Source organism: Condylostylus longicornis, unplaced genomic scaffold, assembly GCF_029603195.1.
Source record: "Condylostylus longicornis isolate FDR11 unplaced genomic scaffold, ASM2960319v2 ptg000048l, whole genome shotgun sequence".
Lineage (NCBI taxonomy): Eukaryota > Metazoa > Arthropoda > Insecta > Diptera > Dolichopodidae > Condylostylus > Condylostylus longicornis.
This window is the reverse complement of record NW_026578017.1, coordinates 20,710,129-20,782,217: the sequence shown is the minus strand read 5'-3', so window position 1 is coordinate 20,782,217 and position 72,089 is coordinate 20,710,129. Positions and strand designations below refer to the sequence as shown.

Below are 72,089 nucleotides of genomic sequence, written 5' to 3'. Positions count from 1 at the left end.
TAGACATCGTGAATCTGTAGACTTTCCCCATACAGTTTCGGACCATTCTTTTATATTTAAAAACATGCAAAACTTTTCAACTGAAACATTTTAGAATTTTTAATTGTGTTATAATTTTAATAAATTTATTTTTTTAATTTGTGAATTTATATTTATTTATAAATGCTAACATGCTTCAAGTTTATAAGGATTTAATACAGTATACATAATACAAGTTTATTCAAACATAATATACCTAGGTAATACAAGTTTATAAAGATGTAATTTTCTAAATGTAGTAGCTCTTCTAGATATAGCTGCTGTTATAAAACTTAAAAATTTGTGATCAGATCATTAAATTGCTGATTGATTAATTTGATAACCACATAAATAGGTACTAGACATCTTTCTTTTCTTGCATATAATATATTCTAAAATCACTAAGTAATAGATTTTGCTATTAATTATTTTAATTGTCATTTATTTCAGCTGATTTAATTATGGAATCATGTACATCTGACAACATAGACATTGTACTTATTGTAAAGGTATCTACAATCTATATAATGTACATATATTATGTATGTATGCATAACCCATATGTGAGTTGAGTAGGGCCCTATTTATTTATAGATACTTATTTTTATTAAACTAAATATGTTGTAAAATGAGAATGCAACTAAATAACTCTGTAAGACAATATAACGAAAGTATAAGTAGGGACCTTTTTCAACAACTAAGTATAGATATTTTTTACATATGTATGTACCTATATGCCTCATATTATGTGTGTATACTTATACGTAGTTACAAAACATTAAGAAAATTTCTTTTGCAAAATGAAACAATTGCCTAAACCACCATTATGTATACAATTTTATAACATACATATATTTCTCTTTTATAAAAGAGATATAAATAAAATTCTATTTTTTTTTTTGCAGTGGATTCAAAATTCCATAGCAATTTACCCACCACCAATCAAACCAACAACCAACCAGTCAGTCTTACAAATAATTTCTATACCCAATATTTTGTTGTTATTTTATTTGTAAAAAAAAAAAATTTTATTTTTCACATTTTCTTCTTTGCTTTTCTTTTTTTTTTTATTTGTGTAAGTATGCAATGCTCGATTTTGCTTAACAATAAAGATGCCAGCCAAGGTAAGTTACCCGACCAACATTTTTCTTATTGTTGCTTTTATTGTTGTATTCTTCTTTTTTTCTCTCTGTGTTTTTTCCAATTTTTCTTCTTAATACCTACTTTCAAAAAGAACTACTTTTTTTTTAGCCCTTTTAATCTAATTAACATAGATCCAAACATAGTAAAGTAATAATTTGTGGTGGTTTGAATTGCTAACTATATTTTTATAGAAAAAGCGAAAATATTAAAAAAAAGAAAATAATAATAATAACCTTTAATAAGCTATTAAAATATTTTCATTCTTTTTAAATGAAAAGCATCTTAAAAAACTATAAAATATGTTAAAGAAAAAAAAAATAAAAAGAAAAATATTTTTGTGTAAAAAAAAAATGTCTACATGTCAGAAAAAAAAATTTTGTTTTTACATTTTTTTTTTATCTATGGGCCAAGCACTTTTTTTCAAGGCGAAAACCTTGTACACACAACACAACTCACATTAACAAACAAATATAAATATTAGATTTTATTGTGTATTTAAGTTTTTCTTTTTTTTTTCTTGTAACAATTTTTTTTCTAAATTTAACTTTTTAAATTATTAAAAATTTTTCTGTTTTCTTCAATTAATTTTTAATATCGAATTTATTTTTTTAATTTCTTTAATGAAATCTTAAAAAATTTTTATATGTCTTTTACTTTTTTTTTTCAAACATAAATTAAAAAATTAATTTTTCATGTTTTATTTTTTTGGTTTCTTGTAACAAAAAAAAAATAAAAAAGACAAATTCACTGCGAACATTTTTAAGTACAACGAAACGGCAGAAACTGAACTGAAATTAAAAATTTGACATTTCTTTTAAATAATAAAAAAAATTCTATTTGACATTTCTTTCAATAATTTATAATATAAAATTTCCTTTTTTTTTTTTCTTGGGAAATATTTTTATATTCACAATTGATTTATATATTGTTAATGTTCAATAATTGAAATGTCACAATATACTTTTAAGAAGTGGAATTTTTAATTTTATAATTTTAAAATTTAGACATAACTTCGATTTTCCTAATCGAAATTCCGATCCATCTGTTTTTCAATCGATAAATTTTGAATTAGTTATTCACAATTCTCTTATGAAAAGCGGTATAGCTTTAGGAAATATTTAAATATAAAACAAACTCTCATATTGCATTTTAATGTTTACTTAATATAAAAGTTAAAACTTGAAAGTCAACTTTGCAACTTACGATTACCCCTGTGAAAATAAATCATTGTAGCTGCTAAATTGTAATTAGATAACGTCAAAGTGTCTTCGTTTATGGTTTTTTCTGTTTATTTTGCCTGTTTTAATTGAGTCAATTTGTATTAAAATTCACAATGAATTTTAATAAGGTTATTAAGAAAGTGTTATTGTTAATATTTAAAAATTCAATGAATTTCAATAAAATATCTCAAAGTCTCAAACCATTTTATCATGTTACACTATTTATTCACTGATGTCGCTTTTGTATTAAAATGAAATAAAAAAAATTTTAATTTAATTTTAAAAGTTTAAAAATATGCAATTTCCTTTTTATGAAATAATTCTCGGATTCTATGTAAGAAAATAGAATAATTAAAAATTTAAAAATTAAAGTCAATTATATAATATTTATTTTAATTAAATCCGAAATATACAATATACATGTGGAAAGAGTTTTTGCAACAAAAAAATTTGTAATTAGTTAATTAGCAAAGTTTCAGTTTATTTGATATGATTATAAAGGAATGAATGACACCATTTTCAAATTTGATCAATTATCTATAAATTCATCTTTCAAAATTAATTCATATTAAATTCGGTTTGAAATCAAAGTATTTATATTATGCAAACATACATATATTTAAATAATAAAAATTGCGCGCAATTCATCTATGTACCTACATTATTTTTCCGTATGTCATAAACATGCAATAACTTTTTCTAAGTGAACCTCATTTTATGTTATACAATAAAATTAAAATATAAAAATACAAAACTATTTACTCAATACACTCAATAAAACAAATTTCACAATATTATTCCAATTTAGTGTTGTAATAATCATATAGAAAATTCTAGACTTTTAAATTGAGGTTATCGCTCTTTAAATCGGTACCCACATTATAACAAATTTTTCACTTAATTCAAAATTATTTATGAGCCTCAGTATTTTATAATAATAATGTGTTTTATTATTATTTTGCTTATTTATTTTATTAGTAAAATATTTGAAAAAGCTCTCTGCAATACTTTTAATATTCAATTAGATTTCAGTGATTTGTTAAAAATTTTAATATTATAACCTTGAACAATATTTTAAGTTTAAATCTAAATTTCTGTATAAAATATAGATCAGTCGAATATGTTATGCTTATAATATTTATTTCAAGATCAAAAACGCTATATTTTGTACATGTTTTAAATAGTAAGCTCCGTCTACAGAAATCATAAAATTGCATGTAAATCTAGAATTTCTGATTAAGTGAAAATTATTCTTGTTTTAGAAATGAAAATGATTATTTGTTTTTTTATTTCAATTTGTCATTATAATTTCTTTTGTTGTATTTTCTTATTTAGATCTATTAAATTGTAAGTATGTGTCATTAAATGAAAGAGTCGAGGTATTTAATAATGTGACCATTTGCTCGTAAATAAAAACTTTGAATAAATAATTAGTTTTTTTTTTATTTCATAGTGCTTAATCACTTATGTACATATGTGTCTGCCATTTTCATATACAATAAAATTAGGGATTAAATCTACAATAAAACCTGATAGCTATTTACATATCAAACTGAAATTATCTGATAAAGCTCAGATTTTAGGTCAAAATTTAATATTTTGTTGCTAAAATTATGTTCGAAATAAAAATCAGCTGGTTAATGCTTAATACTTTGAAAAAATCAGACAGTAAATCTGATGGCAAAAGAGAAATTTCTTTGATTTCCTGTTAGACAAAGAAGGCAACAAAGTTATTCGAGAGCATTCTGATTCTGAATTTCAAATCGTAAGTGTTTAATGCATTTTACTATTGGTAACGACTTAATTAAAACTTACTATATATTTAGTACTATAATTTTTTTTAAAGTTAATTCATATGAGTTTTAAAAACTGTTTGGAATGGAGAAGGTGGTACAACATTCGTGGTTTACACAAAAATTTTTAACGATGTGATTAATTATGTTATCGGAAGTTTTTACGAATACGGGAGTTTAAGTATTAATGGCAACTTTATAGTTATTCATAAAAAAGCCTTTGGAGAATCTCACATTTTGTTAGAAAATTATTGAGATTTGAATAAAGAAAAAAAGGAAAAAAAAGAAAAAATTTTATCACTAAAGCTTCAAACATTTAATTTTTATACAAACATACTTGCATAGTTGTAACAGCACTTAACACATACACAAACACCTACTTAATAAAACAAATAAAACAAAAATTATATTGAAGTTAAAGCGTGACTAGAACACTACATTACAAAAATAACAAGAAAAAAAATTTAGTAAAAGCTTTATCGGTCAAAAGTGTACGTTTAACTTTGATATTTTTATAATCTCAATTTGTAAACGAGAAATTAAATAATTTGTAATTTAACAACGCTTTTAGAAATGAGATAAGAATAAAAAAATATTTGCGTTGCAATTTTATTTTTTCTTTATGATTGTATTTTGTGTTTAGAAGTACCTACATAATTTGTATTCACTATTTAGTAGTTCGAATTTTATAAATTCAAGTTTGAAACAATTTAAAAATTACGATCGCGTTACATACAGCAAGCGAGGTGATGTGATGACATTAGTGTGGTGCAGGAAGTGTATAAATGAACTATTTTTGACGAGATCTGTCGATATTTTGTTCAGCTGAACTAATATTCTGATGAAAATATTTACCGATTTGAGTTTAATTCGGCTTTGTCGAAGATTGATCGGCATGTTAGCTCTCGGGAAGTGAACCTTTACTACAAGATGAATTTCTTGAAATTTATTTGGTCGATTACATGCTGACCACATCAGATTTCTTTTTCTTTTCATATATTATTTAAGTAAAAAAAAACATCGTTACGTTACGTATTTTACGTATTTATGTGAAAAACTTGCATTGCATCATTTTAAAGTTGTGTGATGTAAGAACCTTTTTAATTATGAAAGTAAAATAAAAATTAAAATTATCAATTCGAATTTTCATTCTTCATAGTTTATTCAATTTATTTGCTATTATTTTTCAGGTTTTAATTGAACATTTTAAACTTTGTATCAGACTTTACAAAATTCTTATCGGAATCTCTACGTATGTATGTAACTTTGATTTTGACCAAAATTGCTGAAATTATTGAAATTCTTGCTTTCAAAAAATCATAAAATTTAAAAATTTTCTTAAAAACTGCTTCATTTACAACTCGTTTAAAAGTAAAAGCTTCAATATTAAATAGCAATTTAAAATTTATTTAAATAAGCGAAAATATGAAATGAACGTTCACTTTTTTCTGATGACATTTTTCAAGATAATGAAAACATTTTTATTAACTTTCAAAAATAAATGTACTTTATACTTATTGTTTCTCGAATTCTGTTGATTTTTCTGTCATTTCATCTGTGCTGTTGCTTTACGTGCTTATTCGTAGCTGTTATACTTTATTATTTACAAAATTTGAAGCAATGACTTCAAATTTAAGAAATGTCATTTTATTTATATCCAAGGCGTCATTGGTGACACACTAATGTCTTTAAACAAATTTCGCCTATATATGTACATACGATATTAAAATTTGACCATTAGTTTTATCGAATTTCTGTATTCCGGTTAAAAAATTGTTTACAAGAATTTTATTGGTTTGGTCCGACTTTATTTGTTGCCATTGTTTTTGTTCAAAATCTAATAAAATTATAACCTTGAATTTAAAAGCTCCAGTCAATACACTATGGCAATTTTTTGCTAAATATTTTATTATTAATATTTTTCTTATTTTAGAAGATCACATTTATTGCATTTAGTTAAAAAATTATTGATTAAATATTGATACAGGTGAAATTAGCAAGTATATATGAAATTTTATTTTCACATTACTCGTATACATGAAGATTGTAAATAAACAGAATCTAAAAGTATATACAAGTATTACTGCGATAATTGCCTACATAATTTGAAAAAATTTAAAAAGCAAATATTTTCATTTTAATCTAATAAATATAACAATAATTGAGGTTAAATTATATTCTATATTCCCTACACTAATATTATGCCCAAATTTACTTAGAAAAAGTTGTTAACAATAACAATTTGAAAGAAGTAAAAACCAAAATTATGGGAATAAAATTATAAAATTTATAAGCTTCCCATTTGCTAATTAATTTTTGTTGTAAGATACATAAATTTTTTTGATTAATAGCTGTTGCTAAAGCTTTTGTCAAAGAAAAGTGTCAAGAAAACGATTATTACAAGACTAAACCCGAGTCGAATAAATATAGCACGTTAGAAGGAACTAGAGCTGCCATTAATTCTTCATGTAAGTAAAAGTAATTTGACATATCAGTCATTTCTTTCCATTATTTCAAACCTACTACTTTCGTAACGTTGACTCGTGATTTCACATTCGGAATTCGGTCCTTCGTGGTTTAAATTAAAATGAAAGTTTAACGGGGTCTCAATTCAATTTAATTTAGATTTAATGGACAATTCAATAGAAATAAGTAAAACAATCTATCATAAATCCCGAAAATAAATCATTCACAATTGGAAAACATGTTTTTGACATCTTTTTTCCATATAAAATTTGTGTAATTCGAGAATAACATGTTATTCATTGTAGTGTCAATAGGGTATAAGAATATAGAAAAACATCCTTATGTGTTGATTTCAAAAAAATATTATTCCATTTCATTTTATTTTCATCATCCTTATGCATTAAAAAATGGCGTAATCAAGCCGTAATCTACCCTCCTATCAATAACCGTAAATATATCTGTTTTTCTTTCCTGTTTATTTTGCAAAATACTTTATTGCGAGAAAAACAAAAGTGCGTTTTATTTGTAAACATTTTATTGATTTTTATACTGACCGCATTGCATACAATAGGGGGAGGTTATATTATAGCACGAAATTTCGCATGTCGAGTTTTCGATGGGAATACAAGTTTCGGTAAGTAATCGTAAGTAAATTACTTCTGAACCGATTTTAATGTATATTTATGCTTGTGTTTATTGTGGCGCTCAGGAACTTTACTATAGGGTAAATTTCTTTTTTTGTTCACATACTGAGAAATAATCAATCAAACATTGAATTACTAAATTTTCGACTTGCACTAGACACAGATTTCACATTTTTTACCATATTTAAGCAACTAATCGATAGGTTAGTTCCTTAAATATCTTGAATATTAGAATTTGGTTTATCACCGGAGCTAACTGACTATTCCTTTTCAGGGAATTCTGATGGTATACAGTGAACCTCTAATAAGAATAAAATTGTCATATTTTTTTTCAAATATACTTGATAAAAGCGTCCTGAATAGTCCATATACTTGCTAAAAATTTAAAAGCTATGCTCAAAGGTCATTTCAATCAGAAAATACAATTTGCGGTCGATAATATGCTGGCCATATCAAATTTTAAATTACAATAAAATAATCATGATTATTAAAATAAAATCATTTTCAATATTTTAAGGAAACGTTTTGTATTAAGCCCCGTAAGTATATTGTATGTGCGCCTTATTTAAAGTCTAGACAAAAAAATATTGTAGAACAAATTTTTGTTTTTATTTTTTGTATACTAGAGAATAAAATTTTGTATTATGAACTTTGAACGTCTCTATGTGATATAGAAAATTTAGAAATAATTTGCTGCGGGAAATACAAAAGTAATAAAAAATAAGAAACAAAATGTCGAATTCTTAATAATTAAAAATGCGTGCTACTGGAATTTTTGTTTGACACATAAAAAAAAAAAATCCATAAATAATAAATAAAAAATTTATAATCGAGAAATTATAACAAAAAGTTCAAGTGTTTCAGGTCTCGGTGTCTGAAATTGATAAGGTTGTACAGAGAAATATTGTATTGTTCTTTTTTTTGTAATTCTAAAGTCTTTTTTCATCCTGTCTTTTGTACAAGAAAATTAAATTGCATAATAAAATTTTAATAAATAATTAGACAGCAAAAACAATGTGATAATGTGGACGTGATTACCATCATATTTAATTTTAATTTAGGGGCACCATATTTTTGGTTTGCAGCACTTTAATTATGTTATTAAATATTATTGATTTCAGTAGAGAAATGGGGAATTTCTGTTAACAACGTTTGCACAAATACAATAAAATTTGTGGTGAATAATTCGAAATTTTTAAAAATTTCGTCCTTGCAATTCGACAATGTCTTACTATTGTCCCATTAATTGTTTGATATTAATTCTTTTTGGGGTAAAAAACGGAATATAAGTGTTAACATTATTCTAAATGAAACTAAAATTTATTATATAAATTTGGTGAAAATTTTCAATATTCTTCAATTAAACAAAAATAAGTCAGCTAGTTCTACATGATAGCATAATAAGACCTGCAAAGAATTAATTTCTTGAGTTCGAGTCACCTCATAGGCTAAGTATTTCTAATTTCCAAGTTCTTATCGTATTATTTTAATGTTGAATTCAAAAATATTCACCATCTTTAAGTGGTGAATTTTTTTTTTTTCAAAATCATGAAATTGGACTTCTTCCCGATTATTGCTACAAATCCCATTCCGTTGTTTTATTATATTTCTTTTTCATAATAAGAGATTTAATTTTAAAATTCTTACATTTTATTTTAAAATAAAATCATATTTATGGAAAAAATTATAAATGGGTGGGGAAAAACAGAATTTCATAAATTTTTGCAATATCCGTGAATTTCTATATCAGATTTAATTATTCATCTTTTCGATGTTAGTATAGGTTGTATAGGTTACTCCTACTACATACATATAAAATTGAATAGAGATAGTAAAAATATAATAGAATTTATTGTATTAGTAATTAATTAGTACAATAAAAATGTACAATGTATAAATATTGTTTAAAAAATCAGGAAAGAAAAATACTAGTTCGAACTTGACTAATAAAAAATTTCATTTTGTTAATTTCTAAATTATCAAAATTTAAAATACTAATGGCATACACATGTTATAATTTCTAAGTCAGGTGAATAAAGTTCAAATTAAAAATTGCTTAATTATGTGATTTTCACATACATATATAGACAGATATTGTTGGAACAGTAAAAAGTGTGCATTTACTTAGATGCTTTTATAAATGGCGATGACTGCAGGAATATATTGATAATAAAATTGTTGAAATTTTGGGTTAGTGAAATAGTACATTTCCTTTGTACAGCACATTTGATAATTTGGTTTTTAGGTCATTTAAAATTTTACGCCACATGGCTTCCGATGCCACTGATGTATCATAGGAGACAAAACTTACCATGTTTCTGTCTTCGATGGAGAAAGTTGTTAATTTAGCAAGGTTAGTTTCATTTGCAGATGACGCCCTAATATATGTGATAGACATGTATAAAATGTTGATTAATGTACAAAGAAGATTAAAGAAGAATAAGCCAACTTAAGTGAATGGTTTGAAATTAGGAAATTAAAACATAGTGTAGACAAGACAAATAGCATGGCAAAAAATGCTGAGTGAGGTATTGATATCCAAATCAACAACAAATTATAACAATAAAAGCAGTGAAAGAAATAAAATATCTGGGTGTAATAATTGATAATAAAATGAAATTTAAAGTTCATATAGATTACGTGTGCAAAAAAATAGTGAAGAGAACATTCTGTTCTATTAAAAATTTTACTCTTTTTCAACTATCTTCTCGATAGTATATGGTTATTAATTTGTTGTTGAATAACTCTGTATAGAACTCAAGAGTAGTTTAATTGTTTTTTTAAATTATATCTAAAACAAACACAAAGAAATATACAGCTAGTAAAAATTTTTATAGACAGACAAAATTAAACCAGTAATCCACTTTTTTCCAATTTTGTTAGAAATATAAGTATTAAAACTGCACCTGCTTTTAAAAATATAAGGGTAAAAATATAAAATTGTTGCATTTAAGTCTTTATAGAAACAATTAAGTTTAACAGAGTTTTAAAAACATTTTAAAAGTGCTTGCAAAAACTGTGACTAAAATAATTCATTTCTTAATTTTTTTTTATATTTCTTATCATTTTGGATGACCTCAAGGTCCCCAAAAGTGGTTGAGTACCTCTATTTCTATACGATTTTCTTATCATCTTTAAAAATTCAAAATTATTACCTTTCTGAATTGATTTTCAAAAATATGCACGTTGTGTACTAACATTTAGGCTTCATGTATTTAATGAGCTACATCTTTCCTCTATAATATTTTCTCTATTTTATTTTAATAATATTATATATTTTGTTTTAATTGTATATTGTATAATTAAAACTTGTAAAAAAATAAAATAAGTGATAAATTTTCTAAATTTTATTACAACAAAGTTCAAAATGTCAGTAAGTCAATAAAGTAAATGAAATGAACACTGAACTCTGTGGAAAATTTTTTTAATAAATATTTTTTAAATTTTTATTTGAAATTTCTTATTTATTATATTCATAATGTAGGTTAAAAAAAATTTATAACAGATTAATAAATAAAAAATTCACTTTAGAATCACGTGTGGTTTTATTTAATTTTTGCATTTCTAAACGTAATATGTACTAAAGTAGTTTAATTAATTAGTTTTACAATTTTTTTTTATTATTACAATTTGGAATAAGAGATACGATCCAATAATAAATTGTTGTAATATCATTGAAGTGTTTAATACGATGTTATTAAAGAGCGTTAGTTTGAAAGTGGGAGTATTGACACAAAAAAACATAAGCACCAAAATTGAGTGTTGTTTGGAGCAATACTACAGGTTTGAAAAGTATTCATTTTTCCTAACAAACTACCAACGTAGCATTTAATCAGAACTAAAATGAGAAAAAGAAGAGTTGATCATGTCAACTCTGTGATATCCGTATAAATTTGTAATCCTACGGGCGAATAAATATACTGTAGCGAAATATAGGAAAGACTGCGACTTAAGCCGGTTATATTTTACAAAAGATTATAAAAGTAGTGACGAACTTGAAATATACTTCGAACATATACGTTGGCACGAAAATAATAGTTGCCGTATATTATATTATGCAAAATTTGAATACTGTAATTTAAATTGTGTCTATAAAATATTATTAAATAACTATTAAAGATGTATGGCAGTTACCACACACATAGTAGCCTCAATAACGTACGCTTTACTCAAAATTTTTATATTATAACTTCAATAATTTTTGAGATATAGCCAAATTAATTTTGAAGTTTTGAACCACTGCCACGAACACATCTAATCTAAATAGGGCTCCGGTATTTATTATTATAAATAATTTGTAAAAATTTGGTGAGCTTAGTATATTGAACTAAAATAATAATTTTTGAGTAATCGTTGGATCGGACAGATAGACGGATGGACGGGCTGGCGGATGGACAGATAGACTTCTTATACCTCTCGAACATACGTTCGTACGGGTATATAAGAAGCCCAAAAACCTCAGTAAAAATCACTATTTCATGTGTTAAATAACTATCTTGTGTTTACCGCCACTAACTGTTTAAGTCAAATTTTCAAAAAAAAAGCTTTATACGAAGTCATTGACTATAACATCATGCAAATAACACGAGTCAAATTTGAAAGAATCCTTTTTTATTTAAAACTGAAGATATTTATATGTACATAATTTTTGCTTTGTGCTATAAAAATTGGCAAAAAGATTTCATTCACAAATAAGAATTTCTTAAAATTTTGTGTATACCTTGCTAATTTAAATAATTAAAATTGTAATTTAGTTCGAACTCAACTTAAGAATTAATTAACAATTTATTTATTACTCTGCTCAGTATTTTAAAATATTTTTTTTTAGAAAATGATGAAATTATTTAAAATTTTATTTTTTATATTTGAATTTTTAATTAAGAATTACATTAATTTTTCCAATTAATATGCAAATGTCGAAAGTGATTGATAAACCTTCATATGAACTTTTATTTATTTATGTAGGTGCTTAGGTACAATAAGAGATTAAAATGTCAGTTAAATTTATAAAAAAAAAAAAAATTACAAATAACCGGGGACAAGCTTGAATATAAAAATATTTTTTTAAAAAATGTGCACGTTATTCAATTGATTTGTTAATTTTTTTTTTCTGTTTGCATAACCTATAACTTTCTTAACGTTTTAAGTGATTAAATTAGTCAATCTATTTTTTAAAAACTGAGTGAAGGTTGCAAAATCTTCAATTAATTGCAAAAATATTATTTGAAGGGTTTATGAAGTGCAGGAAAATTTTATTTTTACTAACTTATGAATGTTTGTAGAATTGAATTTGCTTCAAGAAACTTTGCATTTATAGATGTCAATTTAGGACATATTGAATAATTAAATTTGTTTTGAAAATATCGAGAAAAAAATAAAGGTTATCATCACACTTACAATATACAAGTTATACAAACAGAGGTATTGATAGGTCCACAATTTAACATTTCTTTTACATTTTATTTGTAGTGATACAGTGAGTGTGTACATACATATTTGTTGAAATTAAATTAAATTTATGCGCAGTTTAGTTTACAACAAATTTACATTAAAGATGGAACCAAAGTATTAAAATCGTGTAAGTTTATGTAAAGCAAAAATCGAAGTGAACTTTCAAATGTATTCAAATCCCATTCGAATTCCATGTGTGCTATAACAAAAATTTCGTTTAATATCAATTTGTGCATTAGTTGTCAACCACCTATTGTACAAAATTATAGTGTTTAAACTATTCCTCATTAAACTTAATTGAATCATTTTTTTGGAAAGCATATTCCGTTTTCGGAGAAAAAAAAATGGTTTTCGTTGGAAAAATATTGTTAAAAGATGATGAAAAGTGTTTCATATTGAAAAAGCGACTCATTGCGAGAAAAAAGTGAAATAAAACTTATTATAAAGACTTAGGTTCCGATTCAAACTTGATTTACCCGAAACTATTATAATTCTGAGTTAGACCATTTTGTTTTATTATTGTCTTGAAATTATTAATTTATAATATTCTTATCAATTGAGACGACGCTAGCCAAGGTTATGTTAAAAATAAGACAGAATATTAAATTTTTGGATTTTGTTATTTTGAAAATTTTTATTATATGTAATCATATTTTTAATGTTACAGAAGCAGGACTGAAATTCGCCAGTATAACGGGTTATTTGCTTTAATTTTCTAAAGTGAAATTTTTAATCTGAATAGTAGCTTTCGAGAGAAGGAGATTAAATTTATCTTAATCAGAGTGAGCTTGCATTAATTAACTTGGTGTTTATTTAATCACTGGTACATAGTGCAAGTTACATTGTACCAATATATTTATTGTAGATTTCTGTTCTGAGCATAATAAACGCATCAGGTTGCACAGATATTTCATACGGCTTTATTTTACCTTCAAGAAAGCTATAGGCTAAATGAATTATTTGCACTTATGTTTTAAAATTATTTGCACGAAAATATATTTCAACAATTCGGGATAAACCATAAATTAACATTTCACATATAAGGATGCAATTTTCGAGGGATTAATTTTTTTTCTTATTAGCAAATATTAATTCCCATTTAAAATGAAAAAGTACTTATTTTCTTTAAATTCTTTTCCGGTTCTTAGTCCTCACCAAAATTATAATTTTATCCTTTTCTGCAAATCTTCTTTCCTCATCCTCTTTTCAATTCTCTATTCATCCTCTTTGAATATCACACATTCATTCCTCAATTATCTTAAATGATATTATTAAAAATGTCAATTTATTTATTTAATTAATTCTATTTAAGAAAGGTGATTCATTTTAATTACTCTGAAATATTTGACATTTCAAAAAATATTATAAATTATTATGAAAATAGAACAGGAATTTTCAATAGTTATGTACATACATATGTATGTACATAATATTCACAATCGCATATTCACAATGTTATCATTTCACGTGATGATAACATGAATTGTATGAAAATAGAGGGCGTGATACTAACATATTAAAATTTACATGTGTACATACAAATAAAAATTTAGGTAAAAATTTTATATTTTATATTTAAAATAATTTTTTTTTTGAAATTTTATAAATAAAATTTTGTCACACTTTTTCAAATTTTTATTCCATTTTTATTGATTTTCTTTTTTTTTTTGGGAAACGATCATCAAAAATATTGTCTGAAAAAATAACATATTCCGTAAACATTTCTGAGAATTTCACCAAGATTAAGTATATATTTGCATTTGTACAAACACCAATTATTTACAATATATTTGGCATATCTTTAAATATATACATACATACGTATTTTGTATGTACGTATGTATGTATGTATTTATAACAATATTATTTATAATTTTGTTCAGATTAAAATTCTTTTTGTTGTCTAGCTGAAACCATGCTTTACAATTTTAATAAAATTAACTATTTATAACATGTTCTATATTTGTATGTACATACATACATATGTATAAGCAAACATTTCATTGTATTTATTTAAAATATGATATTATTTGAGGTAAAATTTCGGAAAAATTTCGTCAGATTTTGATTTTTGTTAAATGAAGGATGTAAAGAAAAGTATACAGTATAAGAGCACCTATTATAAAGTAATTTTGTTTTATCCGGATTGATATTGAGATAGGAAATAAGAACAGATGTGTATACATGTTTATAAATGTAGATTTTACTTAATCATAATAATAAGGAACTAGATTCACATTTATTTTTCTTTGGAATTAATCAATTATTAATAAAGCTGTAAAACAAAATTTGAAAAATTTAAAAAAAAAATTGTCAACAAAATTTTATTTTTTCAAAAAGTTACATTTGTCCCTTCCGTATCGCAAATAAAAAAAAAGTAATTTCCTAATAATTCATCGGAACTTCATAGTTTATCAAAATAAGCACAAAATAAAAAATTAATGGACGTAAATCAGAGAAAAGGTGTTAAACAGAAAATTTTAAAGGTAAGCAAAAAAAAAGTCGTAAAACTAAAAGCCGTTAAAACAATGTCGTAAGCCGAGGCCCGATTGTACCTTCATTTTAAATATTAAAATTTTCATTGATAATTAGATATTAATTCAAGTGGAAAAGAAATTGGCTTTTGTAGCGATTAGGTAGTTTTCGATGATGGCTTCATACTTTCTCATATTGAGACAAAAAAAAACTTTTGGCTAAAATGTCTTTGAAGTACGATAAGGACCTATTTAAATTAAAAATTCTTAAAAAGCTTACATCTCTTAAATGAATGATTATGTCATCAAGATAAACCAAAGGCCAAATTAAAGGTTGGAGAGTCATCTTTCATGCTTTTATAGAACATAGAGACAAAACGGTTTTTTTTGTGGATATTAATATTTAATTTGTAAAATAACAGCTCCTTTTCCCTACCGTTATTAATAACATACAGAAAATAATAGAAAATTACCAAGAACGTTTTCGCAAAATAGTGGTAAAACAAAAGTTTTTTATCACTTATGCTATGACACCACAAATTATGAAGCTATTATCTGGCGCCGCTTAGTGACTACGATTCCTGTAAAATGTTTTTGTAAAGGATCGATGTAAAATGTTTTTGTAAAGGATCATTCATTAAAATTTTTTTTTTCTCATTTTCTATCCAGTATTTTAATGGCAAGACGGTAATTCATATATCATCAAGACGGTAATTCATCTTAAGGCCTCAATATTGCAATCTAAAAAGTATTTTTCTTTTTGAATTTGTACACCTATGAGATAGCTAAAACCTTTCAACTTTATGTTTTATACTTGCAGGGAATTTTTATATCCAGCAATTTTTCAATTAGATTTTCGAGACGTAAAAGATCACACTGTCAAAGCGAAAATGTCATAAATAAAATTTTAAGTTCTCCAATTCATAATTAAAACATCCAAATTCCTGAAATTGGCTTGACAATGTAGAAGACATGCTTTTGAAATTTTAAAATATTTAATTTCTATAATTAAAGCAAGAATGCAAATTTCGAATTATTTGAAGCAAACTAAACCTCTTTTGTTGTCAAATTAGGGTGATTTTTAAAAAGTTTAAAAACAATAAATGATCAATCTTAATAATAACAATCAAAATTTCAAACTATTAAAATACGTATCTACAAAGGTATGAATGCATGCATGCATATTCAGATGTATGAACATTTTCGAATTATAAAGGCAATGAAATTTTAAAATTAAATAAATAAATGAGCACAAGAACATTATGTAAATCGCTTAATGGAAGTGTTTGAAAAACAACAATGTTTGTAAACCAATGATAAATGATTTTGAGATTTTTATATGTTTTTGTGCACCAAATTTCTTGTAAATGGAATTTTCCACACAACTGCCATTAAAAGATGAACATTGTTTTTTCTTTGCTTATCACAAACTTTTTTCGAATTCTCAATGTCTTTGTATTTTGTAAATGACACAAATTTTTTTTTTGTATATTTTTTCAAATTTTTACAAGATTATCAACTCAACCATGTTCTCATACGGTGTTGTAAAAAATTGTAAAATTATACAACATTATAATAATATTCTGTTTGTATCTTTTAATTAGAAAATCAAAGGGAAAATTCCATTATTTATAAACTAAAAATAAAAAAATTATGCTAAATGGGTGAATTTTTCGAAAAACAAAAAATAAATGTACCACAAGTTTCAAAACTGTAGATATTAAAATATCGTTGGGAAATACGTTTATTCACTTTTAAATACAGGGATAGAGTTCTTCTCTATCTTATCTCTTAAGAGTAAGAGATAAGATAGAGCAATACATAAAGCTCTTAATAAGTTCTTAAGAGCGGTTCATAAAATTTTTCCAAGTTGGCCAAACCAAGCTCATTTCGTAATTTTAAAATTTTGGTCCATGATTGCCTAATGTTTTTCTAATTTTACTCGTTTTCTTTTCTTTTTTAAACTATGCTTTGATTTTACTTTGATGTTTTTCAAAATCTGACCCTTTTATCACGACTAAGCTCATTGATATTTTCAATTTAGCTCATGAAATTTTTTTGGAAAGCGAGCCCTGCTTAACTGCATTCATTATTTTCGGAGTGAAAGTAAGCGTAATTAGTGAAATATTTCACTATCATACATCGACACATATTCATAGAGTATTATTTCAAGATGAGATGTACATAATATATCTGTAAGTGTATGTATTTAAAATGCTCGTGCTGTTGAGAAGCCTTGGTATATTGCCTACTTCTGGTATGCATATTTCAAAGTTCAAACTAAAATAAAAATCATTTGTTTTTAAATATAAAATTTGCATTTTAAAATTTCAAATGTAAAATTACAGGTTCTAAAGAATATTACTAAGAAAATTGAGTGGAAATTTTACAAAACAAGAAACCTTCTGTTTAATCATAAGAGATAGATAATATTAAAATGAATTTTTTTTTATTGTGGTACATTTCCATCTATAAATCCGAAACCGTAACTATACGTAAAATATATACAGGCACATTATACAAATTTATGATCGTATATTTATTTATACACAATAAAATTTTTCTTATAAATTTATCGGGAATAGTTTTATAGCTCACAGGTAAATTAAGTATGAATTAAGATATAAGAGACGCTATTGTTTTTATATGTAAGTACAGTTTTTATAGTATTTTGGGAAGTTATATACATATATGTACATATGTGCACACATATAGTGATAAAAATACTCAATTATAGTTTAAACACATATGTATATTTAAGTATACTTATCTATTAAAATGTACTTGTATGTATGTACATAATATTTCCATTCCTTCACTTAAAAATTGTATGTAGAGTGCAGTTCAGATGTAGTCAACCTATAATATTTTATTTACCAATTGAAAAATGAACTTGGAATGTTAAGTTGAGAACAAAAGAATGAACAGCTGCAATACATGTATGCGCTTTATAACGGTTGCACAATACAATATAAACTAAGCGAACACAAATAAAAGGTATCAAACTATTCCAAAACTAAAATATAATGCAATATAATTCTGCAGTAGATTTTGTATACAATCTGTAAAATTTGAATACTGACTATGATTAGTAAAATAAGTCACGTAATTATGACAATGATTACTGCCGAAATAATTTTTTTTTTAAATTTCTTTCTATTATCTTTGGAAATTTAAATTTTTTTCGAAACATAAGGGCCTACTAATAATATGAAAATTCAACTAATTGACGATTTCATCCTTATTAAATAGATTCCAAAGCCACTGCATTTTAGAACTTAAACTATAGAGTTTAAGTGTATAGAGTTTAAGTGTAATATTAGTATATTGCGCGTTTTCAACCTTGTATGTTTTTCCGCTCTTACCACATTTATTAGATTTTATGTGCAATTTTGATTTATGTCAACAAGGTTAATATCGGTATCCATATATAATTTTCATATAAACTGTGTGTACGACTTACAGAATCCGACTTTTATGATTGTCAAGTTTACTTACAGATCTAATTTAAAAAAGTGCAGTACGATCAAAGTTGAGATACTCACAGCGCTTTGTCCAGGCATACTTACACACACATTGTCGATACAAGATATTTGATAACAATAATAATAATGCTCGACCGTAAAATTCAATTGTTGCATACATCTGATTAATGTCAAGAATGCATTTTTCGAATATGGCACAGAAAAAGAATACAAAAATAGAAAAAGAATATGAAAACGAGAAAAGAAAAATGAAAATTTTCCATTCCATATTATTAATGAATGAATGAATGTCAACGCATTGACACATGTTATGCATCACATAACATTGGGAAAAATTTTATTATCAAAAAAAAAAACTATGTCGCGTCTCTTTCACTCCTTCTTTACTTCGTCATTACTTTAGATTTAAAATAGAGAGAATGTTATCGTTATACCTACGCAATATCAAACGCATATATGTAAGTAGATTGAAGTGAGCCCTCATCATAATACACAATTAATGTACGCGTGTGTATAAATGTTATCGCATATACAAACTTATACGTTTACATTTATTTTACAATTTTTGTAAATTTTACTCTAGCACAATAGAATAGATGGCCAAAATAATACCATGTCGTATTAAAAATTTACAAGAAATCTTTCTCTAGTTGTTGGTATGTGTTTTTATTTACATATGTTGTAAGTAAAGGGACGACGGAAAGAGAGGGAATGAGAAAGAAAATCCAAAAAAAAATATTTGTTTTTACTTTGTTTTTTTTTTTTTTTTGAGTATCATGTGAAGTACAGCTGATTCGTGCACGCTTATTTCACGTGATTCATGATGTTTGTATACAAGAAGACATTTCTTTCTTTTACTACACTTCAGACACTATGCAAACAAAAATAAGAAATATATAAAAATCAAAAAAAAAAAAATATGGTAACTACAAATAAAAATATTGTTAAAACGCTGCTGCGTACTCAACGTCTACCCTGCACGATTTTATTTTCATTTGTACTATGTACACACGTACAAACATACATACGTACAATATTGATAAAAATTTTGATACAACCAAAACTTATTTTGGAAGTCTATTGTGTTATCCGTCATCCGGTTCAATCGGTTCAAATAGTGCGTTTACGATTTTGTATTTAAATTACTTACGTTTTGTTTAATTATTTGATTAAATTTATAATTTAAAAAAATTTGATTTAATTTTTTTGTATTCGACTAGACGTTATATTATACTTAGACTAGACGAATCTTGATAACTAGGTCAGAGACTTAAACACGTTTCTATGTTTTACACTTTTTGTTTTTAGATATTATTACTAATCAGTTATTATCAATATTATTGTTGAATATTGTTATGTTGATAGTACGAACAGCCTGTATAGAATAAATTTCATGTATTTTAAAATGTAGTAAACACATCCACACAAAAATATTTATAGGACTGCGTGTTTTAAAATTTGCAATATCTGAAAAATAAATTATACATGACGTGATAAACAAAAGATAACTGTTATATGGTGATAACAAAAAATGCTAATTTTTTCTGGTTCAAGCATATTTCTAAAATAATTAAAGAAGGTGCCAATGCAGTCTTTCTGTCCAACTGCCAGTCCCTTGATAAAACTTCAATACTCTACATAATATGGAAAGTTAAAATTTTGTATAGAGAAACAGAACTTAATTTAAACATAATTTCCCAGTAACTTGGGTCATTGCATCAAAAAGATTTTAAAGAATATATATGTAAGTTTGTCAAGAATATAATTTTTCAAAATAACCGTATTTTTTCCACACGGGAATTATTTTACCATACCAAAACATATTTGTACTTCCCTCTCTCTATTGAGTGATTGAGCTCCTAAAATTTTGCTAAAATGTCAATATTTGATTATAAACTTCTACTGTAATAATTAGGGACCAATCTTCTTATACAAATGGAAGGTATTCTTCATCCTTAATTCATGAAGAGTAGTAGCCTAGTTAAACCTTGATGTACAGTTAGTGGCTCGATATAACTTTTCCTCCTTGTATGTATTTAAAATATACGCAGCTTCTTAACTCTTCAAAAATAAATCGGTCTATAAATTGAAAATAAAGCGCAAGTTGACCTTCGCTTACTTCTACCCTTTATAAAAATTTTGTACGCGGCTCGAAATCTACAATTTACCGTTTAAAAATCAATCACATAATATGCCAGCAAATATGCAAAACGTTTGAGTACATTCGTACTTTACTTCCTTAAAAACATAAAATGAAAACAAAAAATTATGCTCAAATATACAAATTTGATCTAAATAAATTAAATGCAAACATAATTTTGTAAATGTGTGGGTGTGTATCTCATGGATAAAATAAATATTTTATGTTTACTTTATATATTACCTATATATCCATACATACTATCAGTATATAATATATAAATCAACTTTTTTGTGTTTTTCTTTTCTATATGTTTGTTTACAAATTTCTATTCTCTACATACCTACGCACTCTTATTTTATCTACATATACGGTAATGTTATGAGTCAAATTGTGAGTGTTAATTAGATATATTTCACTCAAAACAAACCATTAAAATAAATATTTGTTATAATTCATTTTCTTGTATTATTTTTATTATTGTCAAATTTCAGATGTACTCACCTTGAATTCAATTGAAGATTTACTTACCTATATGGTTTATTGAACTACTGTTCTAAAAAAGAAAACAAGACCGGTAAAATGCGTTGTTTAAAAAACAAAATACAAATACAATTTTATTTTTTATGCAATATTATACTTTTCACTTGATATGATGATACAATGATAATATCATTCGTAAGCCATACAAATTAATTAAAAATAATTGTACAGTAAATTTAAAATGTTTTTGTGGTATGTGTGTAATGAGTGCATTATACTTGTGAATTTAAAATACAAGACTTATTTTTAATTTTTTTGATATTACGGACTATGTACTATGTCAAAACAATTTTAATTGATAAAATTTGTTTGATATGGTACATAGCTCTGTGATCCCCATGTATATAAATGAATTATTATTGCAGTTCTTTGAAATCCAAACATGTACAGTCAAACCTCTATAATACGAGCTCCCGTAAGAAATTCCATGACGCGAACTGTTTTGTCGGTATCTCGCTTCATATTTACTTTTCACATCCCATAATGGGAATTCTCTTTAACCCGGAGTAACTTTTTTTTTGTAAAATGGTAATTTGTGTTATAGAATACCCGATTGTATTGTTCTCTTATTAATGTCACCTGTATTAGTTTAAATACTGGTCTTCTTATTGACCTGACTCAGAAAAGTTGTTTCGATCATAATTTCCCTGAAAATTTTATTTTACCTTAACTTTGTTTTGAAGTTAACGCCAACTCGTATTTTTTTGTGTGTACATATTTCAATACCATGGGAAATAACTGTTCTTATGAATGAAATTAAAAAGAAGTAATAATAATTTTTACGGGAATAATGTGTGTAGGTGCTAAAATGAATAAAATTTTTATATTTTTAAAGGTAAATGTTGTAGGATAAGTTATAATTGAATTTTATGCTAAAAGAATTAGTGAACATAGCAAGTTCCTCTAATGTACATGTACAGACCAATCACTGAAGTTCAAATTAAAATTTTTTTTGTAAAATAATTTCTGATTCAAAAATTCATGAACGTGACTGACAAAATGAATTTATTTTAATAATATTTTATTCAAACACAATATTGTTTAAAATAAATTTCATCTGAAACATTTTTTTTTTGTTTTTGTATAAACTTGTGTTCAAGGTCCATTTCAATTTCAAGAATATCTATCCAGAAATGTTAGTACAACATTAAACAAACACAATCATAAACATTAAGTTACAAGTAGTTTATGTATGTATGTATGTGCATATTATGTATGATTATTTTCACATTGTTCCCGTTTTACTGTATGCAATAATAATAAAAATTAAAAAATAAAAATAAAAATTCAATTGCTATTGTGAATTTAATTTTAGAATACGTGACTGTTATCATAAACTTTAAATTTTATTTTTGGGAAATTTTTAATTTTTTTTTTGGGGGACTTTACTTCGGTATACCTTGTTATAAAAAATATTGTAATACCTGCCGTATAATACACAGTAGTTTATTATAGTTTACAAAATGTAATAAAAAAATTTCCCAAATGTTTGTACATATACATACATACATATCTATTAAATTCATGTAATAATTATGAATTTGCAGTTTGTAAATTATTATTGATTAAGTGCAGATTATAACATTTGTGGCTGCACGAGAGAGTGCCGCAGTGTTATTGTTATGTTGGACATAATATTAATTGTAAAATTGATTTTTATAAATAATTGATAATGTAAGCGGCATTTTTAATATTCTAATGTGAATATATAGTGCATATTACATTATCATTTCGGACTTTTGCGGACATCCGATTTAGTGGCAGAGTAGACATTTTTTGAGCTTATAGTCGTAGATAAATATAGGCCTTGCAATATTCATTAATTCAAGTACTTAATACGTTGCAGAACAAGTATACATAGTTCTTCATAATTTTCAAATTGTTATACACATTTTTCTAGTTCTTCTTTAAAGTATTTTTCAGCCATATTAATTTATTTGAACAAAATTTACCTATATTATAACTTATTTTTTTAATTACAATATTTTGTCTTTTTTTTTCTTTTTATATTGTATCAATCAAAATATTTCCGAATTGCAGTTGTTATGCTATTTAAATTATTTTTGTATAAGTAAACAGAAATTCTAATCTAAGCGCACGTATTAAAAGCTATAATTCAAAATAATTAAAGAGATTATTAATTACTATTATCAAAAAATCCAAAAATAACAATATCTATATAATGTATATATTTACATAATTATACTTATTTCAATCCCATACTTGACATTATAGGAAAGTAAAAAATTTCACCCCAAGTAACTCATATAATAAAAATTATTTTGAAAATATAAAGAGAAATAGAAATAGCATTGTCGTAATAATTCAATATTATAATAATTAATCATCCTATTACTTACGTCATTCAAAAATATTAACTAAAAAAGAGAGAAAATAAATTGACAAAATTAATTGTGCATATACACATGTGTATGTAAATGAAAGTATAAATTTCAGTGATAATAGTGGTCACCCTTATAGAAATAGAACTGTTACTAAAATGTGAAGTGCATGTAAAAATGTGTGTACTTAAAAATGAGAGTGCGTAAAGAGTTACTTGTTATCTTTGTTACATACGTACATACAATATTTTATTTAATTAAATACACACAGAGTGGGTTTTTATTATAAATTTCACTAAATTAAAATTTTGATTAAAATTCCAGAACTTTATCTTATTTTTTATAAGAGAAATAAAAATACTCTGGTATTTTTGTTTTTATACAAATGATAGTTAGTGATAAGAATTTTGAATAGCATTTCAGGTCTATATTACCTACCTGGTGATCCATGATAACCTTTGCATATGTGTGTTATTGAAATTCCAAAGAGTTAGAAGCTGTCCAAAAATAAAATAAACAAACAATTTACATACAGATCGTATACATATAGTACAATTGATTAAACTCATTCAAGTATATAAATTCCATTTAATATATGCATGCTCATGTACAATTTGTATGTAAATATATATACACAAAAGTTCGGACTTTAGCCAGACGATCAAATTTTTTGTTTGTCCTTTTTCTAATCAAAATAATTTTCAATAACAAAGTTGTGTTTTTTTTTCTCTCTTTTCCAGTTAGAAACTAACAATAATTTCTAATTTTTATGCATAAATAGTTTTTGTATACTTTGTATAATAATTTTGACCATTACATTCATGTGTGATTTTGTGAAAATTAAAAAAAAAAAAAATCTGGCCGACATTTTTTTATTTTTCGAATTTTTGATAACAAAGTACTAAAGTTGACTTGGGGGTCTTCACAGATTAACGAAAATTTTTTGATTTTTATTTAATTTATTAGGAAACTCATATTAATTCAATGATAAGATACAATGTGAAATAGCATATTATATGTGTACATATGTGTATTGTATTCATTTATGTATGAAATGATATAAATTTAGCTATATACAAACATGGATACATAACGTAAATATACTCTTATGCTGTGTTACAAGTGAAATATGAAATCTTTTAATTCATGTTTTGTAAATTAATCAAGACAATCCCAAATTTTATTTTTATAGAATAGTAAATTCTGATGATACTATACTGATAAATCTCGTTCTATGACCAGTAATTTCAGAGAACCTGTAAAATTGAAATCCAATTCTATGTGTAAATTCAATAAATAAGCGTCAAAATTATATTATTTATCAAGTAATTCAGCATATAACTAATATTATTAAAGTAATTCGATTGTGAATCATATGTGTATTAATGCATTTCTGAATTTTCCTTCTAATATGTTAAGTGGACTACAAAAATTTTATATAGAAAATTATTTGTGTAAACAATTTAAATTCTTTTTATGTAGGTTATTAAGGTGCCTGTAATTTCCAATTTTATTAATCAACCATTGACTATTATTTATTATAATATTATTGGTTAAAGCATGTAAAATCAAATGAGCCCTAAAAGTTTTGGGGAAGTTGAAATATATAATAATGGAATTAATGAAGTGCATCTGATTTACAACAATATGCATGTAAAATGTCTGGTATTGTAAATAATTTGGAGTAGTTCATTTACGTTTTATGTCTTAATGTTAAATTATGTGTAATAACATTATAGATTTTTTGTACATATAAGCAATTTTGAAATTGTAAAAGCAATTGTAAGTTTTTAATTTGTGCATTGTTAGTTGTAAGGGTATATACACTAATTCTGTTCAAAATGTAATGTGCACTAAAAATTTAGGTATTTAATTCACTATATGAATTACGAAATAAAATTTTATTAACTCATTATACATTATCAATTAATTTTAAGAAATTGAAAAAAAAAATAACTTATACTAGTTTTAAAATTGATAATTTACAAACACTTTTTCTCATCTATAGAGCGTGGTAATTCGCCTTATTCCTACTTTTGTGAGTGTTACGCTGTGGATTTTGAGAATCTAACTTAGAATCTTGTATGTATTTAATCAACAGATTATTAATTTGATTTAATTATTTATAAAATTAATTCTGATATTAATATTTGATCATTTTTAGAAAAACATCACTTCAAAAATTATTTTTAATGGCTGCGAATTAACTGAGCTGCTCTAAAGAGTGTATTGCGTATCATTGTCAATTAAACTCCTGTTAGAATTAAATTTCATATGTTATACTGTATTTGATGTATAGGTACTATTCTTCTTGGTTAGGGCTCTAATTTATTGATTTGTGTACGATAGATTTGAAATTAAACTATTTGTCTTCCTCTAAAAATATTTCGTGGTTCGAGTGCAACAGAATTTAAATTAATATATATATAGTAATGTACTTAATTATAGACAAACGTTTATACATTCCTATATAAGTAAAAATGTTTTATTTGAATAATTTTGTAGAAAAATGTTATTTTTAAAATATAAACATAATTTATGGGTAATGCTTTCGGTTTTTTTTTTGTTCTTGACAATTTCAAACTGTTTAGATTTTTGAAAGTTCAATTAACTTTTTGAAATATTTTTTTAATAAATCAAGGTTAATTATAATTAAAAACAAAAATAAAATTTTGTTTTTTGTTATTTATGAAATCAAATGAAATGCAATTGGAAAATTTCTATTAAAATAAAATGTTAAAAGTTCGTATGTGCGTAAACACTTTTTGTTTTTTATAAATTTTTAAACGATAACAAAATAAAAAGTTCGAAATTTTAATTTAAGAACTTTATTTGAAGAATCGGTATCTGAAAAGAAGGCAATTGTTAGGTCCTTTATGCTCCTTGTTACGAAAATTAAATGGAAATCGAATTCTTAAAATTAAAACAAATTCGATGTAAAAAATTTAAATAATTTGTGGATTTGTACGGTAGTTCAACATTGGAACTTTCGAGTGGAGCATACCAAATGTAGTCTTAATCGACATATTAAACTATATACATATTTGCATGTAATGAACGAATTATCCATTAATATGAAAAAATACATGAAAATTTACAATTCTTTGTGTTATTTTTCAAATTTGAAAATTATGAAAGATTTCAAAATCACATAACAAATACCTGATAGCTGTAATGTAAACAAGTGATTGGAAATTACAACAATTGCATGGAATATGTAGAATAACATAGAAATGTAGAAAAATCGTGTTCCTATCTGAATCGCAATGCGTTAAATTTACAATTAACATATGTAGACAAAAATGGGAGATTTTTCAAAGACAAGAATATAAGATATTTCCTTTAATCTCATTTTTTGAAAGGCCCACCCTATATCAAATAAAATGTCATATTTTTTGTCATATATATGAAAACTTCCATTTTGTTCTAACACAATGTAAAATTTATGTTTAAATTGCATGCTTCAAAAAACCTAGAGTACAATATTTTTAGCATTTTAATTCTTTTAAGACACAAATGCAATGTACATACATTTTTTTTAATTTGTAATTGCAAAAATGGTAATTATAATTTTAGATTTTTATCTCTAAATAATTATATAGATATATTCACATATTATGTATATAAAATACAATGTTCAGTATTAACTATGTATGTATGTACCATGTGTTCATGTTTTCCTTTAAAGAAAAATTCTTGTAATTTTAAGTTTTTCCTTTAAATGGTTTAATTTACCAGACAGTTAGTAGTTTATTTATTTATTTACAAGAATGACCATATTTTCAAAACTAAGAGAGACGACAAATAAAAAAATTTGGTTCAAAGCATAAATAAATTATAAGAGATGTTTTTCTTGTATATATTTTGTAAAATATTGATGATTTTTTTTCATCAAAATCATCGAAAGACATAGAGATGATAGATGGACTCAAACTGTCATCAGGTCTGTCAATAGTGGGGGACTTTAACCCAACCTAAAACGCACCAGGATGATCATAAACTCCCAAAACTAGTTAAACTTAACTACTATATTATTACTGATGATGACTAAATGTTATTTGCGTTCGTCAGTCTATCAAAATATTTGAGAAGGTCTAATGTGGATTTGTTGTAATTTCTGGGAATTTACAAGTACCAATACTTATTTGTAATGTTAACGAATAAAACTGCATCCCTAATATACATTAAACCCTAATAATTTTATAGTAGAGCTTTAATAAGGTGAGAATTATAAAATAGTTACAAATAGAATTGTTTTTAAAGAAGGTATTGGACAAATATTTAGAATATTCAAGAAAGAGGACTTTTTTAATAAATAACGAACACATGGTCACCCTCTTATATTAACATGCTGTACAGGAGGAGTAGTATAAAGGGCCCCAGACACCATATTTGAATAAAATAAATAATTTTCAACGTGTTGCAAAAAGAAAATATGAAATTGAAGGCAGTGAACCAAAAACTTTTTGCCTTTTTTTATTATTTTAAATGTAAATTGTGTTTGAACACAAAGAAAAAACTAAATGAGTCAACAAATAATTTCAAAAGCGATGCGGTAAGGTAAAATAGAAATAACAATTTTAATTGCTGTACAAATAATGCATTTAATATGCAACTGGATAAAGAAAGAAAATATGTAAAAATAAGTTCGCGTCAGTTCCTTCCTTTGACAAAAATGTTTCTTCTGCGTGATTAGAATGAAAAAGTTTGTAAATGCAGTGTCTATATGCATTCCAATCCATTATTTTTTTAAATCGTTCTATGTGGTCAAACTAAAATAAAATTTAAAGGTTTTTCATGTTCTTTAAAATTAAATTAAATTTATTGTATTAATTTATAGCGCCGGATCTACCAGATATGCGAAGTAAGCTTTTGCAATGGCAACGAAAAATAAAGGGAAATGGGGCGCTAAATTGAAAAAGAAATAGAAAGTTTAGTTCCAGCACGATAAAGGTACAAGAAAGTGATTTTTTATGTGCAATATGCAACTGTTATTGCAAATCGTTTCATTGATTTGAAAGTGGGCGAGGTACGCAAATTTTGGGGCACCGAACAATTTAGAAACGGTCTAATTAATTAATAATGTATTGTTACTTGTTTGTACAATATGGTGATAAGATATTTGCAGAAGCTGTTTTTCAAAAATGTATTTGAGTTTGCAGATAATATCCCATTGTACATATTATCACAAAATATTATTGATTTTACCATAAAATAAGGTTAAAATAAATTAAAGATATTAATCAATGATAAGATATCAAACTAACATCAATGATATTGCAATGGTTGCCTTTATTTAGATATCAATATAATTTAAGTTTAATATTTTGAAAAAAAATCATATTCAATTTGATAATAAATTGCTTTAGCAAAATTTTTTTGCTTTGAGTTGAATGACTGAAATCAATATTTGCAATAAATCGGAGATCTATGCGCTGTACAAAAAATAATCAATATTATGACGGTTTATTTTGTAGACGGCATAATTTTATTTATATTTTATGATTAAGAAGCGTTCTTATTCCATTTTAGATTTTTTTTTTTAATAATTCATTTTCTTATCAAAATTTACAAGTGTATAATATGTGATTAAGCATTGAACACTACAATTATAATAAATATTATTACCATGAATTTGCGATTTTTTTTTAAATGCATTTTTCCGTCATATTGCGTGTCTAGTTAAAAGCAGTATTCAATTAATTAATATTATAATATTAATTGTTTTGGAATTTATATTAATTTTTTAATATTATTTTTAAATCATATATAGTAATTAAAAGTACTTAAATAGGATTTTATGGTATTATAAAATAAGTGAATAAAATTAAATAAGAAATTGAGTAATTTAAAAAATTTTTTATATTTATGAGAAAATTTTGGTATGCAATGAAATTATTAAGAATTTACTATTGATTGGATCATTAATATCATAAACTTATATAGAGGAATGTAATCAATGCTACAATATTTAAAATTAAGTATGAAGACCTACTACATTTTTTATTTGTATGAAAGAGTTCATTTCTAAGCGCTTATATTCCGAAAAAACAAAATTAATTAAGAAATTGTGAAGAATGAAGAGGCTGATTATTTCATCAAATATCTAATTATTTCCAAAAATTATTGAGTTGGACACAAAATTTTAAAATTCAATTAAAATATACTTTAAAAATTTAAATAAATTATACACTGTCGGGCATTTATTTTTTTATTTATATTTTAATTTTTAATAATATTTTAATTAATTAATATTACTTTCAAAATAAATTATTATATAATTAAATTCATTTCCACAAATGTTTTATTGACTCTTTGATGGCTGTGGTTTGAAACTTGAAACCATTAGGAAATGCAGTTAAAATATAAGGTTTATAATTGCCACTCTGACAAGAATTTCATAAAAAAGAACAATTTCTCTGTGAAATCAATTTCTAATATTAATTTTCTACACATTTAAATAAAAGAACAATCAATTTAGATGAAAGTCTATACAAATAAATACAAGTATAATATAGGAAAACAGAGAATGAGAGAAGGTTTATAATATTATAAACTGCAAGCAAGCACCAAACTATTAAAATTTTTAGATGAAATTCAATTTGATTTTTTCGTTTTTATTCTACTTTCCCATTAAATAGAAAAAAAAATATTGGTGTGACCAGCATATTACCGAACTTCTTGTAGGTTAAATTAGATATTAAAAGAAAGTTGATGGAAAATGGGTAAAAATTCGTATGAAATTTACAGTTAAGCTTTCGCTATTATGAAAAAAAAAAATTGTTTTCCATTATCCCGAAAAATCAAGATGTTAAATGAAATAATTCGTGCTCCTTGAACCTAATTTTCACAAGGAGTTAACTAAAGGTTATTCTCTAGATTAGTTCATCAAATCTGCAAAATCAGACATAAATTTTGGAATTTTTGTATTAAAAGCAGTTGAACCTTAATAGACGTTACGAGTATGTCACAAAAAAAGAAAATATTTTCTTTTTTTAGTTGCATGGTATTTGTATTGGGATTGTATTTCTGTTCAAATATTTTGACACTTGAAATTTGATATGAAAACAATACCTTCCATTATTGTCGCATTATACGTTCTGTAACAGACGTAAAATTTTTTTATTAATGTTTGTTATAATTTATGTAAAATACTTAATTTATTACAATAATTAAAATAAAATTTTATCTCTGCATGCATGATTTAATAGCTTGATTTTTAAAGTTTTATACAAAATTAATTTACGAAACTAATTTATATAATATCTATAATTATAATTAATATCTGTATGTGCATATGTATGTGTATATTTTGGTATAAAATTCTAGAATTGACAAGTTGCATTCTCTTATTGTTATGTTTACTCCCATTTATGGAAATCTTATGTTGATTTAGGGAAATTTTTTCAAACAAATTCATTAGAGTATTTTTAAATGTTTGATTTAGAATATTGAATTTTTAAATTTCATATGATTTGAATAACCGGTATAAACAGTTTTAAAATGATATTGCAATATATAGACATCTTAGAGAAGAGCCTGAATTTAATTTTGGTTTTTGTTATTGTGTGTTGCTTTGTGTTGTTGTATGAAAGAACGCTATAGTAGTAAACACATTAAATTCCAGAATAAGAAAATTAATCTTAATTTTTTTTGTCATATTGAAAATATGTAAGTTCTTGGTAATTCTATGAGAAACTTAAATTTTATCTTCTCTACGAAATTTATAAAAAAATTAATTATTTGTCTTCGGATTATATTCGGAATATTAGTCAATAACTTTACGCTAGCATTCTTTTAAGCTTTCTTATAAAACATCGCTTTCGGATGTCACAGCTCGTTTGTTCGTATTTAGTGATTTTTTAATAATACGAGCAGGTTTTACTAAAAATACATCTCTAAGATGATGTTCTTTAGGGTTGAACTAACTTATTATTGTCAATTAAATCAAAGATGCAGGCTATTACAGAAAAGAATGTCATTACCCCCAAATACGAATAGTAATTGAAATCAAAAAAAAAAAAATTCGTTTTTATATTTTTAAAATTTTCTTATTAAAATTTTTCCACAGTAAAAATTTTCTGTTGTAAATTTAAAGAAGAAAGAAAATCTTTATTTTTATAGTCTATTGAACTTTAAATCGGCATAATATTGCAGAAAATATAGCGCCAGTGTGCTTTAAGCACAAATTTTTTCGTTTATTGTATGTTTTTTGTTTTAAGGAAATCTAAAGCATAATTCAAAAAATTTAACACTCGAAAACACTTAAGCATTTTGTGATTTTAGCACTATAATATTATAGAAATGCCAATTGTTATTGAAGCTATTTTAGGGAATATGAGTGTCAGTCTGTGCTTTAGTTTCCAGAATAAACGGATACATTATGTCACCATATTGTAGATTTTGAACGGTGCATAACCTGCAGTTATCGTTATTAAATTAACCATTTTTATATAGCTCTGTTTTGAGTACTTTATTGCAATTTTAAATTTTAGAATAGACTCAATTCTGTACTCTTTAAAGTTGAAATTATAAAATAATTAAAAGTGAAAATTGTTAAAATACATAGTGCATATATTATTATAGTAAGTTTGTCAGTAATTGATTGATTAATTTGAAGTGTATTTGTGTATATTGCTCTAAAATTTAATATTACTTAATACACAAACATAATATGATTAAATTTTAAATAAATTTAATTTAAAAATTGTGTCGTATACCTTAGGTCAACAATAAACTGTTAATTTGTTTTTGTTATAAAACCCATAACAATATTAACTACACTACGAAACGTGTGATCTTATTAAATAATTAGTCAAAAGTTTGTGACTTTGTAGAGAAACTTGTCCCTCTTTATTTTTAAAATTTGAAAGTTATATAGTTAATTCAATAAAAAAATTTTAACCTATCATATAATAATAAAATAATTAGCAGGTTGTTATAAACAAATAAAATGTTTAATTACTATGTTTTATATTATAATGAGTGTTGCTAAATCTACATTTTATATCGTTTTTAATTTTGTGAATTTTAACCACAAATAGGTCATCTAAAATTTATAATAATTTAGAATAATAATTATTATAACACATGATGAATATACATAAAATTTTTATGAATGAACAATAAATAAGTAATTTTATTACTCTAATGGAAAGTTTATACAGTATTGTATAACAAAATAATCAGCTGTATATTATATTTATTGCAATTAAAAAATAAAACCTTAAGCAATTGAAGGAGTTTTAAATATAAAGGACTCTTTTAAAGCCCAGCGTTGTCAGTAGATTTCGGAAACAAAACCTAGGAAGAAAAAAAAAATGTATGGTAAAATAATCCATTAGATGTGTAGAAGACAATTAGGGTAACTTTATTTTCACAGGTGAATTTAAGCTGCCTTCATAATCTTTTTAATATATTGAAAAATATAATAAAGTTCAATAAAATTATCCAAAAATTTCAACACGAATTGTAATATTTTACACTTAATCAAACCATTAAAATAGTTTTTTGCAAAATTAATTTGACCTCTTGAAGGCCATTGCAATTTTTCCCTTTTAAATGATATTCTTGTACACTTTTGGTGTCCCAATTATTGTTTTCACTATCACTTATTGAAAATGCAAATAAATACTTATAGTTTATAATAAATAATTGGGTTTATTTTAATAAAATTATTCAACACATTCTGATATTTTTTAATTTAAAATATTCAAGTCACAAATAATTTAATAAATATTATTTTATTAATTTTATACAAGCAAAAATCTAAGTGAAGGTAAGTAATAATAATGATATTTGTGATATGTGTGATACGTGCATGGAAAAGCAAAATCACAAAAACAAATATCAATTGTTCTTATTCATACATATGTACATATGTATGTATATGTAGTGAGGAATAACAACAAAAAATTAATAATAAAAAAAGCCGGCTTTTTAAAACAAAATAAATAAATGAACGCGGTTTTGCAAATCATTTTATCTACACACATATGCGTGGGTACAACTATGTATGTACAGTTGTACGTAATAGCATATATTTACAAACAAGGGTACAAATGCAAATAAATAGAGAAAAATTTAGAGTTGAGTAAAAAATTGGCTTTTATAAAATACTTGAAATACAAAAAGCACATTTTTTTATGCCTATTGGCACCATTTGTACTCGAAAAAGTGAAAATAATTTATTAAATTAAATTTTTCTTCTTATTTTTTTATTTATTTACATGAAATATTCCATAATTTATTCAATAAACATTCAAGTGAAATGCATTCAAAACAAAAATTTTCGTTTTTGTTTAATATGAAAATTTTTTGTATGACATTCTGAATTTGAAATGCGTTTATAATACTGAAAAACGGAAATTGTAAAATTTGGTGTTGTTAATTATATAAAATTAATAATAAGTTTTTACTATTAAAGTATTTATAATAAAAAATATAAAAAATATTTAACTTTTTTAAAAATAATAAAATATTTAGACGCAACAAGTCTAAAAAAAAAGATAATAATGATAATGAAGAACACACTATGCGCCATCTATTGTTATAATTTTCGAGCTATTCAAATAAAAATTAATTTCTTCCACAACATATTATAAAATTTTACATTAAATAAAAAATAATATAGATATAATAAAAACGAAAGCAGGGGAGAACGAATTAAATCATTTTTTAAGTATCCAACAAGAATTCTAAGGTACACAGAAAAACCAGAAATAGGTAGTGTTTTGTATCATTATTAGTAATTCAATAGCGTACAAAAAATCAGCTTTTGTTTTGACTTTACCCTTTGTACTTATTCATTTATGGTCATTTCGGTAAGCCGAGAGTCATTTTTCAATGGGGTTAATTCGATCAAAAATAAGAAATCAAAATTTCCAATACATAATATCTAGTTGTTTTTGTTACAATGGTAAACAATTTGTCATAACAATATTAAATACTATCCGAATAAAAAAGCAAGTGGGTATGTACACGTACCTTTAAAATTTCAAGCTAAAATTATATTAAATAATGAATATTAAGAAATAATATTTAATATTCAATTTTATGTGACAAAATATTAAGTCAAATGCAGTTTATCATATAATATGTAAAAACGAAAACATAAAATTTGATACTTTGGCTTCATGTTTCAAACGTATCATGTTGTTGACCTAGAGTATTAGGAGTTGATTTTCAAATTATCTTGTTTTATTTACCTCTATAGTTTTATTTTGTTTTATGTATTTAAATTTTATTGAAAACAATAATAAAAAATCAGAATTATTTCATTATAACATTCTTGTATGTGTACGTTTGCTTGCATACATGTGTTTATATATACATTGGCATATATGTATTATTTATGTATATTTTTATGTTTGTCAATTATTATTGTGAATGTGTTTACTATCGCACCTGAATTAAATACTTATGTATATTTCATATACATAGTTACATTGTGTGTATTTATATTTATATATATATATACATTTTGTACTAGAGATAAGAACAAAATAATAAATAACTAAATATTAATATTTTTCTTTTATTGTTCTTATTAATTATTTTTGATAGTATTGGTTAGTTTACATGAAAAAATTTCTTCTGACAGTTTGACATTTTGATGTTTCTTTTTTGCGTATGTGTGTTAGTTTTTCATTCATTTCATACATGCTTTCTTCCTATCCTTATCTCTTATAATAACGTTAACAGAGTGAAAAAAAAGTTGATAAAATACAAGTCATATGTGAATGAGTCAAAAAATAATAAAAAAAAATTTATTGTATTCACTTTTGACTTTATATTTTATTTGTTGTTATTTTTTTTTTTGAAGTATATATCAGCTGAAGTAAAAGAACTCAAATTTCAGTTGAGTCTAAAATCTCTTACTGAAAAGATGTTTTTTTTATAAATTTACCGATTAAAATATTGAATTCATTTTCTTGTGTTTAAAAAGCAAAAAAATATTAAATTAATTATTTTAGAATTTCAAAAAAAAATTAAAATTTTATTTTTTAAAGTACTAAAACAAGAATGTACTAAAAAACAATTTTTTTTCCAATGAGTTGAAATATTTAAAAAATTAAAAAATAAAAGTGCTAATTTAATTAGTGAAAAATCCAAAAAGAAAGAAAAGAAAAACAACAAAAAAAATATTAAAATAACAAAACAACGGTAAAATTTTGTTTTACATTCAGAAATAATTGAGAAAAAAATAAAATAAAGTGACAATTTTAAAAGTCAAAAAAAATATTCAACTGTGCTAAAATGCTCTTATTTTATTTAACAAGAGAATTTATTTTAAATTTATTCGAAATTTTGGAAAATATTCTGAAAAAATAAGAAATATTATTTTTAGAAAGAAATATTCAAAGAATAAAAACTTTTAAAACAACAAGAAAACAAATTTCGTATTTTGAATTTAAAATTCTTAATTAAATGCAAAAATAATTTAAATTGTAGAAATTGAAATTTTTTTTTCATAATCTACTTAAAATTATAATTGTAATATTCAAATTTAAAACAAAATAATAGACAAAAGGAAAACAAAAATTTCGTAAATTAAAAAAAAATTCAATTTTAAAATTTATTTTTGAGAATTCAAAATACAAAAAAAACTAAAAATGTCTTCAATTCCGGAAAAATCAAATTTACTTCGTGAAAAACGAAGCTTTTTCTTAAGAAGCGGTTCATTTGAGAAATTGAAATGTTCAGCAAAATATCCATTTCGAGTAGTTGGTAAGTTTGAATAAATTTTATAAAAAAAAATTTTTAGAAAATTATTAAGTACAGAAAATATTTTTATTAAATAAACAACTTATTTGAGTTTAGTATGAATTTGTCAATATATTTTGTGCGAATTAGTCAGTTTTGTTAACTAATTTATAAATGTCATAAGAAATATTCTAAAGGTGAATAATATTTAAATTACAAAGTTTTCATAACTATTTTTTAGAAAAAAAAATCTTAATTGGTATCAATAACAAATATTCCTTAACTTATTACAAACTATACTCACAAGAATATGAAGTACGGAGCACTTCATAAATCTTATTTCAAAAATTAGCCTCATAAATATACTCGAATAAAAAATTCATTTTCATTTTCTCTAATTAATTGGTACAATATCTGTCAAAACTTCGTATATGAAATTCAAACTCCAGGAAAATACGCATAAATTTTCATTCATCTAAAAAAAAAAAACAATAAATAAAAATTTTAAATTATTTAGAGTAGGTAAATAAGGAATATTAAAAATTTACAAAATCTAATAAAAAATTCTAGATCAAAGTCCAAATAAGTCATAAATTAAGAAAAGTCTAAATATTATTTTGTGCCACAATCACGGCGGCCAAATGAATGCATTCTGATTCTATATAAGTAGTATAACAATTAACAATATGCAAGAGATTTAAGATTCTATCCAATTTGTTTTTATCTTCCGCCTTCATTATACCCGTACGAACGTATGTTCGAAGGGTATACTAAATTTGCCTTACCGTTTGTAACGCTAAGAAATAACGGTGTTAGATATAGACTCAAGTGTATGTTTTTGATCAGCGTCAAATTCTGAGTTGATTTAGCTTTGTCTGTCCGTCCGTCCGTCCGTCCGTCCGTCCCAACGATAACTCAAAAATTATTGAGCTAAGTTCACCAAATTTTCACAAATGATTTATTGTAGTAAGTGCCAGAACCCTATTTAAATTGGAAGTGATCGGGGTACCGGTTCGGGTAGCTGCCATACAACTTCAAAATTTATTTAGCTATATCTCAGAAACTATAAAAGTTATGGTATTAAAATTTCACACAAACGAATATATTAGTAGGGCCAATATGCCCCATAAAAGTCGTTGAAATAACTTGGCTCCTTCTGGTATTTGCCATACAACTTCAAAAGTTATTTGACTATATTTCAGAAACTATTAAAGCTATGGTATTGAAATTTCACACAAACGAATATATTAGTAGGGCCAATGTGTCTCATAAAAGTTGTTGAAATTACTTGGCTCCTTCTGGTACCTGCCATACAACTTCAAAAGTTATTTGACTATATCTCAGAAACTATAAAAGCTGTGATATTGAGATTTCACAGAAGTGAGTATATTAGTAGGGCCGATGTGCTTGATAAAATTCGCTAAAATTTCTTGGCTCTTTCTGGTAGCTGCCATACAACATCAATAGTAGTTTGACACAACCAGTATTTTGAATAACACATAGTACTGAAATTTTGCATAAATTAATATGGTAATACGGCAACTTAAAGTCATGGTCTGCCCCATAGTTAGTTATGGCACATTAGTTATTCGCACATAGGATAACAAATTCGTACGGGTTTCACAGAGTTGACAAGGTCAACTCTATTTTTTTTCTCGTTTTTAATTTATATTCCATTCTATTTTTAAATGAATTTCACTTTATTTCTTGTAAACTTACAATAATATAATAAAATTTATATGTAAGGGGAATTCAAATTTAAAGTATGTAACTATATGAATATATGAATAATAAAAATTCATTCATTTACATATATTTCCTCTTAAAAATATTATTTCTATTGATTAAAACTGGTATTTTTTTTATTGTTGTTATAATGAACTATATATAATAAATTTTATTATCGAGGGGGAGATGAAATTTTTAAGTTAATATATATAGGGAGAAAGCCTTAATTTTCTAGTTTAAACTAGACAATATTATATTTAAATTAAAAAAATTTTTTTTAAATATAGTCTTATAAGAATTTCTTAAATGAAACACTCAACTATATTTAAGAATCACAGATTTTCATATCAAATATGTGTGGGTATAATAAAAGAAATGCATATAATATAGAAAATTGTTTTTAATTAAGAAATTTTTGAATAACAAATTAGTATTTATAAAATCCAAATACTAAAATATTTATTAGAATAGTGGAAAATCACTGATAAAATTTTATTTTGTCTCTGGTCTGTAAAGATATCCTAATCAAGTCAGACAATTTATACTTGCATTATATTTGCTTTTTGAAATTAAATAATTCTGAATTTTGTGAAATATTGTAGTTGTTTGGACTTTGTATAGTTTATGATTCAAACTATAAATTGACTAATTTCTAATGATTAATGAAAATATTTAAATGTAAATTTATTACGAAGCTTTAAATAACTACGTAAACAATATTAATTAAATTAAATATAAACCTATATGTAAAATAGAATTTCCATCCCAACTTTTCATTTTCTCTTTTTTGACTTCTCTATACTTTTTTATATTCAAAATTTAAACTTTGAACTTTTTATGAAATTATTTTTGTATTTAAAAAAATTATTTACATTGCAAATTACACTTTTATAAATTTTGATTGTTTGTTTATTATTAGGGTCTCTATTACCCTATTAGTACAATTTTTTAAATGCATTCTTTTTAAATTATACTTATGTAGAAATTAGTCATTATTTTATTCCTTGAATGAAATCACGTATCAATACACATGTTTAATTAATTATTTAATTATAAAATAAATTAGCTAATTGATATTATGTGTATTGGCTGTATTGTGGGCAAAAGGGCAGCTAATTTTAAGCATATATTTAATGATTTCAAATTGTGAATTAGAACATTAAGAAAATTTAATATGTACCTACTTCTAATTAGGAAAAATATAATTTTACTAGATGTTTAACACTTTAAGACTGAGACGAATATTATTAAAATCGGAAATAAAATTTAATAATAAGAAGTTTTAATAGAATTTAAATAAGAAAATTAACTAAGAATGCTAAAGTCCAATTTAAAACAACGAAAATTTTGTTAATAAAGTGTTCTTTTTGTTTTCAAATTTCTTACAAATTATAACCTTTTTATATTTAAATAAATCTTATTTATAAATTGAACTTTTGATTTGAAAGGTTAAGATATTAAGAAAAACATGTGATGCTCTAATTACAAATATATAATACAGACTTGTATGAACAATTAAATTAAATGTTATTCTCAAATTAGTTTAAATTTCTACAACAATTAAAATTTGACATTTGAGTTTACTCATGACTTATCATATGTATATGTATATTGAAATATACACGTATGTGAACATACTTGTGCACAGAATTTTTCAAATAAGAGTTTAAAATTCGTACATTTCATAATGCCATGAATCAAATTAATTAGATGTGAATGTTACCATAATAATAATAAAAATCTCATCATTTTCTCAAGTATGTTTGGCAAATTTTGGTGAATACTGGAAACAAATTATATATTTTCAATTCAAATAATTTAAAGTAATTATTATTTAATAATAAATTTCGAAATATTGCGGTCGTTTATAAGTATAAGCGCCTCTATACTTAACAAAATATTGGCTATATTCAAAATACAATGCATAGCTTGTTATTTTTTAATTTATTTACACAATAATTTTATATAATTTTTTGTAACATTCCACTGGTTCTGGTTTTTCATAATTACATTGCATAATATAATAATTATTATAGAAACCAACAAAATTCATTGTGTTCTTTCTTTTTCTCTTTTATATTTTCCTGGATCTAATTCCCTTTTTTTTTATTAATTTAAAATTTTCACTTTTCTCACTATATTTAACATTTATTTTTCCAGTTCAATTATTATTATTTATTATTATTTATTGTTATTTATCACTTGTTACAAGCAAGATATCAAAAAAAGAGTGACCATTTCACTTTTCATTCATTGAACATTCCAAATACGATTAATTATTTTCTATATTGAAAAGTAATACGTTAATAGAAAATTTGGATTTTCTTCTATTTCTACTTATTCTTTTCCAAATTTTTATATTATTTTAATGTAAATGTATTTTTGTTATAAAAGGACTTTCTTTTAACGAATAATAATGTTTTTTTCAAATTAACCAAAATGACTACTATAAGTATAACATGAAAATCTCGTAATTTAATATTTATTAAGAATTGAGAATAATATGGGGAGAGAATGAAAACATGTTATATTTTTATTAAAAGAGAATTAAATTTTAAATAATATTACATTGCTTTTAAATCGATAAGAGAATAATAAAAAAATCGCTTGAATTAAAAATGGCGTTTACAACAACCATTATACAGTGAGACTCTTTAGAATTCACTGATGTTGCTTAAGTTGATCAATCATTTTTAATTATATATTACATTCATTTAATATGTACTATTATATTATAAAACTCAACATAACTGTTCTGATATTATATTTGGTTCATGATTTTCAAAATGGAATCATTCAAAATATGAGCTTATAAAACTAGTGAAAATTAAATTAATTAACTAAATTTGAATTTACATAAGAAAATTATTAAAAGGCCTGTTATAATGTTAATTTTTGGTAATAAAAAAAAATCATTTGCATACTTACATGTAGGTACATATATTTTTTAAATTTAATACTAATTTGTTATTTTTTGCATATGAGTGAAATGAAACTTGTGGATGTAATTTCTTAATAATTTTGTATATAATTTGGGCAATAAAGCCTCCTTTCTAATTGATGAAAAATCTTCTCTGTATATGCATATACTGCAATACTGCAAAGATTTTACATGTTAATTAAATATTGCTGAAATTTTTAGTTTGACAGATTGCTGTCATTAATTGTCAATATAATAATTTTGGAATTATAAAATAGACTGTGACCCCCCAAACTGTAAAACTCAAATAATTTGTAATAATTCGTACAAAAACACTTTTAATTCAAATCGTTTACCCTACAATAATAAAAAACTAATTCATATAACAAATATAAATAATTTATAACACTAATTTATCACGTGAATTTTTGACATTTTTTTGCTTCTTGCTTTAATTCCAGTATAAAAAATTCACTTGTGAATGTTTGTTGTGTCACAAATTTATTGTTATTGTTAAAAAATTATTTTGTTTTTTTTTTTCCTTTTTCTTTATTAAATTTTTTTTTTGCTTTGCCGCTTAAAAATGAAACTTTTGTTTACATATTTTAAGCGTTTTCCTTTTCATTTTGCGTTTAAATTAATTTATTTATCAATATAATGTTAACATAATTAAATTAATTTGATGATATTAATAAATATTATGCAAACAAAAAAAAAAATTAAAAATAAATAACAGATTGAAAATTTTACTTTTGATAAGTTAATAAACATAAAACTTTTATAAAATACTTAAGTAAAAAAGTAGTAATACAAAAAATTAAAAATCCCAAGGTTCAATAAACTTTAAAAAATACAATAATGTAAGACTGTCTATATTAATGTTTGATTGAAAGATATAAAAAATTTTAGCTTACCTATGAAATTTTTAAAATCATGTAAATAATTTAGTATATAAGTAGGTATTAAGTATATAATTAATGCGATAAATTTTGCCCTACATTTTTTTGTATTTATTTTTTTCTTCCTCTTCAGCGAAATTTTTCGCTTAAGAAAGTTTTTATTTTTGGTTGCATATTTATTTAGTTTTACATAATAATTACATATGTATATAAACTTTTTTACGCTCTTGTTTAAAGTTTTAAGGCAATTTATAGTGATTTTTAAATGTGAAATAATTAATAACATAACTAAATTTTATATACTTACATATGTGCAGAAAAGTGTATGGTATAAGCCAAGTATATAAAATTAGTTATATTTATAAATCTTATTATACAAAATTAATAAAATACCGTATAACAATATTAAGTGTTTTTTAAAATTTCTCCAGCAGTGTAATAATACCATAAATCTAAATGAAAAAACTTATCATACATAAAATTGAAATAATATAAAATTTTTGGGTACTTAATTTTTATTATATAATCATATTTAGGCCACCTCTCGGTAAAAATATTTACAATTATTACTACTCAACCACTGTATTTGAGAGAGAATAATAAAAGTTTTATACAATGTTAAAAATAACAAAATCATTAATATTTTAGGTGTTATTTGTTTTGTTTTTATAGGATTAATTCAATAATCTTGGTCGCTAGACTACATTTTTATAGTTTTTATGCTTATATTGTAACTTGAATTTACCTCATTTATTATTCTATATTATGAAATATAATTTTACCCATTAATTCTAATGGCTTAAATTATATTTGTTGTCAATTGTTATATTTAATAACAGAAATCCGAAACTATTTATATATTATTATGAAATATTTATTTTTTTTTGCCATGTAATTTAAAAGTTAAAGAACCCAACATTAAATTGTTTTTTTTTTATTAAATAAATTTATAAAAGTCAAGGTTTCATTATATATATATATATATATACATATATATTTATTTATGTATATATATGTATAAATATAATTATTTATTTCGCATTCTGTTATACATGTGCATAATATATATATATAATATAAACATTTGTTTATATATAAAATAAAAAATATTTTTATAGAATATGCATATATATATATACATATGCACATATATTGCTACATGGGTAGCAAAGCAAGCAGATACTCTTTGTTTTAATAGCGCGACAGAAACGCTTTATAATGGAGAAAATAAAAATGAATTTTACGTAGGAAAAAAAAAACTTTCTTCAAAATTATTTTAATTTTTTTTTTATTTATTCCTGATCTAATTTCTTCATGTTAATTAGCGATCTTCAAAGAAATTATTATTTTTAATGATAACCTTTAAGTATAAGAAGTAGAAAAATAAATTTTCTCTCAATATTTTTAATACAAAAATAAAAAAAATTCATTTTGATAACCTTCATGATTTAATAAAATAACAGCATCAATGTGTATAACAGTTTTTTTTCTATAAATATATCTACCAATATATGTAAGTAGTAGCTATACAATATGAATTTTAAAATTATTATTTATTATTATTTTAATTAAATAATTGTATATGAAAAAAAAAACATTTAATTCATTATTTTGAAATATTTTTTGTCTCATAGAAACAAGAGAAATTCAAGTGATTTTTAAACATATATTTTATATATACCTATGTATATGTGTACAATTAATATATGAGGAGAAATGAGATCAATAAAATTTTTTATAAATTATTATATAGATGGAGCTAGAGCTACATATTACTACAATTAATTTTTGATCTCCCGATGCTTGTTGTTTTGCAAAGAATCTCAATATAAAATAATTATAATGAAAACACATATTGTATAAAATAATAATATATGGGTGAAAATTTAAAAGTTAGCACATTTGCGTCACAAAAAAGTAAGCTTAAATAAATACTTTTTTAGAAAATAAATCAAATTTTAATTAATAAAATAAAAATTATAAAATCTTTAATTTTAAATAAAAAAAATTTTTAGATTGCAAAAGTAAGTATTTTTGGAAAATTTTGGAAAATTGTCGGAGCGCGTTTTCTGTTTTCATATAAATGAAACTTGTCACAGACCACATTTTTAATTTTCAATTTAAATTTTCATGAACTTCCTCCACAGAAGGATATATTTTAAATTATATTGCAAAATTATTTCATTATATTTAAATAAAAATCAAAAATTAGTTTTTAAGTTTTAATTTATTTTAATGTCATTTTAACAGAAAAAAAGTGTAAAACAAGAATTGTTCAACTGCGTTACTTCAACTATGTTACATCATAAAACTTTTTAAAATTAATAATTTTTTTAAATATTTTGGCATCATTATTTGTTTTAAAGAATACGCAATAAGTCTGTTCGGGCCTGTGGTGAATGTTGTTCCAAACACATCGCTGGAGATAGTTTGAATTTTTTTTGCCGTGAATGTAAAACGCTTTTTTCAACTGTGTTACGTGGTTTTTGTTTAAATATTTTTTTTAAAAATTCAAAAAAGTGGCATATTATTAAGCAAACCAAGTAAACTAACCAACTGTATACTTTAAAATGCAAAAATATGTTGTAGTTTTATGTTAATATACTTTTTATTTTAAAATATTCTACTGCGTTACTGTTCAACTGTGTTACTAAATTTAAGTAACACTACGGAAGACATGGTAAGAAAGTTGATTTTTAAGGCAGTTTACTCTAAGTTGGTGAATAAATTCTTAATAATTTTACATACAAATAGGCGATAACATATTTTATTGATTATTATACAAAATGCCACTATCTATTTATATTTTAAATATGTATATTGTTAAAAATGCAAATGAAAAACTTAACCGAATATATACAACTTCATCGAGAGGAAAAAAGTTAATATCTTAGCATATTAAACAACAGCATGAAATTTACTGTTTTTGTTTTAATTTTTTTTGTTAATATACTGAAGACTGAATCAAATTTTTCAACAGTGTTACTATATTTTCCACTGCGTTACTGTTTTGTCACAAAAAAAATCAAAAAAAAAATATTGTTTTAAGCTTTTTTCTTCAAATTTAAGCTCTTAATTTTTTTGTTATGGACATTTTTAGAATAAAAAATTAATTTCTAAAGCAGTTATGTAAAAATTCCTGCAAGAAAAAAACTATTAAATAGTTTTATTTTAAAAATAAAAACTTTAAATTTAAAATTAGTAACACAGTTGAAATAACTTATTATTTATTTTTTTATAAAAATGATTTTTCAATATTACAGAATAAATTTATTTATAACTTTAATTACAAATGAGAGTAAAATATGAAAATAATAATTTCCATTGAAGAGATCGAAAAATTTAAGATATTTTTATCGGTAACGTAGTTGAACTAAATTCAAACCTGAGCTTACTTTTTTGGTTATAATTTCTAAAATATTTACAAAATCTCCGGACCACTTGAGGATATTGTACATTATTATTATTAGGCAACTATAAAAAAATTATTTTAATAAAAAATTCTAAAAAAATAATTTGGAAAAAAAAAAATTCATTTGTGCAAACTTTTAAATTTTGACCCATATGCATATAGGAGTAAGTAATGAAGCATTTAACTCTCATGTATAATAATAAGTTTTTTGAATCATGTAATCATTGTATGATTACGGACTTGAACTCATTTTATAATATCATTATGTTTCAAAAAAAAAATTTTCATTCTCAATATTATTAAATTGTTTAAATATATGAAAATATACTTACATATTATTATACTTACATATTATGTATATATATATGCATCTATTATATGTGTATATAATATAAAGTGCAATAAATACTAAAGATTTAGCATGTTGTTAAGGTTTTGTGGTCTATTATACATTTTATTATAATATCGTTACCATTTTGTATTATTATAGAATTTTAAGTATTAATTATTTTTTGCATATTTAATATAATTACAGCTGAGATTTTCATATATACATGTAAATTATTTACATATCTATATTGATTTCATTTATAAAATTGCATTATTTTTGTAATATAAATCTTAAAAAAAAAAAAAAAATAAATTCAATTGAAATCGGTTATCGCCATTAAATATATGGTTAATGATTTCTAATAGTTTATCAACCTTTATTGCATACACAACCATCTAATACCAATATGTATATAACATAATGACTATGCATTATATGGTTTAAATTTACAATGTATATAAAGACCTTAAATTAAGTATTAAATTATTAGTTATTTTTAATAGTTATTATAAATGAAATAAATATAGATTTTGTGTGTAGCAAAGTATAACGTATTTGATATATACAAGTTATATGTAAGTTTTATATTACTGTGGTGAGATTATTGAGATTTCTAATGCCAGAAATTAAATCTCTTATACATATATATACTGATAATATTTTACCATTTTTTTTATAAATTAAATATTTTGCAATAAGTTTATAAGATTTATAGCCTTTTGAGAATTAGATATTGAATTTCTTTCATAACCTGACTATGTGTTCCTTTTTTAATTTAATTGATATATTAAAACTATATTAAATGAAGTAATAGAAGGTAGAAAATAATAGTGAATTTTATATCTACATATATACATAGAAGAGCTCATGTATGTATACGTTATATGCGGGTATTAAAGTGTAAAATATTTATAAAAAAAAATATTCCTTGCACATATTTATTGTATATATGCAGACTAAAAATAATATGGAATTTTTTTAATATCTATATAAGGCAATGACTATATATTTAAAGGGATATTATTTAAGAAAGAATAAATTGAATTTTTCATTATTATGCCAATTTATTTTCAACTAATAGAATATAGTAAACATAGTTATATTACAGAGTGTTTAACAGGCAAATAAGCGTAAATATTTTGTATTCTTCAATTAAGAGAAAATTATCAACTATATAGAATCATTTCTAAATAATAGGATATAGCAAAGTCTTTAAAAATCCAAGCAATTTTTATAATATGGTATGTATCTCACCTGCTTCTCTTTGTGTGTGAGAAATATAGTTTTTAAATAAGTACCTACATAAAATTTATGAGAAAACATTGTATTGGCTACCATATAATTCTTAAGTCTATTTCATGTGTATACATGTATGTATGGATGTACCGTGTTATACAACAAATTGATCACTCTGATTATTATGGATTCTTTATGAAGCGATCAAGTATCAATCAAATATTAATTTTAAATTCGAGTAAGCATTACTTAATAAGTATATTGATTGTATTTTTTAACCACCTTTTACACCATAATTTCCTAAAATTCTAAATTTATATTCTTATTTGTGTCTAGACTTGTATAATTTAAAGGAAGCATTAAGCAAGAAAAAATAGTGTAGCAAAAAAAAAAAATTGCTTTGAGAACTAAAAAAAAATGAAATAAAACAAGAACCAACTATTCTCTTTAAAAAATGCCTGAACCCTTTGGAATTACTTAAAAAAAATTTTCAAGAATTTTCTTATTTTCTTTTATTCCTCCATAATAATTAGCTTTTGAATTCTTTTTACTTTTAGTAAACGATGCGCGTTTGAAATTTTTTTTCTTATAATTTTTACTTTAACATTAAATTTATTTATTTTTTTGCTCAAGTCTGAAATTCTCTTCTTATACTAAGTATTATCAAATGAAAGTTAAACAGAAAATAATATAGAAGAAAAATATTGCACGTGTTGTGTTGTTCTCTGATCGTTAAAAGATAAAAAAGCGATCAGATAAAAAGCGATCTCATCGCATTGTTGAATTGGAAAATTGTTATATTATATAGTATAAAAGAAAGAGAAGAGAAAAATATTTAATTTTTTTGTTGTTGTTGTTTTTATTTTAATGTATTATTTTATCGTTATATTGCTATCGATATTATGTACAGCATGCACCACCGGCCGGCTAACCGGTCAAGGGCAAATCATTTTACATAATTATTTCTTCATTTTTTTTTTTTTTTATGTTATAAAAATTATTATGTCCTTATACAAAGTGTGCAAAATTTTTATAATCAAACCAATTATCATAAAAAATGAGTGATGTAAAATTTAAAATTAAAAAACAAAATAACTTGCACTTTTTATGTACAAAAAAGTTGTTATACAAGAAAATTTTATTCAAAGAATGAAAAATGTATACCCTTATAAAAAATATAAAAGAAAAACGAAAGTTACAGCGTTTAGTATCAGAATTTTATTAAAAAAATGTACTGAGAATTCGGTGTGTTCAAGTCATAAGACATGAAAAAACCAGGACACAAAAAATGATGTTGTATTTAATTATCATTTAATTTGAATTCCTGGAATTAAGTCTATTTTTATAAAAATCGAAAAAAAGAAAAAATTACGTACATATTTTCTCGTCCAGTTCCTTAAAAATACGTCTGCAATTTTTCACAATGCACAAGTGCATATTTTATGTTGTAGAATTTTTATAGATTGCGATTATAATTGTCAATGGAATTAATAATTAACTTTTAAGTTGTCTTGTCATATTTTCTTAAAATTAATTTAAATAGCAAAATAAATGATAAATTTTTAAGTATAACAATTTCGTATAAAATATTTAAAAAATTTTGATGCAAAGATGAAAAGTACAAATCAAATTCTAAAAAAAAGGAATTTGTATAATTAATTTGAACGCGTAATTCTTAGAAACGGTTTAGTTAAATACGAAAAATTTATTTTGAAAAAAACAAAAAATTCTTAGAAAAATCATAAGGGAATAAAATGGTAGCAATATTTTTTGTATAAAGAATGCAATGGGAAGACTGTCTAATATGTAAAATTCCACATAAATACCTATATGTACATACATATATGGCAAATGATCTGAAATTGTGAATGGTATTAAATTTCTAAAGAAGTAGAATATTTTTTCATTATTTAGAAAAGGTACATTTTAATGTTATGAATTATGAATAATAAAATAACAGTTGAATGTTAATTAAATTTTTAAGAAAATCAAAAAAAAATTTTTCGCTATAAGTTATAAATATACACATAAATGTAATGTACACAAATATAGTATAAGTAATTAGGATTGGAATGAAAAATATAGAAAGAATGCCAGAGAGGCTATACTCATGGAAAATTGTAAGGAATCGGACATATGGCTTACAAATATAATTAAAAACATTGGTCTTCAAAAATTGTCGCTAAAAACATGCCTTTTTACAATTTTATTGAAGAGTACTTGAAATTATTCGTAACATTAGTATACACTTCCATATATCGCAAGACGTAATTTTTATATTATAACCTTTAATAACCATTATACGTTTCACATTTGGGCTCAATTTTATTTACTGTTATTATTTTTCATTTAAAAGATTGCAAGAGAAAATAAGATTTGCGAATAATACACTTGATACTTAATTATTATTTGAAATATGTAGGAACTTTTGGTACCTTTTTCATTCTAAATTTTATAAAATTTCAAATTTCCTATATTACATGTTGCGAATTTATTGAAAAATTTCTAATAATAAGTTTTATAATAAAATTTTAATATTAATTCCAAATTTTATTAATTTTATTTTATATTTTTTTATTTTTACAGGCGTTAAACTATCAAAAGCTTCTGTTGTTGAGCTAGCTGAATCAATAATTGCAAGAAGTCGCCTTCTATCTCAAAGATTATTACTTATACTTTTTATAATACTATATAAAGCTATTTGTGCTACGTTATCGATATTGGTTCGTACATCAGCTAATCCATTATCTGTTGTTGCTGTCTGTGATAAACAAAATAAGGTAAACATTTTTTGTTTTCTTTTAATTTTTCATTTTCACCACAATTCGTTTCATTACAAGTTTTTCTTTTTAAATCGTAATTTCACTTTTTAATATCGTAAACTTAACTAAAATATATTTATTTTGCATTTTTTTTCTTTTTAGAATACCACACTTGGATTTTATGAAAGATTACAAATAAAAGTTGAAAAATTACAAAAACATAAAAAACGCTTAGATTCATTAAAAAGTTCTGATGAAATTTATGGTCATATTATAAGAGAAAATGTACAAATTTTAAAAATTCAACAAACAACACCAATTACACCAATTATAACATCAAATTTACCATCAACACCAATAGCAACACCAGTATCAAAAAATTTAAATAATTTTAATGATTCAATAATCAATAACAATAATAATAACAATAATGTAAAAGATGATGAATTTCATGCTGAAATAAAACGTTTACGAAAATTATATGGTGAAAAAGAATGTTCCTCAAATATATTTGGAAAAATTCAACAATTTAGTGAAATAAATTTTAATAGAAATCTTTTGGAAACTATATTTTTATATCCATTAGTATATGGAAGTATTTTGATTATGTTATGTCAAATTTATGTATTAGGTTGTGTATTAAATTCAACAACAATAACATTAGGATACATATTTTTAATTGGAAGTTTAGGAATAGTTGCCATTATAACATTTAAGGTAATTAAATTTTTTAAATTTTAATTTTAATCACTGATATTCAGATTGCAGTAATAATATGGAATTATAAGCTAAATTTTAGTTTATTTTCTAAATTGATTTTATTAGTAACAATACTATTTGACTGCAATTAGTATGTCATGTGATTTTTGATATGATTGAATTAATTATGTCATCAGTTGACAGATTATTTTATTTAAGTCTAATAAATTTATTTATTTTTTTTCTTTTTAGGTATTTTTCTCATATAAACTTCAAAAAGACAAAACAACCTCAAATAATAAAAAGTTCAATCAATCAAATGAACAAACAACAAATCAAAATAATAATGATGTTAATTTAATAGCAACATCAAATACAGCAACGACAACTGAAGCAAAAAGACAAAGTCGTTCGAGACTGAAAAAAGATATTGATTTGAGTAGTAAAACACTTAGTAAAATAAAATTACTTTGAATTATTCCAAAAGAAAAATATTCAAAATTAAATTATATTTAAGTTTAATTAATATTAAATTTTTTTTTTTTTTTATAAAGCCGTAGTTTAAATAGGTTTATTATGTTATAATTAATGAATAATTATGTAATAATTAAAATGAATCGTTTCCTATAGAATGTATGTGTATATGAAGTAAATTAAAATGAAATTATGTTTTAAGTAATTGTTTTTTTAATTAAAATGGGAAAAAGAAATAATTAAAATATTGTAAACTTTATATTTAAAAGATAAAGTTATACAAAATATTTAAAAAAGCTAGTAAAGAAAAAAAATCTTTTTAACCAAAAACATAAAATTAAGAATTAATAAAATCAATTAAAGAAAAAATAAATTAAAAATTAAATTCAAATTAAAAACTCAAATATTGTAATTTACTTATTAAATATCTGTTTTTTTTTTTTTTCATTGCAATTAATTTATAATTTTTGTACTTTTTATAATTATTTTATTTAGCTTCATTTTAAGAGGCATAATTCCGAAATTTAATTTAATTTGTTTTTTTATAAACATATTAAATTTTGTTTTAACTTCTCTTAATTTCTCTTATTTATTAAATTTTTTTTTTGTTTTATTTTAAAAGAAAAAAAAGGAAATAATTTTATTAATTTGGTAAATGAAATCTAATAAAAATAGCGTTCTTTAAATTGAAAATTGTGATTTCATTATTTAAAGTAAATTTTGAATATTTCATTCAATTAATTTTGATTGTAATAATGCTAAATACAATTTCCAATATTTGTATTATAATTCGATATTTTGCTAAAAATTTAATTGTATGTACATACATTTTCTTTTTCAAATTAAATTATTCGCATTTATTATTCATAATTAAAATTATTCAAAGAACTGAAAATGTTTTGTTTATTATCAAATTTGTGTACAACAATAATTTTCTGAATTTTATTAAAATCTCAATTATTTTACAAATATTGTGAATTAAAAATGAATAATCGCTATTTTATAAAACATTATTTAGCTTTGGAAGAAAATTTCAAATTGTTTGAATTCATTAAATAGAAGAAACAAAAAATATTTCCTTTTTCAAATAAAAAAAAAAAATGTACAAAATACTAAATATTATATTTTATACTCATTAATTTAATAATTAAATAAAATGGTCTCTTTTACTTATAAATTAAATGATCTTAAACTACATATTATTATGAGAATATTTCAAGATTGTATTAAGTTACTATAAATATATTATTAAACAATAATTATGATCTTATTAAGTTAATTTAATTAAATATATTATATTTAATATTAAATGATAATATCATTTACATTTATCAGAGAACAAAGGTATAAGTTAATAGAAATATAAAAATTTTTGTAATATTTTTAATTAAAAAAAAAAGAGAGAGAAAAAAAATACAAACAAAAAAAATAATATAAAATAAATGATAAATAATAAAATTAAAAAGTAAATAAAACATTTAAATAATTTGTAATTTTTTTTACGGGAACAAAACCTCTTTGTAACTTTCTCTAGGTAATTGTGGACTCTACTAAATTGATTGAAAGTCATACTTTATATAAAAAATGACTTAAAAATGACTTAGAGTTGGATCAATGTTTTAAAATGAAGTCCTTGATTTTTATTGTCAAAGCTAAATAACGACTACATTTATAACAAATGTTCTTTTTCTTTGTGTATTTCGGAAAAGGTTGGAATCATAGGGATAAGAATTGTATGTTCAAATTTTATGTTCAAATTTTAATTATTAGCTATTATGTATTTTTTTAAAGCATACCAAAAAAATTTATGTTTGCCATACAGTATGCAATTTTTTTTGTAATACGAATACATTTATGATTGGTGCTACATCTATTAAAAATTGGGAACTATTATATTTAAGAAAAATTTCATACACTCTTCATGTTTTCAGTATAGTTTATTAATTGAATTTAAAAATAAAAATTATAATCGAAATTTTTTCAAATTAAATTTAATATTTTCCAAATTTTCACAAAAATTTTTTGTACCACCCTAGTGCGCACGCAACTGGACTACATATATATAAATATACTTTGAAAAAGAAAAAAAAAATTTGTTTTCCATGTAAATAAATAACAAAAGAAAAGAAAAAATAAAAAAAAAAAAAAAAAAAACAAAATGAAAACAATTTTTTATGGAAATTCGATTTTTTTTTTCCTCTATGTCTAATATCTATCAGAAATAGAGAAGGATAGAACCATAAAATTCATAAATAGCAAGTGTGTACATATCAAAAAATACAGCAACAAAACAACAGAACAAGAACAACCAAAAAAAAAAAAAAATAAATCAAAAAATAAAAATAAATGAGTACAAAAGCATAAACATTACAGAAACCGGCAGTATGATGACGTAAGCATTAGAACATAATTTCGTGTGTATTCATTAAAATAAAAATTGCATTTTGTAATAAATGATAAAAAAAAACTAAGCAAAAACAAAAATAGAGCCTCTATAATTACATAAAATATCTATACGTCGTCACATACAAACGCACATGTACAGTAAAAAGAAAAAACGAAAAATTATTTGTTATTGAAGATGACCTCATTTTAAATAGGAGAAAGCTTAACATTTTCTCTTCTTCTCTTTATTATTGTTGTTGTATATTTTCTGCAAAGAAAATTTCAATACGGTATACGACGACATCATTTTGAGTTCACGAAACAAAACAAGGAAAAGAAAGCAAAGAAAGAAGAGAAAAAAAAAATATGTTTTTTCTTCAATTTTCACTGCACAAAAAAAAAATATAATGTAGAAGAAAGAAGAAAGGAAAGAAGAAGGAAAGAGATGGAAAATTATATGGAAATACGTCATTGTGCTAATTTTGACATTTTATGTTTTGTTTTGGTTTTTATTTTTCTTTTCTTGATTTTTCAACTTTATTTATAACTTTTTTGTTTTGATTACTAAAAAGTAAAACAAGAGAAAGGCAAAAATTAAAAAATGAAAAAAAAAAGAACTTAAAAATATTAAAGAGAGTGAAAGAGAAAAAAGAATCTAAATTCGAGAAAAGTTTTCCTGTTCATAAAATGTCATGACTGTACTATAATGGCATGATAGTGTTATAATGGTATGTATTTTGCATTCAGTAACGAATGAGGCAAAAACAAATGTTGTATGCGGTTAGCACAGAGTATGTAAGTTTCGTAAAGTAGAGTTTTAATTTTTTTTCAAATTTTTCAAGTGGTATTTTTAGTATTTTTTGTGGTTTTTGGTTTTTATATTTTTTAAAATTAAAATTTTTCTTTTTCTATTAAGATTTTTTTTTTTTTACCATTTAAAATGCTTTGTAGCGAAAATTTTTTAAAGTTTTTTCTTTAAATTTGTTTTATAATTTTATAGTTTTAATCCTTTTCGAAAAATATTGTGGAATTTCAAATAATAAGTATGCATAAGTATGCACAAGTTTAATTTACGAATTTTTCCCGGAACACTCGAAAACGGTTTGTAAATGGAACGGTTTCCTTTAATGATGCTTTTTTTAATAAATAGAAGAAAAAATTAATTTAAAAGTTAAAAATATCAATTAAAAATACAAAGTCGCTTTCTGAAACTAATGGGAGCAACGTTATACTCTTCGCACCTACTCTTTTTTATAAAAAAAACTGTAAGTATAATTTGGAGTATTATGCACTAGGAGTCTTATGCATGTACCCAATTTAATCATTAGTTCAAGAGTTTTATTAAATTAATTTTTAGTAATTTTATTAATAATATAATTTGTATAACATAAATTTTATATATAATTGAAAATATAATCTATGTATTATGTAATTTATATGGATTCCAAGAGCTATTTTGCATCGCCATATTGTGTAAATTGTCTTTACAATTTGATTATTTTCTGTATATAAGACAAGTAAACAAAATTATAAATAAATATATGGATAATGGTTTCATATTTTAATTATGAAAACAAAATTAAAGGTGAAAAATAAAAAATTTGGTGAGGTGAGTAATCGTAAAATATTTTAAAGTACCAATAAAAATAATAAATTTTCAGCTGACATAACTTCAGAAATTCAAATTTGGTTCTTAACAAATAATGTTAATTTTCTGGAAACCAAATTTTGTTGAGTATAATGTTAATACCGTTGTTAAAAAAGAATTCAATTAATAAATTTTACGAAAGTTATATCAATTATTTCCTATTCATGTAAGTAGTCAAAAATGTAAACTTGGCAGTTAGAGTACTCGTAAGTGAAGTTTCAAGGTCTGATTTTTCAGTTCATTCATACCGATTAATTCATTGGTGTAACTAGCAGTCCGTAACAATAATATTCTGTTGCTGGGATCTGACTTGTCCCACAAATTAGAAAACTCACCACATCTATTATGATAAAAACCTGATAAAATTTTTGAGTGATTTTAATCTCTCAAAAATTTAGCCTTTTTTTTTTAAATGCAGAATTAACAGACAGCAAACAAAAAGACCAAGAATCTTGCCAAAAATATTATATTTACTTTCTCTTCAATCGCATTTCCAAACGGATCATAATGAAGTTTGATATTATGGTAATACCGTTCTTATTTTATTCAATGTCTGTGTCGGTAAAAGGAAATATTTTTAGTAAAACCATAAAGTTTTGGTACACCTCGTACATATTCCACATGATAAAAAATTTTTAATTTTTATGCTTTTTTGTTTTTTTTTTTTGTTCAAATTGTAATAGATTGAAAATTTATGTATATTTTGGGTTTAAGTTGGTATTTAATGATTTTATATGCACATACATATGTATACATATATAAATACTATAATTTGTATATATATAATATGTAACAGAGTGTAATAAAAACCGAATGATAGCAGATGTATTTGAAAGAATTTCAAACAAAATTTAAAAAAAAAAGCAGAAAACAAAACATGCATTTGTTTTTTTTTATGCAAGTGCTTATTGTATGTGCTGTGCGGCTCTTAAAACAATAATAAAAAGTTTTTCAAACTTTTTTTCTCTTTCTCTTTTTGTGTTTTTTTTTCTTCTTAATTTTTTGTACAATAGTTTTGACTAAATTGTTATTGCTGTTGTTACAGAAAGAACACCATAGCCTCTACTCTCTAGTGTTATTTTACCATTGTATTTTACTGTTAAAAGTTATGTTAACGTTCATTTCTTTATGTGGTGAAATGAAAAAGTAGGAAAAAAATAACAAAAATGAAAGCATGTTTACATTTTTTTTTCTTGTTTGTTTTATTTTTGTTTTTTTTTTTTAATTTCTTTGTTTTGTATTCAAAATGCTGTTGTGTACTGTGTGTGTGTGTGTGCCTGCATATATGCGAATTTTTTTTTTCCAATACTCTTTTTCTTTATATACAATTTTTGCTTTTTTCTCTCTCCACTCTTTTAACTGATGAAGCGAGTATGTGTGTAGTACGATGCAGTTGCATTTTTTTTTTCTGTGTGTTTTTTTTTATTAAATTTTATGTTACAGTTTTTTCTTTTTTAATTTTTGGAGTCAATGAAAACTAAAACTTGCTTTTTGCGATTACAAAAATAAAAACATAAAGAGAAAAGAAAAAAATTAGAAATTCGTTTTGAATTATTTTTTTTGCTTTTTTATTTTGTGCTGAAATTTTGTGATAATAATCGAATGGAGCTACATACATACACATAAATAGATATATAAGGGCTTTATACCATGTTAACCGTCGTAGTACATAGTAACGAAGTTTTTTTTTTATTTTCAATTTTTTTTTTCCATGTATAGAAAAATTTGGTGAAAAACTAAAATATTTTCTTTCAGTTTTGTTGTAACAATTTGTAAAGATGATTGAACGAATTTTATAAAAATAAAATTAAAATTTTTTTATATTTTAAATTTAATTAAGAAAAATTTGGAAAATTTCAATGATTATATGTGTAAATTATTAAAAGAGATAAACCAGAGTTAATGGAATTTTAAAAGAGAACAAAGTATATGAAAAAAAACAGAAAATTTTGGGAGAAACAAAAAAAAAAACAGAACAAACAATCAATTGCAGTTAATTTTTAATTATATATATTTATATACAAAGTTGTACATAAAAAATACATAATACGTATATAAGGATATAGAAAAATCAGGATTTAAAAGAAAAAAATACAGGAGAAAATTCAATGTGTTTATAATATAGGAAAATCACAAGGGAAAAAATATACTATATAAAATATTATATACTTATAGTAGATAAAGAAAAATAACGAAAAATTATGTATTGTCGCGTCATTGTTGACTACAAAGACGAAGACGCCGCCACCGCCGGCCGCCGCCTGTCATAATTTTTTATTTGTTGTCTAACTGTCGCCGCTATTATTTTTGTTTTTTTTTTTTATTTTATTAAAATATACACATACGCACAATATTTATATTGTATATATTCTTATTAAATAATAAAACCTTACGTAGGAATGTATATTAGGTATATACCTAATATATAATATAATATATTAATGTATATGGACAAATAAAATAATAAGATGTGTTCATTTTACGAATTTTAAGTGTACAATAAAAAATATAGTATGTTCTTTTACTTTACGGTTTTTGTATACGTTTTTATATGAGTATGTATATATATTATGTATTTATAAGTGATAATATATGAATTTACATATTTGGTGTAACAATATAAAACGACCTCTTTTAAGGTTATATCTCAAATAGGATATTTACGGGAAAAGGAATGCACATACACATAACATATATTAAAAGTGTGTATGAACACTTATGAGCTTAAATATTGTATACGCAACTAATATTATTATAATTATATATAAAGCATGTATATACATATATATCGTTAATTAGGAATATAATAAGTGCGTTTTAAAATTTGCAAGAATATAATTATTTGTAATAATTACATATATATAGTGCATATATATATATATATATATAGAAATTATGAAGTGACCTATAACACGTTCTTATCTTTATATGTTATCTTATCATTAATACTATGCCATATAATTAATGACAGTAAAAATTATTATCAATGCAATTTTCATATCAAATAATTAATAATAATAATAAACGCTTACGTATATATACATATATATTTACTTCAAATAATTAAATAAAATTAAAAATATTAAGAACAAAAAAAAAGGATCTCCTCACCATTTAAAATATTCTAATTAAATTTGAATACATGCATACATGCTTACATTTACGTATAGAAATGCTAATAAATAATTAATAATTAAAAAGTTATAAAACATTAAAATCTTATATAAGCTTATAAAATCTCAAAGCTCATAAATTTTTTTATAAAATTAAATTAAGTTATAAAAAATCAAAAAAAATAAAAAGGTTTTTTCCCCTAAAAAAAAATAAATATATAGATTTTAATATTATTTGTATACACTATGTATATACATGTATAACAAATTAAGTATGTATAAAATTATGATTTTAAAGTATATTCTAATTTGGAAAGTATATAATTAAAATTTTTCGTATTATATTTGTGTATATTATTGTAATTGCAAGCAGCGGTATAAAATATATAGTGCAAACATAAATTTTTGTAATCATAACACGTATTATATACATAAATGTACTTTTATATATATATATATTATATGAAGATATATATGATGATATATACACTAAATAGATATATAGAAATAAAATTGTAATTTATATAATAGCGCGTATTATAATAGTAAAGGAGCAAAAGGTGAGTGCGATATTATATAAATAAAATAAATAAATAAATATATGGATATTAAATATTTATATATACATATATATATATATACGAATTTAATATACGTATGAATATTAAACTGTATTTATATATGTATGTATCTATAATGTTAATGCATTGTGAACTTATACTTAAACTCATTCATATGTGTTGTTGTTGGTAGCGTAAATGAGTTGTATATAATTTGTAAGTGTGTATATGTATATATGCATGCGTGAATTTATATGTTTGTAATATGTAAATTATTTTTTTTTTCGTTTTTATTTATTTATTTTCATTTTTACTTATTTTTTTGTTTCTCCGTAATACATTCATTCAAACAAACATGGTTAAAATTTACTGTTATTTGGAGAAAATTTATTTTGCATTTTCCTATATTTATAATATGTAATTTATACGTGCATATTCATACATACATACACACGTATATAGATTTTATATACAAGGGCGTATCCGTTGCGCTTTAAGGATATTTTCTTTATAATAGTGAAAAAAAAAATAAATTTTTTTATTGTTTGTTTGTTTTCTTTTTTTTTTCTTTTCTGTAGTTTTTAAGTATTTTTTTTGTTTTTCTTTATTTTGCTATTTTTATTTTTTATTTATTATCAATGGTACTTTTCTTTTCTTTTTTTTTCTATTTTATTTTCTTGTTATCCCTTAAGGTATAATGTACTCTGCAAAACTATTATAAATGTGTGTATGGGTATGTAATAGAAAAAAAAAACAAAAAAAAATAAAAAAAAAAAATGAAGTCGAATTTTCTTTTTTGCTATACAAAAAAGAAAAAAGAGAATGAATAATAAAGAAAATGCAAGGGAAAAGAAAAAATCTACAAAAAATGAGTGGAAAGGATAGTGGAAAAAAAAGGATAACTTAATAAATACAATGTCCATCTGTCCAATTAGTCGGTGCGTTTTTTTTTTTTTGAAAATTTACAAAAACATAAAAAAATTTGTGTGATTGAAATTTCTCGTTTGAGAATTTTTTGTGAGGTTTTTTACGTAAAGTTTTCGTACGTAGCAATTGTATTGGGTAAACATTCAAATCTGGTTTTGTTTGATCTTGCAATCAAGTTCTAGCGTCCGAGCAAAAATCTCACTGGCAACATATTTGTGTTAACATCGTACTCTGCACGTGTACGATGCAAGAGCGTCTACTGTTACTCTCTTGATTATGAGTAAACAATGTCAAAGCTAAATTTATCATATATAAGTACTCTTAATTAACTCAATTATACGCGCTATGGTTGTTTTATCAAAAGTTATAACAAATGACCTTAAGGTATGAAATTATTGAACTTTTAAAAAAGAAAAGTAAAAAAAAGAACCAAAGTGCGAGTATACAATAAAAATGAATTTTTTTTTTACTTCTTTTCTTCTTCTTTTTTGTTTTATTTTTTGCAAGGATTTTCCAACTATATTTTTAAATTCAATAATAACTGAGTGTTGTATAATCTTTTGCTATAGCCATTCAGAAAAAAAAAACATGTTTTTCTTTGAAGTGTGTGTATGTATGTTTTAAGGAATGTCACATTTTCATGAAGATTTTTATGAGATCTGAATCTTATCTAATTTTTAATATTAATATAAGTTTGAAAAGAAATAAACATATACAAATTAAATACTTTCGTATTGAGTTATCTGGAAGCAGGCGTTAAAAATATTAAGCTTTGAAAATAAGTAAATTTAAACCGAATTTTGTAGTCACTTGAATTGTAAACCTTTTATGGAATTTGATCATTCATTTTCATAGACACAAAAGTGTAATTAATCAACTGAAGTTGAAATTTTGCTAATTTTAAAAGAAATATGACCTGTTGGGAGGGAAATAAAAATAGAAGTAAATTTTATTATAAAATATAAAGAATTTTAACGGAATGAATTGCTTGTTAGCCTCCTTTTACATTGTTAAAATTTCATGTAGTGCATGATTTTTTTACAGCAGTTTACAAGTGATTCACTAAATCGTTTTGGTTTTCAGAAGATATTTTTAGTTTCGGCACCACATTAATTGTTGCATGTAAAAATGAGAATAATGAAACTGAAAAGCACCTTTTAATAATCTGTTAGAAATTAATCAAATCAATTTTTTGTCAGGATGTCTTTAATTAATAGGGAATTATATTGAAAATTTTGGAAAATATATTGAGTTTTACAAGTATTTTACCCATTCAAATTCAGAACTTTATTTAATGTAGAAAATTTTAAACATACTAAAAAGTATAATAGTAAAATTGCATACTTTCAGGCAAATAATTTAAATTATCTATTTTATTGGTAATTACTTCTACGACGTCACATTTTATTTAAAATAATAAAAAAAAAATTATTATTTTTCACTTTATATTGTGTTGTAAATTTTCAGTGGCAAAAATTACATTAAATTTACCTTAATTATTAATTAGGGTAAATCTACATACATTTTATACAAAATCACTTTATACAAGTATACTAAAGTGTACTATTGAGTATACGACTAATGCGACTTACTATCTTCTTGTAGATTTATTATTATTATTAATACATATACGCATACATGCATACATATATTATAATATGCAAGTACTAAATCTAATATTATTATGTAAAATAGTCAAAAAAAAAAGAATTTATTAGAAAAAGGAATTATGTACAGGTAACGAAATATGTATGCGCCTATATGTATGCTTCATATATTGTATTATGTACATATATAGGAAAAAGAAATTTACATACGATTTGATTATTAATTTTTAGAGCATTTTAGAGCAAAGGTTAAAAATAATTATTATGGATGGGAAAAAGAAAACAAAAAAACCAGAATGAAAAATTAAAAGCGAAATTATTATAGTTAAATAAATGTTTGTGTGTGTTTGTAGGGGGCAGAATGTTATACCGGATTTTAATGATTTATTATATTATGGATACGAACATGATTTTAATCTTTTTCAAGTTTTCCACCTTCATATATTCGTAATATACTTTTTGGTTATTTATTGCTGTACACGAGTGTTTTTTTTTTTTAAATAAACTATTTTGATTGCTTCCTTATTAAAGATTTTTTTGGACAAAAAATTCTATTTCACCTATTTATAGTAATATTTAAAAAGAATTTAAAAGAAATTATTTTTAGATATTAATTGCTATTTAATTATAGTACATACTAGCTCTTAAACTAGTTTAAAAATTTTATCATCATTTGAAAATTTTTGAATTTAAAATTAATGGTGTATGTATTTTGTCTCTAATATTGCTATTATTGTAATTAGGAAACAGTTAAATAATAGTCAAAAAATTCGATATATTGGGAAGTTTAAAATAATGGATGAAATTACTTATTAGAGAATGTATTGTTTAATAACCTGGAGAACTGCCCAATTTAATTTTTAGTCTATGGGTTCCAAGAAAGAAGATATTGGTGCGATGTTTGGAATGAAATATTTTTAGAGAAAATGTGAAAAATTTCAAAATGACCCAAAATGTATCTTTTTCCATTACTCCTGAAAATCAGACCCAGTATCCAAAACTACAAAAACAAAAAAAAATATTCAATAAAGACATAGAAATGAGAGAGTATGAGTACTTATATATAGGATGACTACAATAACCCAAGACTGACAGCAGTGGTTCGCAGAAGAGATATTCTGTTCCTCATATTCTTCTGCAGAAATCTATAATCTATAACGTCTCTTTTAAAATTTGTATTATCTTTTCTTATACTGTCCATTTGCCTTATTAATACACTGCTTAGATTTATTGGAAAAATTTCATTTTTATTATGAACAACACGTTTTTAAAATTCTTCTAAATTTTTTTTTTAATTTGTATGGACAAGTTTACTGTATGGGATAAATTTTATTTTAATATTATAAATTCTTAAATATATTGTAGCTACAATATTGATTTAGTGGGATGAAATACAACATAATTCATTTTTACTTCATAGTATATAATTCAATTTATGGCATTCTGATTAGCTTTTTATACATTTGACCCAATATAAATTTGAAAATAATAAAAAATTACTTGTTTAATATTGTAATAGTATAAAATTTTCTAATAATAGAAATATTGATTAACTAATTAAGTATATAAATTACTATAACATACATATTTCATTAAAATAATTGAATTTGAAAATGTTATATGAATTAATATAACAGTATTGCGATTTTATTATTGTTATTAGACCAATACTTACTAATTACAACATTGCGTATATGTACATATATTATAGCAAGGCGGAGTTCATATGTAATATTGATATTAATCATGTCTATATAGATTATATTAAAAATTATTGGTCTTAAAGAGTAAATATTTGAATTAATAGGTTATTTTAGAGTTTCATTTGGATTTAATTAATTTCTTCAAGGATAATTTTGCTAATTGAAGTCAAAAAATTGTTTTAATCTGAAATTTTGCTTTGGGAATTTTTCACCTGAGAGTCTTTCAAACTCCTTGATAAATAATGTACATTTCTGGGTGGGAATAGTTTTACGTTTAACGTTAAAAATTGTGTATTGACCAAATTGCAGAGGATGATGTTTTCCACCTAAAACAAAAATCCATAGCCTAAGATAAATAAAGTATTTTAAAATTTTTCAGTTTTCCAAAATACAAAATTTCATGTTTAAGCTGGTGTTCCTTAAAAATTGTATGTTTGACACCAATCATTTAACATCTATTCTGGGCTACCCTTTATGAAGATTTCGTTTCAGAATATGACTACAGAATTCAGGTTCAGAATTTGACTGCAAAAGACCAGTCTAACACAGATGTTAGACTGGTCAGTCTATGTTATTTGTCTTCAATACATATTTGAAAAATTTTTAGAAATCATTTGACTGTTCCCTTATATTTAACCAGGTTTTTTAAAAATTTTTGACCATATTTTAAAAGGACGCCAAAGAACCATTTATTTCCTTGAAAAGTAAAATGAAAAATTTAAACATGAATCTTCTTAAACGTTCAATTAAACCATTGCTGTATATTATAATTTTGTCCCGCCCCTAATAAAAATAATTTTGATAAATTTTCGTTTTTACAAATACTAATTCTTTTAAGAGAATATGAGAGCTCAATTTTGGTTTGAGAGAAATATCGAACACTACTATAAATTATTGGCTCGTCTTTTTATACATTTAGTTGCATTTTACTGATTTATTCACAGCTTAAAATTGAGATAAGAAAAATTATTAGCAAAATAAGTTTTAAAAACAAAATGCATTTATAATTTTTTAGACTGCAACCATTCTAATGTTACATAGGAGTATATTAGCATGGGTTATAAGTCTTTTAGCTGGAACTTCCATTTCTTAAGCTAGAAAAGGAATGTATGAATGTTTTTATATTATAAGTGAATAAATAAGGAAGAAAATAAATTTTTGTGAAATTGTGAAGGCTACATTAACTTATAACTGTTTTTATTATGCATTTATTAAGAAATTTTTTTTTCTATTTTCACTAAAATGTACACTCATTCTATTAGGAAGAAAACAAAGAAAAAAAATGACCTAAAATAATTAAAAATAACTTAAATACTATAATTTTCTAATTATATACCTTCAATAAATACATATACAGTAGGTTTGTGTATGCATTAAATTGTTTAATATATTTACATAATTATATTGGAAGCATAATAGAGTATAGGTATACACTGAGGCTAGGTTGTATAAATTTCTATTAAAAATGCGTGCGTTAACATAAAATTTACATATAATTTTTTTATTTTCGTCCTTTTTTTTTTTGAATTAATATTCCTTTTTTTTTACATTAGTTTTCCTTGAAGTTGCGGACCGACCTTTCAACAAGAAAAAATGTAGCAATGATAATTATTCACTAAAAATTGTGGAAAAAATCTACAGAGTCAAAAAGAAGAAAAAAAGTGTGTAAAATGAAAAAATTTTTTTTTTCTCATATTCAAATATTATTTTGTTTAAAAACATGTACTCAGTGTCTCGAATGCGGTAAATGATGAATACCGCAGATGAAAATGAAGAGCATGAAAATAAATTGTACATGAAAAGTGACATGCTAATATTTCATTTAAAATTTTAAAGTATACAAGAAGGAAAAATTAATTGTTTGCCAAAGGTTTGTAAATGACAATTATTTCAGAATTCATTTAAAAAAGGGAAAGAGGTTAAATAACTGTTTCTCTTTGAATATCTTCATTTTCAATTAAGTGACGATGCAAAGATTTTAAAAGTTGATTCATTGCTTCATCCAGTTTGTGAGAAACTTATTTGTTTCAACGAATTCTAGATTAAAATTTTAATTCTTCTTTCATTTTTTTTAAATTCGATAATGCGTTCGCATATTATAATAATAATGATTGGTTGGCTGGTTGTCAAAGCCCGTTCGGTAGGTCAATCGCATTTCAATTATCAGAAATGTGCCATAATAATAATATTGCATTTATTTAAAAAAAATACGATAAAAATTTTAATTTAAAATTCAATGTTTACTAAGATATTGAGCGGTTTGATCATACACGAAAGCACGACAATGTCCGAGAATGCGCGTAATATTTCTTCTTTCCTTTATACCATATATAAAAATGGTTAGAAGCAGTGGGGAAAATGTTTGTAATTTCAACATAATACGAAAAATAAACTATTTCTTCTATTTAAATATTTATTTAATTCTCTCATTTATTTATAAATTTGCTGATTTCATTTACTTACTCTCTAATAGGATTGGAGCTCGAAGCTAATTCTTTTAACGATGTAAATCTAAACTACTTTGTATGTTAAATGACCAAATACAAAAATATGCTATTCTTGTATGTTTGTTGAATATTACTTTAAGACTTATTTCTTGTAACTACTTCTTAAAAGTTTCAAGAGAATTTTTAACATTTATTGAGTTCTTGAGCAGAAAAAAATAATTCTAAACAGAATTATTACCATATCATATAAAATTTTAAGAATATTTTGTGATAAGTCCAAAATCGCGATTATTTTACTCGTATAACCTTTCACATTTTTTTCTTTTAATTTCACCTTAATTATTCTTTGCAGTATTAATATTGTAAGATTTGGGTCACCTTGCATATCATAAAAATAAACTACAAATATATATATATTTTTTTTATTTTATGTTTTCGAAGTATGTATGAGTATGTATGTATATATGTAGATGCTTATATAGGTATAGTGTATTTTCTTTTGTAGTATTTTCATTTTTATATTTTGTGGAAAAAAAAAAACCATTTTTTTTTTTGGTAGGATTTATTTATTTTTCTTCGTTTTTATATTATGTACGAAATGTTCTTATTATATACCTTATTTTAAACAAAATATAAATTTTATTTTATAGATATACCAAATGAGGTAGGTATGTTTATATTTTGTAATTGAGGTACGTAATTTATATAAAAGTTCATTCATTTCTTTTTGGACAATTTGTTTAAAGAAAAAAAAAGTAAAATAAATCGATTTTAAATAATCGATTATAAATATTTTATATATTTAATGATACATTTTGCTTATTAAACCTCAATTTATTTAAAATATACTCGCAAAGTTTTATTATTTTTTTTTCTTTGAAGACTTATTAATAATTCTGTTTTTAAATTTCCTACACATATACATAGAAATGTACATAATTATATTATTGTGGGAAAATCTTGTTATTCAGAAATAATATTTGCACGTTCGTAAAAAATAGTGGTGTCTATATTATGGTATAACAATGCCTATCATCTATGCATCTTTCAAATCCCCAAGCTGAAGTTATTTTCCGAAATATTGCGAATTGAACAAGTTACAAAAACAATCCTTTATGCAATATTTTATATTTTCGAAGTATCTGGATTCAAAATTTTTTTTATTTTTGTTAAATTTTTAACTATTCTCTGTATATACTCTAATAATTATTTCTTATAGATATACAGGGGGATTTAGAAAGGTATACAACAACAACAACTGTAACTCAGAAATCTCAAGGGTTTCAGAATTATAGGTATTTTAACGAATTTTCACGAAATTTACATACTTGTTCAAGTAATTAACGAATTTTCACGAAAATGAACGAAATTGAACGAATTTTTACAAAATTTCTATACTTGCTTATAACTTTCGTTTCCAAAACGATAGGGGATTTAAAAAAACAGTTTCAGAAAGGCATAGTAAAGACCTTAAAATCAATATGTTACTTGATTTTGTACTTTATCCAATTTCAAACTCAATTTTGTACTTTATTCATTCATAACCAATGGAATGTCTTATTGTATAACTTTCTGAATTATCCTGTATATGGCATTAAATATAAAATATATAAGTTACTAAAACAAACTTATTAATTGTATTTTAAAAAAATTACATTGTTTTTTAAAATGTCTAATATTTTTCTGCTATTACTATTAATTCAAGTAATTTCATTTAAGACCATGAAATCATATTTCACTCTATGACTTACAATGACATTTTAATTGAAATATTTTGAATTTGCTGTATTTCAAAATTTCTCAAATAATTTTAAAAAAAATTAATAAGGAAATATTTTTGATTTTCAAATTATTTTTTATTATTTAATGTGGAATCTTATTAATGAATGTCTTTTTTCCAATTTCTCTACAATTTTAATTTGTAAAATTATTTTTATATATATTTAAAAAAAATATTAACTATATACATGCAATTTATTTTTATATACACATGCATTTTGCTCTAAATTTTGCAAAAATATTATACGTAGAATATTTTTCTATACGTTTATGATTGCTTGTTTGTATGCCTGTCTATATTTTCAATGATTTTCACATTTATGAGTATAATTTGTGCGTATGTATTTGTAATAATGCGAAATTCAAAGAGAATAATGCATACATTTAAAATAAAAAAGAAAAAAATTATTTTCTCTAAAAGGATTGTAAAAATTTTTTTTACTATAAAATAAAATTAAAAAAAAACAAAAACAAAATAATAATAAAAATTAAATTGAATTAATTTATGAATTTTTTTTTTCTCTATTTTATTATGAATTTTATATTTGATTGTGGCATATACATGCATACATGTATTTATTACGTGCTCTCAATATTTTGTAATTACAATTTTAATTTCAATAAAACCGAATAAATTAAATGAAAATTTTTTTTTTGAAATATTTTAAAATTTTCCGTTTTAATTTATAATTTTTAAATTTTATAAAATTTGTAAAAAAATATTTAAAAATATTTCTTTTAAATTGAAACGAGTGACAAAACCTAGTTCAAATGGTTTTTTTTTTATTGTTTCGCGTTTTGCAGTTAAAATTTACGTTCGTGTTCATTTTTTATTGTACGTAGATTTTTCGTGTTTTTGTGTTTTTGTTTTTTTATTAAATTCTGCAGCAAAATCCATTCACTTTGTTTTGTTAAGCATTTTCTTATTATACATACACACATACGAGCGTATATGTAGGGAATGAACTTTTATAAAAAAAAAAATAATATAAAAAATTTGCAAAGCTTTTTTTTTTATTTCTTTTTCAATTTTTTTCCACTTTTTTTTTGTAATTTATTTTCTTTGTGTTTTTTGAATAAATCATAACCTCAAAACATGAAAATCACACACACAATATGAATAAAATTATTTTATACAGATTTTTTATTTTACAGACAAAAATTCTGTAATTTCAGTTTTCTTCGTGTGTTTTTTTTTGAATGCGATTCCTTTTTCTCTTTTCTGTTTTTTTTTTTATTGGAAATTTTCTAAATCAACACACAAACTATAACAGAATTTGAATTGTAAATGTATTGAAAAAGTTTGCGTGTTATTTTGCAGTGCTTTTAATATTACATTTTGTGTATATGTATATGAAGAATATGTAAAGTGGGTATGTAAATATATAGGAGTTTGTATATAAAATAGCATACAAAATGACATTTAATGTGCTGTCTAAATTAATTTACATGTTTTTATATGTATGTATGTATATGTAAGTGGGAAATATGTAATAAAAACTGTGGTCTTGTCAAATTATTACGTATTGAAAAAGTTTTCGTTTATTTTCTGTACTAAAACGTATATTTAATGAATCTATACAAGGATCTGTGACAAATATAAAGTATTGTACATAATGAATTGACACATCTTTATATATACCAAAATATATATATATATATTTTGAGTGTGATATATATACCTAAATATGTAATAGAGGAAAATTTATTTAATAAAAAAAAAATTTTACGCATTTGAATTTCTTTTTTTCTTTTATTTATTTTTTTTTATTAAAACTTTTCATGTATACAGATTTTAAAGTACATGTGACTTGGCAAACTAATACATATGCAATGAAAAGCCGGAAAATTTTTTCATATTTTTTTTGTTGAAAATTGCAAATAACACGATATAAAAATGAAAAAAAAAATTTAAAAACAAAATGTAATTTTGTACTAAAACTACTCGTTTTGAGTGTATATTTTTTTTTGGGTGAATAAATAAATAAATAATGATAAACAATGTACATATAGATATAAAATAAGTTTTGGTTGTATTCTTGTATTAAATATTTTTTTTTTTTTCGAAAATTATAAGGAGTTCATAGATCTGTTGGAAATTTTTTGAGTTTTTTTACTAAAATTTACCTAGTTTATAGTATATTTGCAAATTCATTAACTTTTCGGAAAAATTATCGATTTACACACATTAATATTTTGTTTGTAAAATTTTTTTTTTCTTAATTATAGTCTTAATTAAGTAATTGAACTTATTTTAATCTTAATATCTCATTTTATTCTTGCTAATACTCTAATATAAAACATTGCATAAATTTAGGCGAACAATTTTATATTTATTACAATTGCATTATATTCTAGAATACATTTAGTTGTTTAATAGGAATTTTAAAATTTTATTAAAATATGTTTTAAGTTAATACACAAGTTACATGTCGTTTTGTTACAAAATTGCTTTCCGCTATTAGACTACCACCATTTTACCAGTTTGATAATACTACCACCATATTAGACTTTTTACCCAGTTTGATAATATTATTGTCGAACAAATATTGTAACCTGAACACAAGTGGCTGAAAAAATTCTAATTAAATTTAGATTGGTTTACAACATGCTTTTGAGACCATTCTTGCCATACTATTATCACTTGTTGTTTCAAAATATAGATGATATGTGCCATTAGACGACAATAATCAATCGACTTATTTGAATTAATTTTTTACACCCATCCGATTTAACATTTCACACTAATTCCGTAAGCTGTACTTCAGGTATTGAAGACTGAAATCGGTTTGAGAAAGAAATGCACAAAAAAATGAACAAAAATTGAGTACGTTTTGTAAAAATATCCATTTACTTTTAATTTAACACAAAATTAAATTGATTGTCGTTCGCGTGTTTGCTTATATATGTGCATAATATTATTACAATTGCTCGTGATAGCCTCTATAAAAACACCCGGATCGGATTGGAATTAATGCAATATTACTATTATAAAAGAGTTTTAACTGTGAAATGAGTTTTAACTCTGAATGGTTGGCACAAATTAAAAACCATAAACTGTTAAGAGCATAAAAACCCCGTTAAGTGCAAAAATTGCATGCAAAATTGTGCTATTGTAATTCATTACCCAAAGGTTTTAATTAGTAAACACATGCAGCTATACTTTCTCTAGTATATTAAATTTTTTTTTATTTTAAAAAATTTTTCAATTGAAAATTTCATAAGGTTTCCTATTTGTATTAATTTTTTTTTATATAAGAAATAAATTTTTATAAGAAAACACAAAATGAAATTCTAAATGAATGAAATACAAACAAAATAAAAAAAAAAAAATATTTTTTAATACATAGTTATTTTGTTTTTCGGCAAAATAATGAGAGAAAATACCGAAGAATAAAATAAAATTTTCCATTTAATTTTAATGCTTACACTCTTTATTATGATTTTCTTTTTTTTTTATTGTATGTAATATACTCTGTCGTGAACTACATAGTATATGCAGCGATATATATCTGTTATAACCAATTATATATTATTATGTATGAGTAATATGCACAATCACACATACAAATATAACTCTCCATATAATGCCTGTGTTTATAAAAATTTTTACTACTATCGTTATTTTTTCTCTTTTCTCATTTATTTTATTTATTTTTTATATTAAGGTGGATTTTCTCTGTTTTCTCTCTCTCTCTCTCGTTCTCTATTACTCGTTTTTATAACATTTTATATTTAAATTTATTTATTATATATATATATGTTGGTAGATGTTGTATTTAATTATGTTTTCATATCATGCGAAATACAAAACAAAAAAAAAAATATTCATTTCTTTGCAGAAATTTTGACATTCGCATATGAAAGAAAGAAGGAAAATTTTTCCATTCTGTTCGTATATGAGAATCGAGTTTTTCTGCAAAATATTTTTTCCGATTCAATTTTTATATTTAAAATTTTGTACTGTTTTCATATAATAATAATACAGTTGCAAAAAAAAAACAGAGCAAACAGAAATTTTTTTTTATTATAATAATAATAATAAGAAAATAAGAAGAAAAACAGAATAAAACAAAAACAAAATATAATATGGAAAACACACAATTTTCAGTTGATGTAATGTCTCCGGGAAAACTAGATGAACAACGGGAGCTTTTATTTTTGTTCGTTAGAGACTAAGAAAAGAAAAAAATTGTTATAATTATAAATAAAAAGAAAAAAAAAAGCATAAAAAAAAAGGAAATAAGAAAGCAAAATCATAGAAAAAAAATGTCAGATAAAAAAAATATTATTTTTCATTTATTTTTTTTTATAATATTAATAAAAAAATAAATAAAAGGAAAAAATATTGTTGATATTATCAAAATAAAATTAAAAAAATTCTGTAAATAATTATTAAAAATTATATATTTGTACATGAAAATTAAAAAAATGTACGTATGTTTGTTTCTAATATCAAAAAAAAAAATTATTTAATTATTAAAATTAATTAAGTGTAATTATATGAAAAAAATATTGCAAAATTTTGTCTTGTACAATTAATAATTTTCCAAAAAGGAATAATCAATTTATTAATTGTATTACTGCTGCATTTATTATTTTTATTTTATTAATAATTATTTTCAAAATAAACAAAATAATTTTATTTTTACATTCAATATTTTTATTTGTTATTAAAAACTTGAAGCAAAATTTTAATTTATTTTGTGAAATTTTTATTTTAAATACAAAATATTCGAAAAAAAAACCAAAACCAAAACAAATATTTTGATTATAAATACAATATAGGAAGTTATTAAAAAACACAAAAAAAAACGAGTAAAAAAATGAAAATATGCAAAATATATAAAAAAAAAGCAAAAGTACTATAAAAAATGAATATTTTTTAAATATAAATAAAAAAAAAATTTTTTTGTTATTTATTTTTTTTTTTAAAGAGATTTATAAAGTGTGAAAAATTCAACCCGTTCTGATGTTTATAATAAAATATAAAATTATTTTAAAAATAAATATTAAAAAAAAAATTTGGAAAAAA

The 72,089-nt window shown here is 23.1% G+C and overlaps 1 protein-coding gene across 1 annotated transcript; it reads left to right on the top strand.

Annotated features, from left to right (window-relative positions):
• Positions 1–36,281: 36,281 nt before the first annotated feature.
• LOC129611145 (uncharacterized) lies at positions 36,282–51,464 on the top strand. The gene is made up of 4 exons (XM_055524112.1): positions 36,282–36,448; positions 49,537–49,730; positions 49,875–50,429; positions 50,664–51,464. The coding sequence occupies exons 1-4, from the start codon at positions 36,334–36,336 to the stop codon at positions 50,883–50,885; spliced, it is 1,086 nt and encodes a 361-aa protein (XP_055380087.1). The 5' UTR covers positions 36,282–36,333; the 3' UTR covers positions 50,886–51,464.
• Positions 51,465–72,089: the final 20,625 nt, after the last annotated feature.

Excerpts from the sequence above, each read along its gene's own strand:
- LOC129611145 (XM_055524112.1), top strand. The coding sequence starts at position 36,334 with ATGTCTTCAATTCCGGAAAAATCAAATTTACTTCGTGAAAAACGAAGC. Across the intron at positions 36,449-49,536 it reads ATATCCATTTCGAGTAGTTG|GCGTTAAACTATCAAAAGCT; the intron begins GTAAGTTTGAAT and ends TTATTTTTACAG. Across the intron at positions 50,430-50,663 it reads TTGCCATTATAACATTTAAG|GTATTTTTCTCATATAAACT; the intron begins GTAATTAAATTT and ends TTTTCTTTTTAG.